The following is a 72,089-nucleotide window of genomic DNA, read 5'->3' as shown; positions in this document are numbered from 1 at the left end:
CTTTCATTCTTGATGATAAAATGACTTTCTATATTATTTTATGAATCATCATATTCAATTTTAAGAAATTGTATTTCTAATTGGGACACTCTTAGAAAAAATTGTGTTGGCCTGCTCATCATACGAATTATTTAGTGGTCATAACCTATCTTTAAATTTCTTGTTTCTCTTGACAGGTAATCTCTATCATACTTAAGAGAAATGTTGTTATAAAGACAAATTGCATCAAATAAATGGAACGCTGCAAAGAAAATTGTTGTTCCATGGAGTTTACCAATGCTTAAAGTGAGACTAAGTATGGAAAGTCGAAAAGAAAAACTGTTAAGGATTTGGAGCAATACGAGTAAATGACACAAATGTATAAAACTATCACGGATGAGCTTGACATAGCCTAATTCCCTGAGGAAAGTGATATCTTTAGTAGTTCATTCATATTTTGTTTTCTTATGGACATGTTAGTTCTTTTATAGTTTATTAGTTGGTTTTTAATGGACACACAATTGGTAGATGTAATGGAAATGTCATACATGGATGTATTTAATAGTTTTTTTTTCATAGACAAGCCATATGGATATATGTATACAGTGTGTAATGGATGTATTTTATTTGAAATAATTAATTGAATTATTTTTTTAGTTTTTACTATATGTGATTAATGGTATTTAATTACTAGTGTATTTTAAATTAAAAAAATTAAAATTTTGATAGATTTATTAATTATATTACCTGTCCAAAATTATTATTTTTTTTAATAAAAGAATTGGATATTTGTGACCAAATTTTTTGGCCACAAAAGGATAAATTATTTGCGACTAAATTTAATGGTCACAAAAGTGTAGCTTATTTGCGACCAAAAATGAGGGTCGTAAAAGGGTACCTCATCTGCGACCAAAAATGAGGGTCGCAAAAGGCTATCCCATCTACGACCAAAAATAAGGGTCGCAAAAGGCTACCCCATCTGCGACCAAAAATAAAAAATGAGGGTCGCAAAAGGCTACCCCATCTGCGACCAAAAATAAGGGTCGCAAAAGGCTACCCCATCTGCGACCAAAAATAAGGGTCGCAAAAGGGTCCCTCATCTGCGACCAACTTAATGGTCGCAAAAGGGAACCTTATCTACAACGAAACTTAATGGTCGCAAAAGGGGTTCACTATTTGCGACCATAAAATTTGTCGTTAAAATTCATTTTGGTCGATAATATAATGGTCGCAAAAAAGGGCTTATTAGCAACCAATTCATTTTTTTGTCGCTAAAAACTATCCGCATCGCAAGTATCGTCGACCACGGGGCGACCAAAACGTTTTGGTCGTTAAAGGACATTTGCGACCAATTTTTGACCTTTTGCGACCAAAAATTTGGTCACAAAAAGCCCAATCTGTTGTAGTGATTCCTGTGAATGAAAATTCATTTCACAACTAAATGTATTGAATGACCATTCCATTCCCAAGTAATTTTTTTCAAAAAATCAACTTCCCAAAAAACCCTCATGTTCCAAGTCTAAAAAGTACCACTACCTTCCACCACAACCACCTCTGCCTTTCACCACCACTGCCACCGAATTTCACCACCTCCCACCGCTTTCCACCATTACCACCACCTCCGTCTTTCAACACCGATACCACCTTTCTTTTCCGCAACCACCACTACCGCCACTACCATCGCCTTTCACCACTACCACCATACCTTTCACTATAGCCACCACCTTCCACCACCACTACCTTTCACCACCACTACCACCACCACCGCCTTTCTCTACCTTCACCGCTTTACACCACCATAACCACCACCGCCTTACACCACCGCCACCACCTTTCCCCATCACCACCGCCTTCTACCACCGCCACCGTCTTTTACCACCGTCACTACCTTTCACCACCACCACTACCGCCGCCACTGCTTTTTATCACCACCAATGCCGCCGCCTTTAACCACCATCGTCACCGCCTTTCACCACCACCACTGTCACCGCCTCTCACCACCACCACTGCCGCCACCACCTTGCACCACAACCACCACCACCACCTTCCACCACCACCGTCGCCGCCACCACTTTCCACCATACAACTGCCACCAATACCACCTTCCACTACCTTTCACCACCGCCACCACCACTATCGTCTACCAGCATTACTGCCGCCTTCCAACACCACCACCTACACCACTACCGCTTTCCACCTCTACCACCACTCACTACCGCCACGGCCACCATTTATTTTTAAAAAATTATAGAAGAATATCATTTTGTTAATTTAATTTATTTGTTACTAAGAGGGATATTTTGGAGAACTCAATTTGAAATTTATTCCATTTTAAATTTTAAATTGATCCAACCAAATAATAGAATGGTTATTATCATTCTATTTCTGCACATTCCATATTTACAACTAAACAATAGAATGGGAATGGTCATTCCATTCCATTCCTATTCTCATTCCATTCCCACTTGCATTCCATTCCATTCCATTATTGCACACCAAATGCAACATACTAGAATTAAACAACTTGACTCGGTCATCTCATCTCACGACCTAATACTTTCCATCAATCCATTAGTCTTAAATATAATTGAACTCCAATAATAATAATAAAAAAAGGTTAAATCATATAATTTACCCCTCCACACTAATTAGCAAATGATAAATAAAATGTCATCATTTCATAAACTAATTAACCTTAATTTTACTCCTAGATTATTCTCGTTTAGTCATATAACAAAATACTAGGCGCTTGGATTTACTGTGATTAACAAATCAACATAAAATTAACTGTTTGCGTATTATATGTTGTGAGATATATATTTTGTAATTGGCTAATTTCGTTCTCAAAACAAGTCCGATCGAGTTGTAAAATTTTGGTTCAGAATTTTAAAATTAAAGATCGGAAGCAGATTTGAAGAAGTTCAAGTATTCATGCTTTAATACACTTTAGGTTGATGAGAACAATGTTTTAGAAAGGTATGTGAGTGTGTGAGAACACTTAGGAGGTTTGGAAAGTTCAAAACACAAGTTTTAAGGAAGATTTTACATTCAGCATGTAATATTTCCCAATTTTTCATTTCCCATTTTTCGGGGATTTTTTTATTTCTCGGGATTATTTTATTTCTTGCCTCGATTTGCATGTCTGACACCATGAGGTGTGTCAGGTGAGTTCTGAGGGTTCGTTCAGGCATTTTTTCAAATTTGGGACTCTTAGAAATACGTTGTTGGCCATTTCGGCATTTTTCAGGTTTTTAGGCCGGGAGGTCCCGAGCAGGACCCGAACTGGATTTGTCGTGTACGAAAATTATTTTTCGGGACCGTTGCATTTCATACATCAATATTTGATGCATATTTATGTGACTATGCGTTTAGATATGTGTTTATGGTGTGTTTAGTATGTGTATATGTGCATGTGAGACAAAAGAGATTTTTTTAGAGATGTGGACCCCACAGGAGTATATTGTTGACATAAGGGGGAAAAACCTCATTTTCTTCTTCATTTATTCTCTTCTCTTTAGCCTCAGCCTTCTTACTCTCCCCTATGCAATTTTCTATTCTTTTTCTTTCAAGCTTCAAGGCTTAATTTTCCTATCTTCCATCTAGTTTCGGACCCACTGAAAGCAAAGTTTACGAGCACGACGATAGCTACGTTTTGATCGAAGCCGATCTTAATTTGACCACTTTGGATTTTTGAATTTTGGGCAAAATTGGGGCTTTTCTTCTATTTTAGAGGTAGATGTTCCTGATATTCATATTCTTTGATTTCAGTGAATTAATTTCTTATAAATTGGCCCTAACATGCTTAAATTGTATAAACTTGTCTATGGTAATGAGGGTTTATGTGTATTAGATATGGTAGTTGTGTTTTATGTGCTAATTGAGTTGACTTAGATGTCTACTTGGTTTGTTTTAAAAAAGCATGCTAAATTTAAATTATCATATGCCCAATATGTTTAAATGCCATGAATGTGAGGTTGATTGCGTGAAGTTTAATGTGTTAATTATCTCACAACAATACAAGTATGATATGGTTATAATGTATGAAATTAATTTTAGACTTGATAAAACCACCATAGTCCCTAAGATTTAACACTTTCTAAGTAGCCCTATCCTGCAAAAAATTCGTACTATTGTGAGCTAAGTCACATAATTCGCTCAAACCACTGGCGCTACATCGCTCCGCGCGCGAATTGGCGTTTTGAAAGTGAATTTGCCAATAATTCACGCTCTCATGTTTTTGAATTCACGAATTCAATTTAAGAATTCGCTGGTTTTTAAAGTTCAATTCAACGAATTGTGTAAGGTAAAATCGCGTATTTTGTTCAAGAATTCGACGACTTTTGACAATAAATTCACGAATTTAGTGTAATTCTTGTGAAATTTCAATTTTACCCCCAACTTAAATAGACCAAATAAGGTTAATTATGTCAAAAAGTAATCAATTTAATTTAATTAAGTAAACTATGTCCTTTATAGGTAAAAATCAAATAATATAACAATATACTTAATATTTAATAATACTTATTTATTAGTAAAGAAATAAATGAATGAATAACTTTTCATATTCTGATTGTGATTTCTCGATTTTCTCTCTGCTATTAAGTGTTGGGTTTGTGATTCTTGAACTTCTTTCACTAGTAATTGACTCTTGATTAACTCTTATAGTCTTATTTTTGTTCCATTATTTCATATTCTCTCTGTTATTTCATATACTTTTCATATACTTTTGAACATTGCTATTTTAATGACAAGGATTGTCATCTTGAGAGTTTAAAGTAGGTTAAATGTATAAATGACAATGTTTTTGAACATTGCTTTTTCTATTATGCCCTATTCACTATTATGTTTTTATTTTTATAAAGCAGCTTGTTTGATTGTCATGTTTGTTAATTTATGCATTTTTATAAAGCAGGTTATATTGGTTGTATTGGATTCATATTTGATTCACTATTTTGTCTTTTTTATTTGCATGAAATTTATTTAAAATATATATTTACTATTATAAATTAATAATTTATATATTTATAATGTGGTGCTCTAGCAGCGCTCCCGCTCTAAGATTTTTTTAGATATGCCGCTCTCGCGCTCCTGCTCCCGCTCCCGATCGCGCTTTCGCTCTCGTTCCCGCTCTATGTGACTTATATTGTGAGTGGTAAAATAACACACATTAGCGTATCAACACATAACGCCCGATTTAGATAACTGACCACTAGTCCTGATGCAAGTACAAATGAAGATAAGATGCAAAAATGGGATGCACTAGAATCAAACAATACATGGGCCTAAGAACCAAACACTCAGAATATACCTAGGAGAACTGATGGACTAGATGATGTGTTGGCTGGGATAACTTCATAGACACGTCCCTGTGGTGTATATGCCTGTGGATCGCTAACCTGAATACCCGACTATTGTGTGGTTATGGTAGGAGTATCCCTCCTAGCTGGTCGTAAACTCTTAGAAGACATAACAGGGGTGTGGTAGTGGCAGTCGCCTGAAACCTAACTGAATTGTAGCCGACTGTGCCGGCCTCTATTGTGACCCTCTGCTACTACCTGTGCCTCCAGTCCTACGTGGACAATCCTTCGTCCTATGGCCTTACTGGTCACAACCAAAACAAGCTCCTGAACTGGAAGACAACTGTGGACTCTCAGATTTGTAATGTCTCTATTAGTTACATTAAAAACATATGACACCAATCCTAATTGACCCAGCTGGCAAAGGAGTAGTAGGAGAGGATCATGCAGGCTGCTGTCCCTGAACCTGAGAAAAACCACCCTTGTGCTTCTTCCCTGGCTGACCCTCTGACGATGGCCCTACATTCTTCTTCTGCTTTCACTATTTCCTATTTGTATTCCTGTCTTTAGCTTCTGCCTCTATCATCAAGGCTCTCTCCACTGCTTTCGTATACACTTTGATATTCTAGGTTGTCAATGCTGACCTTATGCTATAGTGAGGCCAAAAAAAAAAAAAAACCTTACGAGTTTTGTCTGCCTCATCTCTCACTAAGTCAGGAACAAAGCGAGAAAGAGAGGTGAGCTTGTTCTCGTACTCTGTCACAGTTATAGTGCCCTGAATGAGATGATCAAACTCTCTCCTCAGTTCCCATCTCTTAGTCATCGGGAAGTACTTATCGTAAAACGACTCCTTATAGGTGTCCCAATCTATAGCCTCAACGTTTTATCAGTTGGTAACTGACTTCCACTATAACTTCGCATCCTTAGAGAAATTATAAGTGGCCAAGATGATCTTCAAGTGTTCATTCGGCACACCAATAGTCAGCAAGTGCTTCTCCACTTGGTCAAACCAATCATCTATGACCATAAATCTTTATCACCCTTAAATATTGTAGGCATTAACTTGACAAACCTACAAAAAAAACTTGAGAATTTTCTCCATCTCCGTCTCTTCCGGATGAACCACCAGTTGTGGTACTGGTTGGGGTATCGGTTATAGAATAATGGCAACCATAACCCACAGAACATCTTGCAACAAAGTAGTTAGGGTCTGCCTAACTGCACCTTTACCCTTTTTATCGGATGCCTCAACATCATCCCTTCTAACGGAAACACCTCTCAGAGGAATTAAGTCCCTGAGAAGTGTGTCCTCATCCACTTGCTCCACGGAGTTGGAGCTAGAACTTTCCTACATCACCTCTAGTTGGCCTAGAGCCAACTCCTTGAGGATCCTTTCGTGGTGGCATAATGCTAGAGGTCATATAATGGTGTTTCAATATTTTTTATAAAAGAATGTTTTCATAGTCTATGCTTAGGAAAAATAGATTATTTGCAAAGCAGTTAAAATAGTTAGAGTAGGTAGGTGGATAGTCCATGTTAACCGCAGATTGGTTATAGCTAACTAAATCTTATAAAACATCTTTCTTTAAAACCCGAATTGAACGAATGTTATTGAGTTCAATTCATTTAAAAACATAATTTGTTAAAATCCCAGAGTTGATGCAATTAACCATAGTATGATGATTGTGGTTAAATCAAAGCCCTAAGATTTCTCTCTCTGATCATTTAATTTAATTTAGTTTAATTTTTCATTTCAATTTTAGTTTGTTTTTAATCGTGACAACCAAGCAAACTTTTCAACCAGTTACCTGTAAACCATTAGGACTAAAGTAAAAACTGAACATAAATTTATCTCCCTATGGGTTCGACATCCTCTTTACATAGAGTTATCCTGCACGAAATCGTTCTATTGAGAATGGTAAAATTAAACACGACAATTTTTGGCATTGTTGCCGGGGAGATTAGTTTTAGTTTAGTTTTTAATTAGTTTATTTTGGTTTACCAGTCTTCGGACTTTCTGATATCTCACCTTACTACTTTTTCTTTTTAGGTACAGGAAGTTAGCAGTGGGGATAAAGATGCTTAAGGGATAAAAGTTTCGGTTTATTAAACCTTTTATGAGTCTTTACTGTTTTTCTTTTACTTAGAAAATTTTATTTTTGTCACTGTTTAGGATTAGTGGAATGAATACATGTTAACTCATCATACTCGGTCAAAACCTTTAGTGCATGATCCTGAAATAGAGAGAACTCTTAGTCAGTTAAGAAAACTTAAAAAACATTTGAATACTATAGGAAGTTCCTCTGATAACATGGCTGATATTCGTGATGCACCGGGTAATGGTAATAATGGTAACAATAATGGTAATGGAAGACAGGTACCACCTGCTCATCCACAACTACAATTGAGGGACCATTACATTCCTACCACATACACTTCTCATTCGTGCTTTGGATTTTCAGATGCTGATGCAACCCATTTTGAGATCAAGCCTACTATGATCCAAATGCTTCCTACCTTCCATGGGTATGTAACAGAGGATCCCTATACGCACTTGGATGTATTTTTGGAATTGTGTTCAACTACCAAATTGACCACTCTTACCAATGATTCATTCAGGATGCGACTTTTCCAATTTTCTCTCAAGGACAAAGCAAAAACTTGGATGCATTCCCTTTCTCCAAATTCCATGTCTACATGGGAGATGTTGCAACAAGAGTTCTTGAAAAAGTACTACATAGTTGGTAAAACCTGTCAAATAAGAAGAGAAATCATGGCGTTTTCCCAAATCCCAGGAGAACAGTTCCATGATGCTTAGGAAAGATATAATAATCTTCTAAGAAAGAGTTCACACCATGATATTGCTCAATGGAACTTAATATAGATTTTCTATGATAGTCTTTCAGATTCTTATAGAAACATGGTTGATGCCTCTAGTACTGGAGTTTTTCTATATAAGAGTCCAGCTGACGCTTGGGAACTGTTTGAAGCCCTAAGTGAAAATTCAACACAACATGCATCTTCCTCTAGGTTTAGGTCTTCACCTGGAATGCATAAAGTTGAAAAAGTCTTTGAGGTGGACAAATCTTGTGAGTTAGCTGCTCAAATAGAAGCCTTGAACCATAGGTTCGATCAAATTATATCATCTGGCTTTGCTTTTGTTGCTAGTCCACAAACTACCTTGCCCAAGGAAGTTTGTTCAATCTATGCTAATCCTTCCCATTTTGCTGACACTTGCCCTATGATGGGACAATCATCTGAGATCCCACAAGAGCAAGTGAATGCTGCATTCTCTAGACCGACATATAATCCATATTCTTTCACATATAATTCTGGTTAGAGAGATCATCCAAATCTGTCATGGCGTAATTAAAGCCAAGGAACCACTATTCCTCAATCTCAGGGATAGTATCAAAATTCATCCAATCCTATGCCACAAAATAATTCTTTTAACCAATCTAGTATCTATCGTCCATCCCAGTTTAGGAATCAATCCACTCAAGCTCCTAATCTTCCACCTCCTCCAAGAAATTTTGTTTTTGAGAATCAAGTACTCAATACTCTTATTGATCTTAAAGCCAATACCCAACTTCTTAATTCTCATTCATAAGCTATAGCAAAGCTAGAGGCACAAGTTGGGCAAATAGCGAGTACTCTATCTCGAAGAGAGGATGGAAAGCTGCCTAGTCAGCCAATAGCCAACCCAAAAGGGTATACTTACATGATTGATGAAACCAATTCCTCAGGTATTCATCATGAGCAAGTTCAGGCTATTACTACATTGAGGAGTGGTAGAGTGGTTGACAATCAAGTTGAAAAAGGACAGGAAAAAAAGGAAAGGCTTAGGGTTCCCATTGTTCCTATCATTCATAATCCACATCCGAAGGATGTTTCCTCAAGTGCTATTCCACAATTCACCACAGGAGTTGAAGGTGGAGTCACTTCTTCATCTGCTCTTATTCTTGAGATAGCTTATGAGCCAAGAGCGCCTTATCCTGAACGTTGTAAGGAACCCTCCCACTTTGGTAAACAAGGGGAGAAAATTCAAGATATGATGGAGGTTTTTAAATAGGTCAAAATCAATCTTCCTCTGCTCGATGCTATAAAGTAAATTCCAGCCTACTCTAAATTTTTAAAGGACTTATGTACTCTAAAAAGAAAATCCAAAAGCCAAGTTCCTAAGAAAATTTGTCTCACCGAGAAAGTCAGTGTTATTCTTAAGTATAACACTCCTCTTAAGGTTAAAGATCCTGGTGCCCCTTTAATTTCTTGCATCATTGGAAACAATGTGATAGAGCGAGCACTTCTTGACCTTGGAGCAAGTGTTAATCTTATTCCTTACTCAGCGTATGAGAAGTTAGGTTTGGGTGAGTTAAAACCTACGTCAGTTGTTCTACAGCTTGCTGACCGTTCTGTCACATAACCACGAGGTATTGTTGAAGATGTACACATAAAAGTGGACAAGTTCTTCTTTCCGATTGATTTCTTAGTTCTTGATACAGAACCGGTCCACGATTCCAAAAAGTATATTCCAATTATTCTTGGGCATCCTTTTCTAGCCACAGCGAATGCTTGCATTAACTGTAGGACTGGAGCCATGGATTTATCTTTTGGGAATATGAAAGTTAAGCTAAACATCTTCAATGCTATACATTATCCCCACAATGATAGTGAATGTTTCTTCCTTGATGTTATTGATGAGTTGGTTGAGGAATCACTCCCAACTATTTTATCCAAGGATCCTTTAGAAGCTTATCTGAATCACTTCAATTATGAAGACTTCGATATCGAATCTTCAATAGCTGAAGTTAATTCTTTGCTCAACTCTGCTCCTATCACAGATTTTCCTCCATGGAAATCTAGACTTGAGCCTCTTCCTCCACTTTCTAGTACTCCGCTTATTCCTTCCTTAGAGTCTTCACCTAAGCTTGAGCTTAAGCCACTTCCGGGCAAGCTCAAGTATACTTTCTTGAGTTTAAATGACACCCTCCCGATGATCATTGCTTCAAATCTTACAAGTTCCCAAGAAAGTGGTCTCTTAAAAGTTCTTGAACAAAATAAAGAGGCTATTGGGTGGAGTGTGGATGATTTAAAAAGAATTAGCCCCACAATTTGTATGCATCAGATTCATTTGGAGGAGGATTCTCGAACCTCTCGGGAACTCCAAAGAAGATTGAATCCAAATATGAAAGAAGTAGTGCTGGAGGAAGTTGTGAAGTTGCTAGATGCGGGTATAATCTACCCCATCTCAGATAGCAAGCAGGTGAGTCCTACTCAGGTAGTACCTAAGAAGACCGGTATTACAGTAGTTAAGAATTCCGAGAGAGAATTCGTTCCACAACGTACCACCACTGGATGGCATGTGTGTATTGATTACCAGAAAGTCAACTCTGCTACTAGAAAAGATTATTTTCCTCTTCCATTCATTGATCAAATTCTAAAGCGATTGGTTGGCCAGAGCTATTATTGCTTTTTAGACGGATATTCCAGCTATAATCAGGTGGCCATTGATCCTAAGGATCAAGAGAAAACTACTTTCACTTGTCGATTCGGTACATTGGCATACAGACGGATGCCTTTCGGATTGTGTAATGCACTAGCTACATTCCAGAGGTGTATAATGTCTATCTTTTCGGACATGCTTGAAAATTTTCTTGAGGCCTTCATGGATGACTTCTCTATTTTCAGATTCACATTTAAGAATTGTCTCCAAAATCTGTCCCTAGTACTTCAGCGTTATAGGGAAACCAATCTTATTCTTAGTTAGGAGAAAAACCATTTTATGGTTCAAAAGGGGATCGTTTTAGGACATATCATTTCAAAAAAAGGTATTGAAGTTTATAAAGCCAAAGTAGATTTAATCTCCAAATTGCCTCCTCCTACCTCCATAAGGGGAGTCTGATCATTTCTTGGGCACGCCGGGTTTTATCGATGCTTTATTAAAGATTTCAGCAAAATTTCTCGTCCTTTGTGTAATCTACTTGCAAAGGACGTTCTTTTTGTCTTTTATGAGTCATGCCTAGAAGCTTTCCACAAGCTTTGCTCTCTTCTTTCTTAAGCTCATATCATGAATCCTCCAAATTGGGCTCTTCCATTCGAGATCATGTGTGACGCATCTGATTTTGCTGTAGGTGTTGTCTTAGGACAACAAATAGATAAGCTTCCTCATGTTATCTACTATGCGAGCAAAACTCTTTCAGAAGCATAATTGAATTATACCACAACTGAAAAAGAGTTGCTTGCAGTTGTCTTTGCTTTAGACAAATTCAGATCTTATCTGTTGGGTTCTAAAGTAGTGGTCTATTCTGATCATTCTACTTTGAGACATCTTCTCTCCAAAAAGGAAACCAAACCCCATTTAATTTGATGGATCATCTTGCTTCAAGAGTTTGATTTTGAGATCCGGGATAAGAAAGGGTCATTAAATGTGGTAACTGACCATCTTTCTAGAATTCGTATTGAGGATACCTCACCTTCACTTCCAGTTTTTGATTCCTTTCCGGATGACCAACTGTTTGGGGTTTCTCATACGGATTTGCCTTGGTTTGTTGATATTGTGAATTACCTCGCAATAGGCAAAATTCATTTGGCTTGGTCAAAGTAGGAAAAAGATCGATTCTTCTCTCAGATTAAGATTTATTATTGGGAAGATCCTCAGCTCTTTAACTATTGTGCTGATCAAATCATTCGTAGATGTGTTCCTGAAAGTGAGTTTCATAGTATTCTAACCTTCTGTCACAGTTTAGCTTGTGGAGGTCATTTCAGTGCAAAGAAAACTGCAGCTAAAATTCTTCAATGCGGTTTCTTTTGGCTATCACTCTTTCGAAATGCATACTTATTCTGTAAATTATGCCTTAGATGTCAGCAGTTAGAATCAATTTCCAGAAGAAACATGATGCCCTTAAATCTGATCTTAGTCATTGAGGTCTTTGATGTCTGGGGTATTGATTTTATGGGTCCTTTTGTTCAGTCAAACAAAAATGAATATATTCTTGTGGCTGTAGATTATGTATCTAAATGGGTTGAAGCAATTGCTACTAAAACCGCCGATCACGCAGTCATGGTTGAGTTCATCAAACGAACATTTTTAGTCGCTTTGATATGCCACGAGCTATTATTAGTGATGGAGGTGCTCACTTCTATAATAGGTATTTCCGTACCTTGGTACAAAGATACTCCATCACTCATAAAGTTGCTACTCCCTATCATCCCCAAACAAGTGGCCAAGTTGAATTATCCAATCGTGAAATTAAGAGAATTCTTGAAAAAACAGTTAAGTCAGATCGTAAAGATTGGTCTTTAAGATTGAATAATGCTTTGTGGGCTTACCGAATAGCTTATAAAACTCCGATTGGTATGTCATCTTCCTGTAGAATTAAAACATAGAGCTTTTTGGGCCATAAAAAAGCTCAACTTTGATATGAACTCTGCTGGATCTAACAGGAAGCTCCAACTAACAGAGCTCGAAGAATTACGTAATGATGTTTATGAGAGTGCTAAGGTTTACAAATCAAAGACTAAGGCATTTCATGACAAGTATATTGTGCGTAAGACTTTTGAGCTTGGAAAAAAAGTTTGGCTGTTTAATACACGACTGAAACTTTTTCCTGGCAAACTGAAGTCACGTTAGGAAGGTCCATATATGGTTATTTCTGTTACACCTTACGGTGCGATTGAGATACAAGATTGTAAGACTGGACAACTGTTCAAAGTCAATGGACAGAGACTGAAGCCCTACATAGAGGGTAATGTGTAGAGAGGCACAGTAGAGGCAGTAGAACTTCATAATCCTATTTACGTGAACTAAGAGGTTAGGTTTTCATCGAGCTATCAACGTTAAACTTAGCATTCTTTCGAGCTATCGAAGTTAAACTTAGCATTTGTATGTTGTACCATAGTTTTGTTTTATTTTTATTTATTTTAGGTTTTAGGTTTATTTTTATGTTTATTTTAGGTTTAGATAGTTTAGGTTTAAATAAAAAAGAAAAAGAAAATAAGAATTGAAAATTTGAAAAAATCTAAAAATATGTCTCAATGCTTGAGCCTGTAATTTGGTGCTCAAGCATTAAGCTACTTAAAGCTCGAGCCTGCACTTGCTAATCTCGAGCCCTCCTTTATCGTGTACCTTAGGGTTTTCAGCAGATATGCTCGAGCCTTAAACCTAGGGCTCGAGCTTCAGGTTAGGGTGACTGAGCTGCAGGATAAACAGGTAGTGCTACGGCAGATGCTGTCTGCGCTGCAGAGCATATTGGAGGAGTTACTACGCCACACGCCGTCCGCACCTTCTACTTCTACAAACACTCCTCTTCTGATAGATTAGCTGACTAGGGCTTTTCTATAGTATCTTTTGTAGACTAGGGCAGTCTTTTGCTGTATTTATTTCTTTATGATGTATATCTGTCCTAGGGCATTGTATTGATCATTTATATATATATATATATATATATATATGCTTTTTGCTTATAATATTCTTGTGTTATTATTACTTCATGTGCTATTTCTCTATTCTTACTCCATATGTTTGAACTCTGATATGTTTTGGAGTTGGTTGATTGTGCCATATGCTACAGATTAAGTTTGGGGGTGATGTTCCACTTTCCCCTCTGAGCTTTATTTTGGTCTATATTTGTTAGTCTACTTATCTGGTAATATTTTTTATCTCCCTTTTGTTCTCACACATTAAGGACAATGTGCATAATAAGTTTGGGAGTAAGGTATTTTGGACTTGGTATTTGGGACTTGAAAAAATTGAAAATTTTGACATTTTTGTTAACACAAGGATAGGTTATGATATTTGATATTATTAGAATGAATTTGAGTATGTTGATTGTTATATACTCCATTTGCATTCTGATGTTGGTTCGAAATGGTTTGTATGCTAAAATATTGTGAAAATGGATTCTTGAAAATTTTGAAATCAGTTTGTGGCCTGTGGTCCACTTTGTTAGGATGATCTTTATTTAATGAAATTAATCTTTGGAATGCTACACTTTGCACATATTCACACTTGTATGGATTTTGTGGGGTAAATTTTAGAAGTCTTGTTTTATTTTGAGTTAAACTAAGATGAGCAAGTAGATTTGATACTTTTGATAACCAAGGCATAAAATATATATATATATATATATATATATATATATATATATATATAAAGAATGGTATGTATGCAATGCAATAAAAGAAAAAAAAAATTCTTCACCAATGTGAATAAAAAAAATAGTGAAGAAAAGAAGTAGAAAAGGATCAAGTTTAGGTTCTGTACCTAGATTGCTTGAATGATTAAGTCCTTAGGGGTGTGTTCTGACACCTGATGCACTAAGACCATCTGGTTTAGGAGTCATTGGCTGAAAGTTCGTTACATGGGTGGTTTAGAAAGCATGATAGACTTGAACATTGCACAGTATCCTTTTTAAAAAGAGGCATACCCTGAAAAAAAAAACTAATTAATAAATGCCTTGGGAGTTGGAATTTGAAAAGTTTGCCTGTGAATTGAGGAATAATTAGGAATGAATGCAAGTATGGATAGTAAGCCACACGTTGAATTGTAGGATCACTTTCAAAAAGTGTTTTGGAGATTGAGATTGTTGAATGAATGATTAAACTGACATATGGGGACTATGGTTACTAAATTGTAATTAGAAGTTGAGAGTTTTCCTGATTACATGATTGGTTGTACTTGCTATATTTGACTAATTAATAAACTGCATGGATAATATGATTTGAAAACAGGTTTGAATAGGTTTACCGTACAATTAAGGCACTGATTTGAGAAGTTTGTGGGTATCTTCACTGGAAACCCTCATGAGACTATAACTCGTCCACTAGGGGTAACCTAGGGGTTTAAAGGCTTGTTGCATAGGCTAAATGCAACCGTGATTCCCACGAAAGCGGCTTTTTAGTTCTGTATTGCTAAGAGACTAGCAATATGTAAGTTTGGGGGTGTGATAAGCGTTGAATATTGCATATTCGAGCCCCTAAATATACGTATGTTAATGCCTAAAGTGATAGTTCTATCCATTGTTAGACTGATTTATGTTTAATGTGTGTTTATAGGTATTTTCCTAGAGAAACAGTTAAAACCGGGATTTTAAAATGAAAAGACTGATATCGAAGCTTACAGAGTCGTTGCCGGTCATTCAGAGCAAGCTGAGAGCTTAAATGGTGAAGTTTGGAGGAATTCAAGATCCAAAACACGAACCCAAGTCTTAAGGCTCGAGCCTTACAAGTCAAAGAAGAAAAGTCAACAAGGCACTAAAAATCGAGCCATGCACCTTTAAGCTCGAGCCTTAACAAAAAGGGTACTCGAGCCTGACCATAGGGTGTTTGAGCCTTGACCCTTAAGCTCGAGCACAAGGCGTCGGAAGTTGAAGAGTTGATTTATTAGAAAAACCAAGCTCCCAGGGCCTCGTGCCTCACCCCAAGGATTCCCAGTTGGGCCAAAAGACCTAAAAGCCCACCAAATACATATTTTCTTTTATAAAAGAAGGCGTAAGCTTTGATAAAATAGGTCCGAAATTTCAATCTCTTTTACTGTGTTATTCAGAAGGCTGAAGGTGTGGTGGCTTTTAGGGTTCCTACAACCTTGAAAGTGCAGATCCTGAGAAGAGAAGCGTAGCCCGTGACTCTGGAGATAAACTCAACACGGATGCTATCCAACCTTGTCATGAGTAGCTAATCCCTTTCTTAGGGCACTGATGTAACCCAACGTTATATTATGGTTTGATTATTTTGACTCTGGGTTTATTTTAATATATAATATTTTCTTGATTATATGACTATGAGCACTTGACACAACTCAAGTTGTTTTTCATGCTTTAGTAGAATATAAATTGTTATTACCTTGTCTTGGATATAATAATTTATGTTCTATTCTCAACCTACCTTGTTGTACAGTATCTGGGGGAGCCCTGCCGAACACAATAATAGAGGTCATATAATGGTGTTCCAACGTATTTTGTAAAAGAATGTTTTCATAATCTATGCTTAGGAAAGTTGGTTCATTCGCACAGTAGTTAAAGTAGGTAGAGTAGGTAGGCGAATAGTTCACGCTAACCGCAGATAAGTTATAGTTAGCTAATTTTGTAAAACATCTTTCTTTAAACTCCGAATTGAACGAATGTTATTAAGTTTAGTTCATTTGAAAACAGAATTGGTTAAAGTCCTAGAGTGTGTCAAAGTGAAGATCGAGCACCAAACCTTAGAGCTCGAGCTTTAATCCAAAGAAGTTCGAGCCTTGTTCCTCAAGCTCGAGCATGAACCTTAAAACTCGAACATTTGTTCCTAAAGCTCGAGCCTTCCATGACATGTCAAATTTAAAGTACGGGATTGTTCTCTTTACAAGTTGTATCTTATTTCAGATGGGCCAGAAGACCTAAAAGCCCACCAAGCCTTTATTTTCTTCTATAAAACGATGCACAAGCCCTGATAGAAGAAGTCCCTTTTTCTCGTGTAATTTAGAAGGCTAATACTGTGGTGGCGGCTTTTAGGGTTTCTAGAACCTTAGAAGGTGAAGATCCTGAGAAGAGAAGTGTCGTCCGTGACGATGGAGACAACTGCAACACAGATGAATCCGACATCGTCGTGAGTAGCTAATTCCTCTCTTAGGGCACTGATGTAACCCAATCTAGTATTATGGTTTGATTGTTCTTAACCCAATCTAGTTTTCTATTCTCAACCTATTTTATTGGACGGTATCTGGCGGAGCCTTGCCGGACATGAGAATAGAGTTCATATAATGGTGTTCCAATGTTTTTTATAAAAGAATGTTTTCATAGTCTATGCTTAGGAAAGATGGATTATTTGCAAAGTAGTTAAAGTAGTTAGAGTAGGTAGGTAGATAATCCATGCTAACCGCAGATAGGTTATAGTTAACTAAATTTCATAAAACATCTTTCTTTAAAATCCGAATTGAACGAATGTTATTGAGTTCAATTCATTTAAAAATATAATTTGTTAAAATCCCAGAGTTGATGCAATTAACCATAGTATGATGATTGTGGTTAAGTCAAAGCCCTAAGATTTCTCTCTCTGATCATTTAATTTAATTTAGTTTAATATTTCATTTCAATTTTAGTTTGTTTTTAATCGTGACAACCAAGCAAACTTTTCAACCAGTTACCTGTAAACCGTTAGGACTAAAGTAAAAACTGAACATAAATCTCATCTCCCTATGGGTTCGACAATCCTCTTTACATAGAGCTATCCTACACGAAATCATTCTATTATGAGTGGTAAAATTAGACACAATAGTAGTCACATAAGCAAGTAAACATTGTAATGACCCGAATTTTTCAGATAAATTTTTTTCGTTGTCTTTCCCTTTCTGAGTTCAGTTCCTCGTCACTTAGTGTCATCTCGAGTGCTCTAAAGTGACTTCCGACACTCTTTTCTGTGGATTGACAACTTCCTTTGAGAACCAAGTCAATTCCGCATTTTTCGTTTTTCGATACTATTCACTTTTTGTCTTTTCCCTATTTTTGTCTTTTTCCCTATTTCGTCTTTTCCTCGTTTGTCACTCTGTTTGCGTAACCACACTTCTTGTGTTCAGAGTTGGTTTCTGACTTCACATATCTTCATTCTCAATGATTTCTATGAGATACGTATCTTTACTTTCGTGAGAAAGTACTCTGGTTGCTCCCGGTATCCATAGGGGCATGGATGCATTGGTCTTTGGAAACATTTCCTTTTCTTGGAGTGTTTTTCGTAAATATATTTTGAAGATATTTTATTTTAGGGTATCTAAGAAAATATCTTTTGGAAGATATTTTCATTCTGGGGCAGTTTCGCAGTTTTCACTTTTTGGAGGGGCCATTATGCAATTAATGAAAGTTATTGCTCAATGCCTTGTTTTGAGCCTGGATCCTCGCACGGGATTCATTTTCACATTTCGTCGAGTCGTGGACTCTTAGAATTTCCTCCTAGTCGATGTTTTCCAATTTCAGGGTTTCTTGCCCCGGTTTGCGCCAAACTTGTTTTGGGCATAACTTTCTGCTTGGGACTCAATTTTCGACGCCGTTTCTTTCGTTGTTCATATTTTCTCATTTTGAATGTTTTTTGTTCACGGAGTTTTGCCATTTGAGTTCGTCTGCTCAAATTTCACTTTTTCGGACCCGACGGGGCCTGTTCGGGGCACTTTTTGAGTTTTTCTATAAATAGGAGGTCTTTAGTGAAAAAATCGGATTTCACTCTCTCTCTCCCCTCTCTTGGCCGGATCTCATGGCAGCCATGGCTGCCATCTTCTCTCTCTTCTTTTGAGCTTCCTCCCCTCACTAAAAAATGGTGATGCCTTTATGTTTATTGTTCCCCTCGGCGAGGCTTTCGATCCCAAACGATTGGAATCTCGTTTTGGCCATTTCTTGAGTTCGGGTTTGAAGTCAAGTTATGTTTTTGATGGGGCTTCCTTGGGATTCATGTTCGTGGTGTTGTCCCCAACAAAACTTAGGAGTTTCGTCGGATTCGGAGCCGATTTATTTTGTTGGGGATTTGAGATTTCATCTCAAATGGAGGTAGGGAATGTTTTAGGATTATTTGTGTGTTGTATTGTGTATTTGCCATGATTATATAACATATATGTATGCCTTATATCAAATCTAGAAAGTTAGTAATTTTTATTTCTTTGTATAAGATTTAAAATTCATGAAGATGTGTAACTTGGTTTTGAATTGTGGCATGGTTGAAAATCTTGTTTTAATATGTTTGTTAACATATATTAAATTGGGATTAATTAAATAAGAATTGCTCTTTTTAATTAATATTTATCTTTTGTGATTAAAGTTCATGACCGTACCTTGCGTGAATTTGAGTTGTATTATGCTTCTAAATTGAGTTTTGGCATGTTTATTAACATACTTTAATTTGAGAGCATTTGGTTGAGTTTGAAAATTTAGAGACTTTAATTAAGAGAATTAATTAAAATCTATTTTTGTGGTTTCCTGCGCCTAATTAAGCTTTTGTGTGAATATATGTAATGACCATGATATGTCTATTAGCATATATTAAATTGAGGCCATTTGAAAATGATTTGAAATCTAGAAAGTTTAATTATTTTGATGTAATTAAATTCTATCTTGTTTATCAATGGATCTAATCATGTTTTAGAAGTTGTTTCTATTTTAAGAGCATGGATTTAGACTTGTGATGTATTCACTTGATTGTGTAATATGTATTGAAGAGCATTGTTGTTAAATTTATATTCATGAGAGTATGTTTCTAATATGAATATATTGTTGGCTTGTGATTTCATAGCATTATGGATATGAAATGCTTATTATGCACAATTGAGAGTTATATTGCTAACTTGATACTATGTAGTAGTAATATGTATAAGTTATGAACTTATTTGGTTTATTTTGGAGTCTTGGGACATTATTGTTACATGTGATATGGCTAAAGTTCGGCTTTAGTGCGGGAGGTATGAGTTCTCCCCAATTGAGATAATGCGCACTTAAGGTGGTTTTCCCTGCGGGTTAGTGCCCGGAACAACCATTTTGTTCTCGGCGGAAACCCGAGACGTGATGTCCAAGTCTTCCACTATTTGTTTTCACATTCAATTCCAAGTTGACAATCATGTTTACCTTATTGACTTGTGGTTTGGCTATTGGCGATTTTGATGTTGTTAAGTACATCCATACTAAATTGCTATATTTAGTTGATTTCACACTTTTAGATTTCTAGTTGATAACCTAGAGAATCTATGTCTTGATGTGTGGTATTAGATATTTTAATTGTGCTAAATTGTTATATTTAGTTGATGTTGCATTTTAGACTTCAAGTTGATAACCTTGAGAATCTATATGTTGTTGCTTTGTGTAAGCATGCTCCTATGTTGTTGCTTTGTGTAAGCATGACCCTATGTTGCTAAAATTGCATGAATGAGGTGATTGATGCTAGAAATGATCTTAGGTAGCTAGGATGCTCCTTGAGTCTCACCTTTGACATAGACGTTAGGTGGAATGAACCACAATAATTAATCATGCAAACTTGTAAAACATAGGTCGATGCATGCTCATTTCCTACGAGTAGCTTTATGTTACTCACCCCTACGATACTGGGGCATATTTCAGGTACAAGAATTAAAGTTGAGACTCCCATTATGCTTGGATGACTTATGGACTTGGAGACTTCCATTTTTGTGAAGGTTGGCTCGGAATGCCAATTGTAGTCTTATTTGTCAAATGTGTATATTTGATTCAAAACTTGTAATGTGTGCCTAAGCACACTTTTGATTCTCATTTTATGTATATGACATGAGGCCAAGGGCCAAACTTCTTTAGAATCACATTTATGTCTTGGATGTTGATTTTTGCCTTTAATGAGATTATATGAAATTCATGCGTTTTAGTATGCTATTGTGCGCCGGAGTGTGCATTGTATATGAAAATTTGTCCATTAGCATTCATTCATCATGTATGAGGTGTGGCCAAAGGCCAAACGGTATTTTGAAGTCATTTCAAGATTTTAAATTCCAAGTTTTCATTCCAAACTTCGTTTTTGTCATTTTGGCCGTTGAGGGGGTCATATTTTGTATCGGCCATATTTTTAAGTCATGGACCATTGTAACACATCTTATTAGGTAAGTTACGTTTGCGTGCATGGTCATTTCCGGGCAAAACTTCTTCTTTGGTGAAATGAGCCTCCTACGGACTCATTTTACACTTTTATTGCATAATCTGACCTAAGGGTATTTTGGGAATTTTCTTTCAGAAATAAATTCCGTTCTCCATATAGTCACTTAGAAAATGTGATTTTAGGGGGGTTTTCTTTTTCGTGTTTTTCCAGAAAATGCCATCTTGGTATCAAAAATCGATCGCAAAGTTCAGCTTCTGTTTTTCAATTTAGCAACTTTTTCGACCCTCTGGACCAGATTTCTTGGGAGGGAATTTTGGGCATTTCACATTGCGTATTTTTCAATTTTTTTCACGAGTCATGTAGAAAACTCAATTTTAAGGGGGGTTTCTTCTTGTGTTTTTCTAGAAAATGTCATCTAGGGCCTCAAAATCCCATTTTTTCCGGAAAAACCCCTGCTGCAAGGTTTTTTCTAAGTTATAGTACAAGTGTACGGGTCAAGTGTACGGGTGGTGAATCTCGTAACCGGTTAGATGAGCGTGGGCAGTGAGTTGGTCACTGATTTTTGGTCTTCTAATCAATTAGAAGGATCTCCTAATCAATTAGATGGTCTTGGGTTGACTTTTTGACCGTTTTGCCCTTTCTTCTTCCGTTAGCCATATCTTCTTCATTCGGACTCCGAATCAAGTGATTCTTGAGTCTAAATTCATTAATTTTTCATTGTCTTTCCAATGGTGTGCTTGGTGGCACCCACTTTTAAGCTGGAAATGACTTTTTTGCCCCTAGGTCCATTCTTGTCCGTTTTTGAAATGTTGCTTCTGCATTTGATTCCTTTGGGTTCCGTGACCTCATTGAGGGTCACATTGGCGTCTTAGAGTCATGTTGTATCTCTAGAGACCATTGTTTTGTCTTTTGCTTCCGCATTTCGGATTCGTTATAGAGTCATCTTTCGGTTCATCACTGACGCACCGGGTTGAAAAACTTGGGCCGTCACAAACATACTTTGCAATTAATGAAACACTTTAACACATAAGCATGTAAACAATGTAAATCAACTTCTACACAACCTTAGGTAAGCCTCTACTCGTCGTCCTAATGGTTTTCGAACCATTACTCTGATATCAAGTTTATATCGATCTATTCGGGTCCTTAACCAGACCCGAGGTCATCTAAGGGCATTACGGTCATTTCTAATGTCAAAACATAATTAATACATCATTATATACTTTGTAGTACCCCATAACATAGTCAAATGGGTTGAGATTGAACAAGAGGGGAGAAGAAATGAAAACTGGGGAAGTAGTAGAAATCGATCTATGTGTGCAGGTCACACATTGATCGGTTTAGCTAAATCAGTCAACGTATGCAACTTCACGTCGACCAGTTTTTACTTCTTTAGATAAGGCATGCTTTTGCTGGTTTGAGCCCCCGGCACCCTTGTTGGTCCATTTGTCGACCTAAATATGGTTTAGACCTGTCCCAAAAATGTTCATTTGATAGCGTAAAACATAATTAAACATCCATGCGTCTACATAATCATTAAACGAGTTTAAAGCATCATATATTGTCAAAACAAATCTGGTTACAACTTAACATGGCCAAAAGGCCTTACATGGATTTAGAAATCCTAATGAGACCACAAAATGAAGAAGGATGGTCTCAAAACCATTTCGATTCTTAAATTAAATACATAGACCAGTCATATACAATTTTGTAGCAAAATAGAAACACGTAGATTATATTTTCTACAAAATATCAAATATTACATTGATTACAAAAGAAATAAAGGTTCCTCTAATTTGTCTTAAGCTTGTGGAGGAATGTCATCCACCACTTCCTTTACGTGACCTGAAAAATAGTAATAAAGGGGTGAGCACAACGGCTCAGTAGGTGGTGCCTAAAACACAGCTCTTAATGACCCGGTGAATCACAAACAAAGAACGGAGTATAGTGAATGGATCATACAAACTTTTGGGAAAATAAATCAACCAAGCATCATTACATGAATACAAACACAATCAATAACATGCAATGTAATGCCAATGTCACTCCCCATTTATTTCAAAATCCTTTCCAATGCAATAACCGTTAAACCGATAATATAACCCGGCCCAAGGCGACTCCCCAACATTACGAGAGAAGGATTGGTTAACTATCCCTGTCCTAAGTCAACTTCTTAGTTTCATTTGGGACCTAGGTAACTCAACCACGCATAAAACAGTCTCCCTACATTCCCTCTAGGTTCCATTAACGCCATGGATACAAGGCGACTCCTTGCCGTTCGGATTTCGCAAACATTGTTTCAAACCTTTCCCAAAACAATTTCTTTTCATTTGAAAATCACTTTCCCATTTTTCACCCAATACTGATGCATAAATATTTCATGAATTTTCAACATCGTGCCAACATGAAATTTCACAACTTAACTACTATAATACTCGCATGCTTTGGAGATATTTAATTCAACAATATACATATAAACAACCTCACAATCATAGCATTTTTAAGATAAAATTCATGTAATTTCAACACATTATATTACATAGAACATAACATCATGCTTCACATCCATAAACCCTGATAAACATAAGCAATTTTCATAATTATGCATGATATAACACAAATACAAGAGGGTTTATTCACAAAAACCAAAGAATGTGGGCTTTAAAAACCACTAACTCAAGATTGAAAGAAAAGTCCCAAATTTCCAAAATCCCAAAGTGGTCCAAATGAAGATCGGCTCTGATTAAATCGTAGCTCTCACCGTGCTCGTTAACTTTGCCTTCAATGACAAAGTTCAATTCCAAAAACAAATAGATGAAATCAAGCCTTGAAAGCTATAATTTTAGAGAGAGAAAGAGCTTAGAGAGAGAAGGGCTTTGCTTCAGCTGATACAAGGAGGAAAAGTGACTAAAAATGTGGTTATGTGATCATATTTATCATCCTTGGTCAAGGTAGGTCCGCTTTGACCCTAAAAATGACGAAAGCACACCCCATGCGCAAATATATACATTAAACATGCTATAATGATATAATTAAATACATAGCCATATAAATATACTCCAAATGCAATGAGCCAGAAAAATAATCTCAAGTGTAAAAAACAATCCGGGTGTGGGACCCACTTGGACCTCTCGGCCCGAAAATCTGAAAAATATCAAAATGACCCCAAATTCATTCCTAAGAGTCCTAAACTCAAATAAATGTCCTAAACCACTCTGGGAACCTACATGGCACGCTAAGCGAAGCGTAAAAATAAATAAATTTTAAAAATAGAAAATCGAGAAACATTACAGTGGTAATGGCAGTGGTGTAGTGGTGGAGGTGGCAGTGGAGGTGACGATGTCGTGGTAGTGGTGGTGGAAAGCGACGACAGTGGAGGCGGTGGTAGTGATGGTGGTGGCAGTGGTGCAAAGCAGCAATGGTATAGGTAGCAGTGGAAGGTGGCGGTGGTGGAATGCGGTGGTGGTGGCGGTAATGGTGACGGTGGTGGAAGGCAATAGAGGTGGCGGTGGTCGAATGTAGTAGTAGTGGAAGTCGGTGGTGGTGGTGGCAATGATGGAGATGGAGGTGGCGGTGGTACAAGGTAGTGGAGGTGACGATGATGTGGTGGTTGAAAGCGTCAACAATGGTGGCGATGGTGGAAGGTAATGGAGGTGGTGGTGGTGAAAGGCGGTAGTGGTTATGGTGGTGGAAAGCAGTGGTGGCGGCGGTGATTTTTAGACTCGGAACATGAGGGTTTTTCTAAAAAAAATTACATGAATGGAATGACAAATGAATTATTGAAGTGGACATTCCATTCTATTCTATTCCATTCTTACATACCAAACGCAATACAAATCCTAAGTTGAGGTTTAACTTTTACTTCATTACGGTTCTAAACAATACACCGGTTGATGGAAAAGTGTGTTCGCTTAGATTTAAGGGCATGTATGATTTGCTTGAATTCATAGCATGTTTATATGCATGTTTTAGAGAATTTATATTTCATGAATATTTGTCTTCCCCTTGACGGTGAATTTGTGGAACATATATCCGTTCATTGTTTATCATGATGATATTCATTACTATTATTATTACCATTTTTTTTTACACAGGTGCTCATTTTGACACATCCTAATACATTTATAAACCAGAAAAGAAAATATGTAGTGTTTGTTTGAAGTCTAAAAGGACTGAATTTAATAAAATGACAAATTGACTATTTTTATTATAATTTAGGAGCCTTACAGAAGAACGGTTAACAAAAATCTTTGGCCAATTGACCCACTGACGGCAATAGTTTGATTCTTCCTTCATTCCTTGGCAGGTTTGTTTTTGTTCCTAAATTTTCTTTTACTTTTTATTTCTTTATTATCTCCTTTTCATTTTGACAGTCAAACTTTTAGAAGATAGATATAATAAAACAAAGCGATCTTTTCTTTTTGTTAGGTTGATTCATATAAATAAATATTGGCCGTCAATGAATGCATGCAATCATCATCGCTATTGATCAAATTACATATTGTTTTTTGTTTTATTTTTTTTCGGTCCCCGCAAATAATGTTATAAAACTCATTGGCTTTCACCAATCTCAATTAAACCAAGCCCCATTAAATAAGTTTCCATTTGTTTTCGATGTTAGCTCCTCCCTCCCTTTGAGAGAAACTTGTACACTACTCGAGGAATAAAAAACAGCGTAACTAAGAGAATTGAAGTGCAAAAATACCTTTGTTATATACTGAATGTGCAAAAAAATTGGGCAAATAAGGACATTTTCTCAATTAAAATACCTAAAACTCCCCAAAAGCAAAATTAAAAGAAAAATAATTTAAACACTCGCACGCACTAATTTCATTAAGGGTATTTTAAAAAACAAATATGGTAAAAATTATAAAGATTTTATATACACATGCTTAAATAACAAGGGTGTTTCTTTCAATTTCTTACCTAGCACCAATTTTTTTTTTTTTTTTTTTTTTTTTTTTTTTTTTTGTACTTTACCCTTATTATTATATTCACCAATTATCCTTTGCTAAAAGGAACAAGCCTAAAGAATTACCATGCTAACAACAACAATAGCTATGCTATGGTATGCCTTCAAAAGGCAGTGGTGTTCACATGCACACCATAACTAAAAAAATGGTCATAGACAACCTCCCATTTATTATTAGATATAACTTGACAGTAAGGATCTATTCCCTAGCTCGTCTTTGGAACTTATTTAGATACATACGCAGTAAACATCTATCAGCAACTCATCTTTTACACAAGGCTCGAACTGTCCCTCCAAGATGCCTCCAGACGTAGGGCTCTTTCTAATGTCGAATAACCTGCATATGCCGCATGCCCACCCAATTCAATACAAATTCAGTAAAAAGAAGGTCTAGGGCTCTTACTAATGTCGAATTCAAATGCAATCTTTCTTACCGAGCTTGCAAATCCTCAGCATGCAAAGGTTGAGCGTCAATTAAAATTCATGTTCCCCAAACACACGTATTTAATCTGCAATTGGAAGCATGGAAGAATGCCTGAGTTAGTCACAGAGAATAAAATAAACATAACGCATACATTGGGTTCTGGAATTATTTTATACGACAACATTCCTGATTCAGAAATTAACCAAGAAAGTGTATTGAATAGAGATAAACAATTTGGGGAAAGGGGAAATGGCATCCTTAATCAAAATATTTTACAAATTATTGACCTATGTGGAACAATCAGCTTCTTTTTTTTCCCCCTTCTTTTCTATTTTCTATATCCCCGGGTGGTTGCATTGTACATTTGAATATACTTACTTCCAAATATTCGTCCATCCCATACTTGGAACCTTCCCGTCCAAGACCAGACTGTTTGAAGCCACCAAATGGAGCCACCTACATGAAAGGAAAAGAAGCAATAAGCCACTCAACAACCATTCCTATTTATCCACTGCATGCAGGATAAGACCCACCTCTGTTGAAACCAGTCCCTCGTTAACTCCAACAATTCCATATTCAAGAGCTTCAGCGACGCGCCAAGAACGTTGAACATTTGTTGTGAATATGTAAGCGGCTAACCCTACACATGTAGATATGAATTTTACAGTGACAAGTCTAGTCTAAAGGAATCCATGGATCTATTAACCAATAGAGTATGGAAAAGATATATTCTTTGCAAATTCTACATTGGTATACTACCTATGTATCTAGGTTAGGTTTGGTTTACAAGATATGCAAATACACACACACACATATACATACTTCTAACTAGGAACAAAAAAAAATTATATATATACATATATATATATACATACTTCTTATGAAAGATGCAATTTCATAAGCATACTATCTTTTATAAAAAATGGGCAGTGGTCTGGAACACGAACCTGCATTGGTGTCATTAGCAATACCAATAGCCTCTTCCTCAGTTCTAAATTGCAAAAGGGGTGCAACTGGTCCAAATACTTCCTCCCTGAGGTGAATTCAAATACCATTTATAAGAATAGAATAAAGTAGTTATACATTTCACAGATCTAAAAGCAAAAAATTTCAAGCAATCACATGATAGAAGTGGGATCCAAATAAATAATAATAAATAAATAAATAAACAAAAACAAAACAAAAAGAAAACAGATAGAAGTGGGATCCAAATGCCCTGACCACTTATTTCCATTAAATATAAAAGACAATTACATAATGACTTCCTAGAAGCCCCATTCACACAAAGGTCAGTTTTACTAAATTGCATGTGGAGAACCTTTACAATTCTCAAATTATTGCAATTAACACAACCTCAAATACCCCCAGCTCATTTCACGAAAGTCTTAGGTAATGAACTAAATGGCACTAAATATAGGACATGTATGCTCTGAACAAATACTCCATCAAAATAACTAGAAGATCTCAGGCATTCTTAGTCTTTGTACATCTTAATGATGCCACTTAACCTCTATAATCCTACTGTAGAGGTAACAAAGCAATTAGCAGACAACATCCAATCATTCATTCACCTTGACAGGAGAACCTTATAAAATTTCAATGACCTTAAAATCATCGAGCCACTGTTTAACATAATCTACATGGCTTTTAGGCTGAAATCTTTTTACCACCTCTCATTTTCTAAGAATGATAATATGAAAAGAAACACATTGGTCTCAAAAAAGTCTGAACAAAACTTTATAAAGAGAGAAAACAATCAACCATTCCAACTCAAAAGTTGTCCTGGACAAGTGATGAGTAATGTAAAGCCTGATAGTCCTGTAAGCCTTACCACACGTCGTGGATCCAACTTGTTCACAGTTGGTATGTAGCCCTAGTTATATACTAGTTTTACAAGAAAGAAGAGAAGTCCTCGTATATTGCATTACAGTAATATTGAATTATGAAAGATGAGATATAATAAAAAAAAGCCTAACTAAAATAGGAAAAGACAAAACCAGCCCTAACAAATATAACAATGTACATCAAATACAACTCTTTAACAACGCCCCCAACTACATAGAAGAAGCATCGAGAGTTTGTCAAGAAGCATTGAGAGTTTGTCAAGAAGAAAATGAAAATGCATAATAGTGTGGTACTTCGTGAAGAAGTCAGCCAACTACATAGAAGAAGACTCGAATGGTAAAGAAGTGGTATGAAGCACAAGGTGCTGACGCACGAAATGACAAATCAATCTCGATGTGCTTGTTACGCACATGAAAAATATATATATATGTGCAATCTGAATGGCACTCTTGTTGTCACAGCACATAGGTGTGGGAGCAAACAAAGAAACACCCAAATCAGCAAGCAACCATTGCAACCAAACTATCTCCGCTCTAGTAGCAGCCATGGCACGATACTCAACTTCAGCAGAAGAGCGAGCAACAACTATTTGTTTCTTACTTTTGCAGGAAATGAGAGAATCACCTAGAAAACCGCATAAACAAGTGGTAGACTTGAGATTTGTGGAATCCCCAGCCCAGTCAGCATCAGAAAAAGCTCAAAGCTCCAAAAGATGATGTAGAAGAAAACAACGAATTTTGGTGCAAAGTACCCCGAAGATAACGCAAGATACGAAGAACAGCGCCCCAATGCACAATAGTGGGAGAGGATACAAACTGACTCACAATGTGAACACCAGGTAAGATCAGGCTGAGTTACAGTGAGGTACACTAAACTGCCAACTATAGCTCGATATAAAGTGGGATCAGCTAAAGGAACACAGAGAAGAAGTATAACAAACATTAAGCTCTAAGTGAGATGAGCTCTGTGAATTACACCTGCCACATACTTAGAGTCAGAAGAAAACCTTTAGGAGAATGAGCTACTTCAATACCAAGAAAATAACGAAGACGACCAAGATCCTTCATCTCAAATTGTTGTTGCAATTGGGATTTCAAAATATCAATGCCAACAATGTCATTACCAGTCAGAACAATGTCACAACATATAAAAGAAGAATAATATCACCAGAGGTAGAGCAAATAAAAAGAGCAAAATCATGATAACTGGCCTTTTTGGTTTGCGGAGCAGTTTTGGACAAGATCTTGATGCTTGATAATCTGAGAAGGAGAAGATAGGTTACTGTTAATTGGTTCTACATGTGCAAATGGAATGGGGAGTCAGTAGATCACCTTCTATTGCTTTGCCCCGTGGCTCACGACTGTTGGAGTCTTATTTTTGGCTTTTTGGTGTTCAATGGGTTATGCCTAGGTTTACGAGAGGGATTGATTGATGCTTGGAGAGGCTGCCATGTGGGTCCTCACGCCCCTCTTTTTTGAAGAATGGCACCCTTTTGTGTTTGGAGGTGCATTTGGAAGGAACGGAATAGGAGATCCTTTGAAGGAGAGGAATCTTCTATTAGGGCCTTAAAGTTTTCTATTGTTTGCTCTCTTTTTTGTTGGGTTATGGGGAAAAATTGTAAATCTATATAGGACATTGTTGATCTTTTGGGCTCCTTGAGTTTTTAGGGTGGTGCATTTGGAAGGAACGGAATAGGAGAACCTTTGAATGAGAGGAATCTTTTATTGGGGCTTTAAAGTTTTCTATTGTTTACTCTCTTTTTTGTTGGGTTACGGGGAGATATTGTATATCTATAGAGAAGATTGTTGATTTTATGGGATCCTTGAGTGTTTAAGGCCTTTTGGCTTCATCCGTTGTCTTGGGCTCCTTGAGTTTTTACGGCCTTTTGGATTCAGCCGTTGTGTAGTTCCTTGGGATGCGTTCCCCTTTTGAATACTTTCTAATACATATTTACTTCTTAAAGAAAAAGAAAAAAAAAATCACCATCTAGGTCCACGCATACATGTGTTACGTTCACACAATCTGAAAAATTGCATCTAGAACCTAGATTGTGTTTATTTTTCAATATATATATGAAAATTAGGAGCAGTGTTTTTAACACGCGGTTATATATTATGTTGAAATATCTATATTATTATTTTTATTTTTGTTAGCTGTTTTCAGCCTTTTATTAGGTGCTTTTATGTAAGATCCCTATTATCATGAGATCACATAGATATGATCCCCGTAATTATGAGATCACGTAGATAAGATCCACATAATCATAGGATCACGTAGATTTTGGCATATTTCCTGTTTTCCTTTAGGGTTTTGAGCCTTTGAAAAATTCCTTATAGCAAGCTGCATTATTGAGTGTATTGAGAGTTGAATATGAACACACTTTTCTGAGATTATATGTAATTATGAAAGCTTGATTTAAGCTCAGAAATCCATTCATAGAATACACAAGTGTTGAAGATCAAATGAAGGCCTGTAGTTGTGAATTTTATTGGTGCAGAAGCTAGATTCAAGGACTTAAGTTGATTTGAGCTTGTTGTGGTGCTTGTACAAGGTTGAAGCAAGTGTAACTACATATTTTACATCTACAAAACATGACCATCTTTTAGCTTCATTTGATTTTGATGTCTCAGACAGGCACTTCAGTTTGATTTTCTGGTTTAGCTTGTTGATCCAAACATTTTTTTTTTTTTTTGATAAGTAAGATATATTAACAAAAGTGCTCAGAGGGGAGCGAACCCATAACAAAGCAAACAAAATACGCAATTACAATGATAAGTTGTCAACAAAATCCAAAAGGCTATCCACAGATGGGCAAATTTTCCAATTAACCCAAGAATAAGAGAATGCAAAATATTCGCCTTAATAATTCACACCGGCAACTCCTTTCCCTCGAAAGATCTCCTATTTCGCTCGTGCCACAGCCCCCACCAAATACAAAGAGGTGCAACCCTCCATGCCTTCCTAACCTGACTGCCCATTGGTCTCCCTCTCCAAGCCTCTAACATATCCATCGTGTTACTTGACACCACCCAGTCTACCACAAAAATATTCAGAACCAAACTCCAAACAAACGCTGCCACTTTACAGTGCAACAAGAGATGATTAACCGACTCGCCCGCCTTATTACACATGCAACACCAATTAACTGTTATTTGGCGTCTTTTTCTGAGATTGTCAAGAGTAAGAATGCTGCCAAGCACCACTGTCCACGTGAAAAATGCCAACTTCAGTGGAGCTAAAGTCCTCCATACAGCATTCCAAGGGAAACTGTTGCTTATCGAATTCGTAAGACTTTGATAAAACAGCCTCACCGTAAACACCCCTCTAGAATCCCCCATCCACACCATCTCATCCCTACCTCCCCCTCCACCACTTGACTATAAATTAATCCCATTAAATCAGTAAACTCCAAAAACTCCCAATCATTAAAATTTTTGCAAAATCTCACATCCCAACTTGCTCTCCCATTCTCTAGCCTAAAATAATCTTCTCCTCAACCATCCTAAAGAGTCTAGGAAACCTACAAGCCAACACCACATCCCCACACCAAACATCCGTCCAAAACCTCACATAACCACCATTCCTAACTCTAAACCGTATCCGCTTAGATAATTCGTCTCATCCCCTCCTAATACCTTTCCATGAACCAATACCTGCTAATGAAGGCACACCTATGGACATCCAACCTCCCTCCTCTTCCCCAAACCGACAAGCAATAACACACCTCCAAAGCACGGACCTTTCACACCCAAATCTCTATAGCCATTTCCCTAACAAAGCTTTGTTAAACATTTCCAACCTACAAAGCCCCAAGCCTCCTCTTTGAATCGGGGTGCACACTTTCTCCCATTCCACAAGGTGGTACTTAAAGTTTCCCTAAATTTTATTAATTCTACTAATCATTGTTCCAGGGATTGGAAACAAAGACATGAAATATGTAGGAAGATTAGAGAGGGTACTCTTCAGCAATGTAAGTTTACCCCCTTTCGACAAGTATTGCTTCTTCCACCCAGATAACCTCTTTTGAAAACATTCCACCACTGGATCCCAAACGGCAACTCTCCTCATGGAAGCACCCAATGGCAGCCCTAAATAAGAAAATGGAAAAGCCTCCACTCCGCAATCCAAAATAGCTGCCAACTCATGAATATGATCCACCTCCCCTACTGGAACAATCAAATTCTTCCCAATATTAATCTTCAGCCCCAACACCACTTGAAAACAGGCCAAAACACACCTCGAGTGTCTCACTTGATTCACACTCGCATCACAAAAAACAATAGTGTCGTCAACAAATAGCAAGTGAGATGTAACAATCTGATTTGGCACACGACCCACCAAAAAACCTTGAATAAAGCCAGTATCTCTACCCTTTTCATGAGTTTACTAAAAGTTTCCATTACAATAATGAATAGAAAAGGGGACAATGGGTCCCCCTAACGTAAACCTCTCAAACTTGCAAAGAAACCTGCTGGTGACCCATTCACTAAGATAGAAAACCGAGCCGTCGAAATACATTGATGAATCCACCCTCTCCATTTGGTTCCAAACCTTATCCTCTCCAACACATACAATAACAACACCCAATTCACATTGCCATATGCGTTTTCAATATCCAATTTACACACAATCCCCAGTTCACCACTCTTAACTCTTGCATCAATACATTCACTAGCAATAAGAACCGGGTCGAGAATTTGCCTACCTCCAACAAATGCATTTTGAGACTTCGAAATGACCCCATCCAACACTTTCCTTAACCTAATAGCCACAATCTTCGCAATAATCTTATAAACAGAGCCCACCAGACTAATTGGTTTGAAATCCTTAGCTTCAACCGCTCCACCCTTCTTAGGTATAAGAGTAATGAAAGTGGCATTCAAACTCTTCTCAAAACAACCTCCCTCAAAAAATGCATGCATTACTCTCATCACATCCGCTCTCACCACCTCCCAATTCTTTTGGAAGAACGCAATTGTAAACCCATCCGACCCTGGAGCTTTATCTCCATCACAGCTCCTAAGAGCTTCCAGCACTTCCTCCTCCCCAAACGGCCTCTCCAAACCCACTCTATCCTGATCAGAAATTGTATCAAACTCAATATCATCCAATCCCGGCCTCCAAGAGATAGACTCTGTGAACAGCTCCTGATAAAATGCCACAAACCCTTTCCGGATCTCCTCTTCAGTTTCAGCCATGACACCATCAAAACTTATCCTCCCAATGTTGTACCCTCTTCTATGAGCATTAGCTAATCAGTGAAAAAACTGAGTATTTCGGTCACCTTCTTTAAGCCACTGAGCTCTCTCGACTTCTGTCTCCATGACACTTCCTCCATCACTGCAATCTCTTCATATTAACACTATATCTTGCTGTGAGTTGCATTATTATCATCTGAGCAAGTTTATATAGCTGAATCAAGGCTGTTGAAGTTGAGGTTTGCACAGGATTAAGGTCAATACAACTTTTGACCTTTTGAAACCCTAGTTTTCATGTTTCTGCAGAACTGAGCCTGTAGTTGAGTAGTATTTGTATACACATGCTATATTAATCTTGATTATCATCTCAGCATGACTGTAATGAAGATACAAGGCTGTGGATTCCATCTCTGAGGTTGTGGGACTCGAAATACCAATTTTGCCCCTAAACCCTAGTTTCAGCAGAATGAAGACCGAGTGCTTGTATTGATACTTTAAGCTTGTTTATCACTTTGATCTTGTAATACAGCTCAAGTATTATTGACTGTAAACCTTTTTATGTATTTATTGTGAGCTGTGAGTGCTCATCAGGTCCAAGCAAGGCTGTTGTGTACAGGGGGAGTGCAATGTGCACTTAGTGTTGCTAGTGTGTGTGTAGAGGCTGTGAAAGTTAGTGTTTTATCTTGTATAAGGGTGTGTGCAGAGAGTGAGACAGCTAGTGGAGATTTTATTGGTTGAAGCCAAGAACCAAGGTTTTTCCCTATTGAGAGGGTTTTCCTTGTAAATGCACTGAGTCATGAAGTGTATGTCAAAGCCTGTTGAATCTGTTGTCATACTCATTACATTACATTGATCATACAAAGAAGCAAAGTTCCCCCCCCCCCCCCCCGGTTCATCAATTGGTATTAGAGCTTTAGTCTGCCTTTTTGAGGTTTTAACCAACCTGCAGAAGATCTTGTGCAATGGAAGAAGGTCAAGTTACAAACAAAGCACCTGGTTTTGATGGCTCCAATTATAATTCATGGAAAACAAGGATGGAACCCTTTCTCATGTCTTAGTCCTATGATGTATAGCATACAACCATCTATGATTTTGTGGTTCTCAATCCAGCCAACCCTCTGCAAATGATAAAGCTGCTCTAGCTAATGATGGAAGAGCAAGGCATGATCTATTATGTGCTCTCAAGCAACAAGAGTTCACAAGAATCAAGAATTGCCAGATAGGTAAAGAAATGTAGGATTCTCTCAAGGCCGCACATGAAGAGAATAATGTTATCAAGGAGAACAAGATACAACTTCTCAAAGTTCAATATGAATGCTGCAAGATGGAAGAAAGGGAAGCTGTGTCAGAGTACTTACTCAAGATCAATGAAATTATAAACATGAAAGCTCCCAGTGAAGATATAAAAGACTCTGAAGTGTGTAAGAAGATCTTAAGGACCTTAACATCAAGGTTCAATCCTAAGGTCACCATTCTTGAAGACAGAGACCTTTCACAGATCAAAATTGATGATCTTCAAGCCTCACTCACAGCATATGAGATGAGAATTGGTGCTTCTACACAACACAGAAGAGAAACTACTCTTAAGGCCAAAGAAATGGTTGAGGATGCTGAACTTAAGTCTGAAGATGATGATCTTGAAGAAGATAAAGTTGCTTACCATGCCAAAAAGTTCAGAAAGTTCAAGTTAAAAAAAAGTCCCAGTCACAGCAAACCTGTTATGGTTATGGCAAGTCAGGCCATTATGTAGCCAATTGTACTAATTCAAAAGGTCAACCTCAGAAGAAGACTGAGAACTTCAACAACAGAGGTAGATTTGGAAGAAAGGCTCTTTTTTCATATTGGGATGCAAGCCCTGAAAAAGAGAAACCTAAAGAAAGTCAAGGAGATGAGTGCTTATCCATGACACTACTTGAAAACCCTAGTTCACAGATTAAAGAAGACAAGGTTAGTGACACTGAAGTGGAAGAAATCCTTGAAGAATTTGAGAGATCAGCTGTGAAGTGTGATCTACAAAAGGTCCAAATCAAGAGACTCAGCTCAGAGTTACATAAGTTCAAGGGCTTACTCATCAAACAGATAAAGTTTAAGCTGTCAACTTTGTGCTCCATCTCATTAACTGTGTCTTCTGTTTTGAAGCTTCAATCAAACCAAAATGTGTGGACTACCAAAAGACGTTAGGAAGAACTCTCACAAGCTTTGGAAGAGAGATCACTGAAGATGACTGAGATTTGAAAAAACTCTACAAAGCAAATTGAAAAAACTGGCATTGGTTACTTATGTGACACTGCAACTAAGGCTAAACAGACTCACTCAGTGTTTGTTAAGCCCTTCTCTCGTGAAGTATATGCTAAGTTTCCCATTGTAAAGGTTATTAGGTCTAAACATGATTTACTTGACAAGACTTATCCTACACTGAAGTTCAACAAGTATCATTTTGTCACTACAGCTATGAAAACTAACAAACTCACTCTTATGTATATGAAGAAGTCAATCCTTTGTCAAGACCAAGATGATGTGGATTCCAAAAAGTTTAAACTCAATTAGTATGTTGGTTTACATAGCTTTTAAAGCATGTAACACCAATGACAGATGGTATGTTGACAGTGGATGCTCTAAACACATGATAGGTGACAGTTCTAAGTTCATGTCCTTGAAGAAATTTGATAGTGACAATGAGGTAAAAGGCTAAAATTGTTGGTATTGGTACTGTATGCAAGTCTGAAGATCTACCAGAAATCAATGAAGTATTGTATATAAAGGGACTCAAACACAATCTCGTAAGTGTTGGTCAATTGTGTGATACAGGCAAGAAGGTGTGCTTTGACAAAGACAAGTGCAATGTCGTTGATCTTACCTCAAATAAAGTCCTTTTCTCTGCAAACAGATCCTTTGGAAATGCGTACACAATCATTGAAGACACTCAATCAACACAGTGCAATTTATCAACTGTGGATGAAGCAATTCTATGGCATAAGAGGCTAGGACGTTCCCTCAAGAAATGTCTCTAAGATACTGAAGTTCAAGGCTGTAAAAGGCCTACCTGAGTTAAAGTTCAAAGAAGATCATACTTGCAAAGCCTGTCAACAAGGGAAACAGACAAGGTTCCAAGGAAGTGAACACTTTAAGGGCACTTGACCTAACTCATATGGATCTCTGTGCCCTACAAGAACTACAAGCATTGGTGGAAGTAAGTATTTCATGCTTCTTATTAATGATTTTAGTAGAATGGTGTGGGTTTACTTTCTAAAAGAAACATCAGAAGCCATTACACACTTCATAAAGTTTGTCAACCTTGTTAAAAATGAAAGAGGGTGCACTATCAAGAAGCTGAGATCAGTTTTTGGTACTGAGTTCACCATGAGAGAGTTTGAAAATTATTGTGACGTTAAGGGAATTATGAAGGAGTTCTCTGTTGTGGTCACACCTCAGCAAAATGGTGCTGTTGAGAGGAAAAACAGAATTGTACAAGAAATGGGGAGAACAATGCTACTTGAAAAGGGCCTTGCAAAAGGTTTTTGGGCTGAAACTATAAATGCAGTTGTCGCCTGTCTACATTATAAACAGAGTGCTTCTCAAACCAAATTCAACCAAAACACCCTTTGAGTTGTGGTATGGAAGGCTTGCAACAGTCTACTACTTCAAGGTTTTTGGCAGCAAATGTTACATTCTAAATCACATTGACAGCCTTGGGAAGTTTAATTCAAAGACTGATGAAGGTATCTTCTTGGGGTACTCAATCAAGAGCAAGGCTTATAGGTGTTACAACCTAAGAACCTCTAAAATGGTTGAGTCAATTCATGGGAAGTTTGATGAGAATCCTCAATCCACAGTCTCTGAAGATGAAGGTTTACCTGCAAGGTCAATGAATTAAGCTCCTCATCATTAGAACCTGTTGTCAATAGAGAAACCACATTTCCTTTTCTACAAAAGCAAGTACAACCTGAAAACATCATTGGCAGTCCTAAAGAAGGCATTCAAACTAGGGCTAAGAAAACACTTAGTGAACTTGAACAAGAAGATGATGAAGAATACAGTCACTTTGCCATGCTCTCTTCAATTGAACCAAAGTCTTACAATGAAGCCAAAAATTATGAAGATTGGTTAGCTACAATGAAGGAAGAAATGGATCAAATTCAGAAGAATGACACTCAGACACTTATGCCAAGACCAGAGAACAAAAATGTCATTGGGATTTTCAAAAACAAAATGAATGAAAAGGGTGCAGTGATCTTAAACAAGGCTAAATTGGTATGTAAAGGATATGCTCAACAAGCTAGAATTGACTATGATGAGACTTTTGCTCTAGTGGCCAGAATGAAATCCGTTAGAATGTTTTTATCCTTTGCTTGTCACAAACAAGTCAAGGTTTATCAAATGGATGTGAAATCCGTTTTTCTGAATGGAGATCTAAATGAAGAAGTTTACTTGGAACAACCTGACGGCCTCGAAGATTCACAATCTCCTTCATCTGTGTATAAGCTAAGTAAGGTCTTAAACAAGCCCTTAGAGTCTGGTATGAGAAGCTGCATAGCTTCTTGGTGGAACAAGAGTTTCACAAAGGCAAGGTTGATAATACCTTGTATGTCAGAACACATCAAGATCAATTCCTAATTCTGCAGATTTATGTTGATGATATCATGTTTTGTGACTCGGACTCATCTTTGACTCTGAATTTGCAGCCTTATGAAAACAAGGTTTAAAATGTCCATGCTTGGCACCCTAAAGTACTTTTTAGGCCTTCAAATTCATCAATCTTCCACTGGCATTTTCATTTCTCAAGAGAAATATGCCACTGAATTGCTCAGAAAGTTCAATATGGCTGAAAGCAAGATTGTATCCACACCTCTGTGCCTTAACACAAAGCTTACACTTAAGTGTACCACAAAAAGTGTTCCACTCTTTACAGGTCAATCATTGGTGGTTCGTTGTACATTATGTATTCTGTGGGATTAGTGGCAAGATTTCAAAGTAATCCAAGGGCTTCTCGCGTACAAGCTGCTAAAAGAATCCTTGAATATGTCAAAGTAACTATCTCATATGGTCTTCACTATCTTCATTCACCATCCTTGCCTATTACAGGTTATTCTGATGCAGATTGGGGTGGTTCTCTACCTAATAGGAAGAGTACTTCAGGCTGTTGTTACCTTCTTGGCTCAAACATGGTCTCTTGGCTAAGCAAGAAGCAAGACACAATATCACTTTCAACTGCAAAGGCCGAGTATATTGCTGCTTCACAAGCTAGTTCACAGTTACTTTGGATGAAGACAACTCTTTCAGACCTTGGCATTCCATTCTCAAGTCCTCCAAAGCCCTACTGTGATAATCAAAGTGGTATAGCCATTAGCAAGAATCCTACCTTGCACTGGAGGAGCAAGCACATTGATGTCAAATACCATTTTCTCAAAGATAAGGTTCAAAAAGGGCTGATCAACATTACACATCTACCAACAAAAGATCAACTTGTAGATATCTTGACCAAGCCATTGCTACCACAGAGGTTTTCAACTCTCAGAGATCTTCTCAGGGTTGTTCATAATCCCTTCTAGCTCTTTCTATTGTTAGTCCTTTCACCTTTTGACTTTCAATGTCAAAAAGAGGGAGAAATGGACCTTAATCAAGGATATATATATCCTTTAGAATGCTTTCATTACTGCTCTGTTGATGCATTGTTAAGTTCCTTGTTGATATTCATGCATATTTTGGTTTTTGACATTCAAAGGCAAAAGGGGGAAGATTGTTGGTCCCACCTTTGAATTAGGGTTTTCCCTTTTAAACGTTAAAAAGTCCACCACATGTTCTATACAGTGAGTTCCAAGCAATTCTGGCTTGAACTATGCATTCAATTGACCTACAAGGATAGCTTGGTCATTTCACAACGTTGAGAAGACTTTCCAAATGATCTAAGGTACATTGTATTGAAGACACTTCTGCAGTCATCTCAGGGTTAAAAACTCTAGCACAGATAATGATATTTTGATACAGAGCTTCTCAGGGACAATTAGGTCTTTTCACACATGTATTATTCTAAGTATTCACATGTTCAGTAGCTGAATTCACTGTTAATTGACAATATCTCAGTGAGGGCATTTTGGTCAATATATAATTGCTGAGAACTCTTGTGACACGTGTTTTGTGGTCTTGGTAAGAGAATATGCAGGTTGTCATTCTTTACATAGTGATTAAGCTTGTGATACATTCATATATATATACTTTTTCAAGGCTGTCAATAAGGATGCTTATTGAAGATATTTTCTAAAAAGGTGGCAAGGGTAGTATGGTATTTTCACAAGGGAATTTCAAATGATTCCGTGGCCAATGATTGGATAATGGTGACACATACATTTCCTCTTTGAGATAGGATTTGTATTGCTGATGTACTATATATATGCTGCTATAGTCATTTTAGGGTTTTGAGCCTTTGAAAAATCCTTTATAGCAAGCTGCATTGTTGAGTGTATTGAGAGCTGAATATGAACACACTTTTCTGAGATTATACGTAATTATGAAAGCTTGATTTAAGCTCAGAAATCCATTCAAAGAATACACAAGTGTTTAAGATCAATTGAAGGCCTATAGCTGTGAATTTTATTGGTGCATAAGCTGGATTCATGGCCTTAAGTTGATTTGAGCTTGCTGTGGTGCTTGTACAAGGTTGAGGCAGTGTAACTACATATTTTATATCTGCAGACAGCATGCTTATGACCATCTTTAAGCTGCATTTGATTTTGATGTCTCAGACTTGTACTTCAGTTTGATTATCTGGTTTAGTTTGTTGATCTGAACATATTAACACTATATCTTGCTGTGAGTTGCATTATTATCATATGAGCAAGTTTCTATAGCTGAATTAAGGCTGTTGAAGTTGAGGTTTGCACAGGATTAAGGTCTTGTTAAACCCTAGTTTTCATGTTTCTGCAGAACTAAGCCTGTAGTTTAGTATTTGTAAACACATGCTATATTCATCCTGATTATCATCTGAGCATGACTATAATGAAGATACAAGGCTGTGGATTCCATCTCTGAGGTTGTGGGACTCAAAATTCCAATTTTGCCCCTAAACCCTAGTTTCAGCAGAATGAAGACTGAGTGCTTGTATACTTCAAGCTTGTTTATCACTTTGATCTTGTAATACAACTTTAAGTATTATTGATTGTAAACCTTTTTATGTATTGATTGTGAGCTATGAGTGCTCATCAGGTCCAAGCAAGGGTGCTGTGGATAGGGGGAGTGCAGTGTGCACTTAGTGTTGCTAGTGTGTGTGTAGAGGATGTGAGAGCTAGTATTTCATTTTGTACAAGGGTGTTTGTAGAAAGTGAGATAGCTGAATGTGTAACTACTTGAATACAACTAGTGGAGATTTTATCGGCTGAGGCCAAGAACCAAGTTTTCCTTGTAAATGCACCGAGTACTGAAGTGTATGTGGAAGCTTGTTGAATCTGTTGTCATACTCTCCCCCCCCACCCCCCGCGTTCATCGTCCTCCATGTCTTCGTAGCCCACTCTTCAATCTCCTCCAAAGACCCCACATCACTGTCAAATCTCCCAACAACTGAAGCATCAATTCGCGAATGGAAATTCTGTGATTGTCCAACCTAAAAATATGCCCTCCAATTGAAGATACACAATCCACATCTCCTTGTAGATCCAGACGAGGGAAGCTTGCGATCTCCAAATACGACAACTTCTGAACATCGAGGGCCCTCATGGAAACAGCCAGATGACATCTAGGAACCAAAAGAATGAAAAAACCACAGGAGGGCAAAGGAACTCAAGAGAGGAGAGGAAAGCAAAGAAAAGGTAAAAGGGGAGGGCCTCTAAACCCTCAAAGACTCCAAAAGATCTACAAGTTCCTCCAAGGATTTACAATTTCTCCCTAGATTCCAACAAAAAAAAGTACTAATAATGGAAAACTTCAACGTCCCAATAAGATTCTCCTTTCCTTCGAAGGATCTCATATTCCTTTCAAGCCATAAACACCACCAGACATAAAGGTGTGACCTACCAGAAATCACGTGCTTGGGTCTCCACCATACACCCTCTCTAAGCCTCGATCAAGCCTCTGATAGATCTGGACATAACCAACTGAACCCCAAACAAGCCCAACAACAAAATCCAGCAATCTCGAGCCACAGGACAATGCAAAAGAAGATGATTAACCGTTCCTTTGTCATTCTTACGCATTCAACACTAATTGACCACAATCTAATTCCTCTTCTTGAGGTTATCCTGAGTCAAGACATTCAACACTAATTGACCACAATCCGCTAGGGACTCTTGCCTTAGAAGAGCACCATCCTCCTCTCGCCTCCCCAAATCTGCTCGCAATCACCCTCCTCCAAAGACTCTGCCTTTCCACCCCAGATCTCCAAAGCCACTTTCCCAACAAAGGCTTGTTGAAAGGCACATTCCCAAACCTCCCTTCCAGATCGGAGTACAGACCCGCTCCCAACTAACTAGATGATAATTGAACTCCTCCCCCATGCCACCCCACAGGAAATTCCACTGCAGCCTTTCAATCCTTTCTAACAAGTGATATATTTAGTGCTTTATTGAATTTGAATTGCGTGGATTTTTAAATTGGGCCAGAATTTGTAACCACAACACCCCCCAACCCCCACCACCCCCCCCCCCCCCCCCCCCCCCCTTCCCCTCTCTTTCTAGGTCTATTGACACCAACCGATCCTGCACACTGCGCTCTTGATTGTCCCCTCTTTAGTTAATCTCACTCCCGAGTAAATTGATAAAACCCTTAAAGTAGTATCAGAGCTCGAGTATTATAGCTTATACTCACTTTAACAACTCTTTATCACAGTGAAATTGCAGTAGCTCCATGAATGTGGCCCTAGTTTGGATGAACCACATAAATTTGGGGTTCTTGTTTTCTTGTTTTGTCCTCTATATATTATTTTGCACATCTCATAGATCATGGGTAAGGATTATTTTCTTAACAACAAGTCCTTTATATCAAAGAGCTGAAATCCTACAAGAAATTCTATATCACAGTAGATAGCTGGTTTTTCCATGCTCTTGGGGTCCATTGAAATGCACCTTGAAATAAAATTAAAAATAAATTTACCATAAAAAAAAAAAAAAAAAAAGTGTATTAATAAAAACTCTTTATAGAATGGGTTAACCGTCTACAGCTTAGTATGATACCTCACTGTGCAACTGAAATATAATCCTAGGCAAGAAAACATTAAAATTACAATGATAAACAGAAGAAAAATCCTAATGAGTGTCTTCCTAGAATTTATGGCCCAATTATTATAATAATAAAGGTACAAAAGACTGCATTCTTTCAGCAATGCTGTAACCCTCTCACCAATAATAGTAAATGTAATCTTTAAAAACAAATCTGAATGTCACACTGAACAGATTATGACAGTACAAATAAGGAATTATCCACACACACACACACAAAAAAAAAAAAAAAAAAAAAAAACATATATAAAACATTATTTCGCTTTTAGAGCTTACCTTGAAATGAGCATGTCACTCTTGACATCAGTTAGTACTGTAGGCTCGTAAAATGTCCTTCCGAGATCATGTCTCTTACCCCCAAGAAGAACTTTTGCTCCCTTCAAATAACAAGGTTTATAGTTTATAAGAGATGAACCATGAGAAGGGTTACATAAAATATCTCCTACATTAATTTGAATGTTACTTCTGAAATCAAGCAAATCAATAAAAAGCACCATTATTCATCCCGAGGAAGAAAAATTGTATAAATAATTTTAAACCTGCAGATGACGATTCTGGTATTTTTATGATGTTTTATCTTTTCCCTGGCACTTTTAAATTCAATAAAAGAAGTGTCTGTAGCGTTTTTACCAGATGTTATGGCCTTGGTCATTGAAAATAATGCTCCTTTTGCCTAGGAGGATAAGAAAGCATATAAAGGTGCTATCGACACTGGCAACTAGGTCCTTTAAGTAATGCATTCAGAATAACTATAAACAGAAAAATCCGCCACATCATGATAGCAATGCATTTTTTCTTCTTCTTTTGTCAGATGTACCACCGTGAGCGCTATCACAGACATTCTTGAGCTGACTATCTAGTTGGAAGCTCATTATATAGGAACCTCCATGTCAAATGAGTCTGATCCCCATTATAAGTATAACCTTCGTAATCAAGCGTCTCAATTAATTCACTAGTACAACCTAGGTTACATAGAGCGAAAGCAAGGACAAGCTGTAAACAGGAGCAGCCACTATATAGTATTACCTTCAAAATAAAGTATCTCAACTGATTATGATGGGAAAGGACAGGAACCCAAAGCTCTGATGGAGAGTTGCACAAGGTCTATGATCTAGACCTAGAAAAGGAGACCGCGGGGGGGGGGGGGGGGGGGGGGGGGGGGGGGGGGTAGGGGGGGGTGTGAGGGGCTGGGGGCGGGGGATGGTGGTGTGGGGGTGGGGATGTTCTCATACTAAGTACAAAAATTAACAATTTCTTAGATTGAAAATTAAATTAACAAAAATTCAAATTAGACTAGGAAGCACGGACACTCCAAAATGGGCGAAGAATCCATGTCCGACACGTGTCGAACACACCAAAAAACGTGTCTGGAATTTTTATTTTCGGACACGGCACAGACATTTCGCGGACACACGTCTGACACGCCAGGGGTGTGTGTCGGACACGCATGTCTTATTTTCGGGGTCTAAAAAATAATTTTTGAAAAAAAATTGGGTTAAAGTATAAATATGTGAAGTTATTTAACAACTTTTACTCACTTATGTGGTCAGTACATAATAATTTTAAACTTGTAAGGTTAATATGCAATTTTAGACAAAACAAATAGATATTTAAGGGCTAGTCATTTCACTATTACAGTAGATGAGTTGTGATTTGTGTATTTTTTCATTATGAGGTTGATGAAAAATAGTAACACTCAATAATTTTTAAGGTACTACATCATATATATATATATATATATATATATATATATATAGATATATATATACTATTCGCCGTGTCCCTGCCGTGTCCGTGTCCTAATTATTTTGGATTTGCCGTGTCACCGTGTCCGTGTCGTGTCATATCCGTGTCCGTGCTTCTTACAAATTAGATCATAGCAAAGAATAAGAATCCATTAATCCATATTAATTATAAGCAGATAAAATATAAAGCAATGAACAGCAGATTTTTCCGCCGAAAACCCAAGAGAAAAAACCATGAGACCTAGTCCAGATTAGTGATTGTGTCCTTAGGAGTACAATAATGATTCAAGTTATTCAAAAGTCAATGTTTTGGTCGTGATTAATGTTGAAATGGTATTAAATAATCTTTGGGATCAAAGTGATCTAAACACGACAAAATACAAAAATAATAATAAAGTAATGACAATAGCTGGAAAATAAAAATAAAAATGTGTATACAAGTATTGTTGTATCTGACTTATTAAAAGGGCTACCTTAGGTACTTATCAAAAAAAAAAAGAAAGGGCTACCTTAGGGATATGTCTGAAGCTACTGATACAACAGGGCATGTAATGTGAAATCTATATTAATAAAGTTGTCTTAGAAAAGAGTTGGTTGCCCTTAAGCGTGCAAACTGCCAAAATTAGGTGAGAGAGTAATTCGAAGGAGGTTATTCAAGATTGCCAATTAAAAAAAAAAAAGGTCTGTGCACATGTTGATTGTTTTAATTCCAAAGATAGTGTGATATCATTGAAATATTAATCAAGATTAAACCAGGTTATTAAAAAAATTGGAAATTAAGGATGATTTTACTAAAAATTGGTAAGTGTGCATAGCTGAGATATTGAGTTTATCTGCTTAGTATGGTATTATTTCATATCAATCTAATCTTGTGGAGTAAATGATCTTCTTTGTTTCAACTATACTAGAACAATATGGTTATTCACTAATTAAGGATGATTTTACTAAAAAATTGACAAGTGTGCATGGCTGAGATATTGAGTTTATCTGCTTAGTGTAGTATTATTTCATACCAATCTAATCTTGTGGCGTAAATGATCTTTGTTTCAACTATACTAGTTCAATATGGTTATTCGCTAATTATCCCATATTATTTTCTACTTCTGCATCTCTTTTGTCAATTCGTGACAAAAAAGATAGGTTTAGGATGGGATAGGTAGATTAAGGGAGAGAGTATAGGTCTGGCATTGAACATTTTCACATTGTGTGTGTGTGTTTGTTGTGAATGTTTTAAATATTAAACTTACACCCTCTCTAAAAGCTTAAGCTTTTGGAGTAGATGGCTGTTAACATGGTATCAGAGCAATCAAGGTCCTGAGTTTGAACCTCGCTGTCACCCTGATATGTAAAATTGAAACATGTGTTGAACCAAAAGAAGGCCACACGTGAGGGGGTGTTTTGCGAAGGATTTAAATAATAAAGTTACACCCTCTCTAAAAGCTTAAGCTTTAGGAGCAGATGGTTGTTCACAGTGTTTTTTTTTGGGTTGTCCTGGACAGAGATCTATTGTTAGTTTCATTTTCTTTGCAGGTGTCATTCGAGAAAAGATCAAGAGAGATTTTTTCAACTGTTTGGGTACACTATGTGAGACTCGGCAACATGTATTAAAGATTGCTTACAAGTCTAGCATATAATTTATATAATATAAGTAGAACACAATTTCATCCTTTCAGTACCACTAACTGATAGGAGACTGGCATGCAAAATAATACTGAATAAAAACAACTATACTGCAAACAAGAGAGTACGAAAATGTGGGCCACTAGTTAGATGGCACGACAATGAAATGAGAACAGCGGAAAAAGATCAATGATGTTTAGAATTAATTTCCTCTGAATAAACAATTATTAATTTTGGTCAGTATAGGTGATAAACAAACCTTTGAAATGGCATCTTGCACAAATGATTCAACCTGTAAGGGAATTCAGAAAACACATCTATACATTTAGCAACAGACTGGAATATTACTGGACCATTGCTAGATAGAAACCGGAAAAGTTGAAAAGAAAACTGACCTTCTGTACTGCAGCTTCATTAATTAGTGGACCCTGTAGGAAGTGAACAATGAACTTCAAACTATGTTTCTTAAGACACTTGTTCGCAGTTTTCAGGCAGGGAAAAATTGTCCCAAATTGTAGTGATATGAAAACCATCTTTCATCTATGTTACATCATAAAAAAATAAATAAATAAAGGAATTTCGATACAATATGTACATCAACCATGAACATGGTAACCTTGATATAGTTGACATGAAGAAAGGTGACCAGAATAACTTCAGATTAACAGAAAGACCAACAAGACAACCATTCTATAATAAAAACATAAAGAGCACAACTGTCTACCTGGGCCACGCCCTCACCAAAACCATCCCCAACATTGAGATTCTGGACAGCATTTGTAAAGGCACTCGCAAATTTCTCATAAATACCTGCACAAAGGCTCAGGAAATTAATCACCCAAAAGAAACAAATAATTTAAAACAAAAAAGAGTAGATTTGAAACAGTCAGAGGAAAAACTAAACACAAAAAGGAAATTTCAATTGGAATGAAGCATTTAAGAACCATGATAATACGTGAGACCACTACCCAAGGCTGTGAACGGTGAATTTTGACCAAGAGGGGGTGAATATGTCTTATGAATATTAGTTTGCACTTAGCTAACTTTTCAATTCACCGTTGATCCTTTTTGAAATTCAGTTAGTTAGATGTGAAGAATGATGTTCAAATTCTAGTTAATTTTCAGATTTCATTAATCATACTCACAATCATGCATCAAACAGAAAGTAGAGTAGTGTAGATACATTAATATTTTACTGAAAAATCGAAGGAAAAACCACAGGACCTAGTCCAGATAGGCACAATTCACTGTATGAGAAAGAGATTACGAATAGGTTAACAGTTCCCACACCCTACAACCCCCAGATACCTCTAGACACAAATTAACCCCCCAAACTCTCCTCAAGTCGCACTTGATTCGCTTATCAAAAGACTCCGCTAGTCACGAATTCGCTTCTCTAGTGATTAATGAACGGTTGAATTAGATTGGACTAGTGAACTCCTCCTTGATGAACACTCAATCACATATGATAGAATCTGTGGAAAACCTAGATTAAGTAGTTTGGGAATTCTTCTCTCACAAGGACTTTAACTCTCTAGATGGTCAGAAACATTCAACACACCAAGAATGACTATAAACCCCGTATTTATAGTTATATAGGAGTTTTATACGTTTTAGTAAGTAGAATCCTTGTAAATTTGTGTTTTGAGAGAGTTGCCAAAAATATATGTCCATTAGGTTCAATCGAAGCTGACTGGAGACTCCTCAATCTAACAACATTTCTATTGATGCTTAATTTGAGTATATTTTTGGTTAAAACCTTGATTGGCTGACCATTCAAAGCATTAAGAATATAATTCGTATTTGAATATAATTTCCACTTTTACCTTCTTGCACAATTATTCTATTTGCGCATACACATGTCTGTCCACTGTTACGGAACTTCGTTGCTAGCTGCAAAAACAAATTGCGCACACAGTTATTCATACACCATTATAACAGCAAAACTTGAATTGAGAAAGTAAAAATGTTACCAAACAGAATAACAATGCCATCTCGACTACCTATATTTAAACAAATGATGGGGCAAAATCCACAAAGCACTTGAAAATGTGATACATTGAAGGAGAAATATAATACACACACTATAATTGATTTTAGGAGACATGTATTTAAGGCAATATCTAAAGAGAATGGAGGACAAACAACCACAAACTTGGGCTGGAGAAGGTTGATAAATTGCATTTCATGATGAGAAGAAAGCCACAACTCTTTAAATGGAGCTCTTATGATAACAAGAACTCCCCGTCAAGAGAAAGTAATTTTTTTTTCAACTTATGCTGCTAAGGAAAGAAAACACAACTTGAAACTTGAAGCAGTATCTCTATAAATTGTCTCAAGACAGGCGGTCCTCTCAAACTAAAAATGAAAAAAAATGAGGTCCTCACAAAGTTGCTTGAGTATATAATTCCACATTTCGATGAACGACATATTCATAATTTCCTACAAAAGTGGCAGCTGTCATGACTCATATTGGTGAAGCACTTTTCAGACAAGACAATGGATATATAACTAGGGCATACATCATAGAAATAGAACCAACACACATTCCTCTGATAAGGATGGGCATGTTTTATCTGCATGTAAACTTGGAAGAGTCGTGTCTAGAAAGTACATGATGGAAATAGAACCAACACATATACCTATGAAAAGGTTGGACAAATTTCATCCGCTTATAAACTAGGAAGAACGGAAGTTACCCGCGACCAGGATGGCCATAAGAACCTCGAGGGTCAAAGTTACCCGTGGCCAAGAAGGTCAAGTATTTCTAAGAGTTGCAAGCCCATATTTACACCCACCAGCATAAATGAAGCAGCATCATGATTCACATGATAGAAAAAAGGCCTATAAAATCGAACATAAAAAAAGTAATGGAACATTATTTGCCTCTTGGGATTAAAGAAAAGCACAATTGTATACTGTATCTTGCACAAAAAAAAAAAAAAAAAAAAGAGAGATATAGAAGGATGATATCAAATTTCTCTAGATTTAGTCTGGTTGCTATTTGCTCACTCCAGCCATACATGGAACTTGGAAGTCATCTAGAATGGGAACTACACAATTACAACTAGTAATCTAGGAAGTTGCATTGACTTACAGTCCCCTTTAATGCCACGTCCAGGTCTGCATCATCAAATATTACGCAAGGTGCATTGCCACCAAGTTCTAGAGATACCTAGAAAAGTCAAAATTGAAGGCAATCACCAGTATGAAAAATCTAATATCTCGCCTTCCTTTTCTCTCTCTCTAATAGATAAGACACACACAACCAGAAAGATGTGATAAGATCGAATTATTTCTCCCCCTTCTATCAATGTAAATTTCCTACGCATACCTTTTTGACAGTCCCAGCGGCACCTGCCATCAATTTCTTACCAACTGCTGTTGAACCCGTAAATGTGATCTTCCTTACCTAAATAAATTATAGAAAAGCATGAGCAACCCCTGTTGTATAATTTTTATATCCAACAAAATGTAAAAAGGAAGGTTCCGAGACAAAAAGAAGAAGAAAAAAGAAAACCTGTGGGCTTGTAACTAAAGCATCACCAATATCAGAAGCATTTCCCATAACCACATTGACAACGCCCTAAGATGAAAAGATAGTATGTCGTAACCAACAAGAGAGAAAGGAAGCAACAAAATTAATTGAGACTCTGTGAGAACAATAGAAACATACTGAAACACCAACATTCATCCAAAACTATATACTAACATTAGGATTAGCAAAGAGGCATATACTGACCTAACCTAGGTATTCAACAGTGATAACAAAACTTGAATTTTTTCTTTTGCAGTTGCCTTTGGGAACTTCAGGGGATGCATAAGCAACCCTGTCCTCTTAGTATCTTGTTATTCATTTTCTCTTTCTTCTTCCCCTACTATTCCATCATCCTTGGGAATCAAATTGTTACAATTGGGGTAGTTTTTTTTAAGTTGTGATGCATAAACACAAGACACGCACCAAATGTTACAAGTTAACCCCATTTTGAGATTTATGCACATAGTTGGGCACTTGGGCTTTGCTTTTTCTCGGACAAGAAAGCTCTTGCATTGATATGACTGATTAAGATGTCTCAGATGGGTTATCATCCATCTGTTTGCCTGTCATGCATATTGTATCATTTGAAGCTTACTTTGAAGTTTAGAAACAACAGGCAAGTAAGAAATTGTATATAGATGATAAAGAAGAGGCAACAAGATTAAGATAGTTGGGTCTCAATCATTCTCTTAATAGTAGTAAAGATAGAAGAATCCTCCTCAATAGCATCTTGCATAGAAAAAAATACTTCAATCTAACACACGAGCTTGTGTAAAAAATGTTACATCTATGACGCATAAGCACTAGAGTGAAAAATGAAACGTATTAAGAAGGCTGAAACCAATAACATATCTCCAATCTCACCCTTTTTCAAGGAAATGATTCTGTTAGGTATATGACCCATGTGTAGGCAATTTCTTACACAAAACATGGGTTGCAATGTGTCAAAGTTTCTTGAATCATGTGGATACAACCATTGAAGACAATGCAAAGTAAAATATTGTAAAAAATATGGCGAGAAATCCGCATCCTTAGTCACATATATAGGGCACAGATTAACCTTAGAAAGACCTTATTTGACCTAGATGGATCATGAAGAGGCTCAAAGTTTTGTTTTAGATGAGTTTTTGGAAAAATAACCTTTCAAAAATTAAGGAATTTTAACATATTTGAAAATGGAATGATTGTTGATCAATCGATAATTTGATTGATCAAACAACTACCAAAGAGCGTCGATCGAGATGTTTGCATTCTGTTGTTTTGAAATCCAGAATGCCTCGACCGACAAGTTGATCAATTGAAGCTTGTCTAGTAGGTGTCAATCAAAGTCTCAACCATTGAACCCTTCGGACCTATATTTTTAACAGGATTCAACAAACCAAAGAGTATAGGCTACCAAATTGGCTATAAATATGGGATTATAGCCAGTCTAGGTTATGAAATAATAAAGCCTTAATACTCATGTTTTCTGTCTTATCGCATTATATATCATGCTTTTATTTCTGTCCATGAATAGTATTTTACTTTGGCATGTGTGCTCTATTATTAGTTTTGCAAACTTAGAGGTGTAAATCTGAAACAGATAAAGATCAAGTGATTAGTAAGATTTTTTTAGTCCAGTATTAAGCTTTGGTGTGCATGTTTTAGTTTTACAAACTTTAGAAGTGTAATCTGAAGTTGATCAAGATCAAGGCCCTTGTGTGTGTGGTGGTGCTTGTGGCAAGAATAAATCAAGAAACACAACAGAAAACTAATCACACCACACACAAAGAACAAAAAGATTTAGCGTAGTTCGGCAAAGCCTACATCCATGATGGAGATCCGGCGAAAGTTTTCACTATGCAAAAATCTGGAGATTACAAGTTTCAGCCCTCACTCTCTTTCTCTGCGATTTTCAGTGTCTTAAGTCCAATCGCACTCCAAACCCTAAGCGCCCTTATATATCGGGCTACAAGAGAGTGCTAATTAGGGTCCACAACCCACAAGCAAAAACGGGTCAAAATTTTTCCTCGGGGCCAAACCCCCAGAGCTTTTTATTTTTTATTTTTTTTATAAGTAAATATTTATTGAAAAGCGTTCAAAAAGGGGAACACATCCCACAAAACAATATGACCTAATATGGCCTTTAAACTCTCAAAGAGTCCACAAAATCAACAATCTCATCCATGGATTTACAATTTCTCCCAAGAACCCAACAAAAAAGAGTATTAATAATGGAGAATTTCAGCACACCAATAGGGGTCTCCTTTCCCCAAACCTCAAGACCTTTGGTGGGCTTTGGCCCACAGACACCAAATTCGAGCCATAACATTACAAATCTCCACCTTGGCTTGAAATACGCAAAGCTCCACAATCTCCAGCTACTCCTTTCGCCTCCTCCAAATGCCCGTTGGGGCCTCAGCTATTGCAAGTACCAATCAAGTCCAAACAGTAACTAAACTTGACAATAAGAATGACATTAGTCATCATATTTGCCGGATTCTCTGTTGTCCCAATCTTTCTTATTTGCACGCTTCCGTTGCCCCAACAAATTGGTATCAGAGACGAAGGTGAAGGAGATCTAGAAAACACAAGAAGTCTCAACATATGCTGCAACAGGTTTCAGTTGCAGGTGGAATCAATCGGCTTGGTTGGTCACGATGTCAGAAAATCGTGATGGGCCCATGGCATAGAGCTCGAGTAGTCAAGGTGAAGCCTTAAAAGCTTCACTGATCGAGAAGCGTGTGTGGACAATCGGAATTTTGCAGAAGGATCGTCAAGATTGAAGCTACAAAAGAATTGTCCTGATTAATGCCGTGGAAGCGATGATTGGCTGGATGGAATTTGAGCCAAGTGGAGATTGTTGGGAATTGTGTCTCAAATTCCTATTCTAATTAAGTTTCCATTTTAGAGTTGTATTCTATTAGGTAATTTCTTTGTTTGACAAGTCTTAGGCTCTAAAGAATTGTAATCCTTGTCCAACAAGGAATTAGGCTCTAAAGAATTGTAATCCTTGTCCAACGAGGAATTGAGTTTGGAACTCTATAAACAGGCACCTAGGTTATGGGTTGAGACTTATGAGACTGAGAGAGATGTAATCTCATAAGGGACTTGATGCGTATAGATAGTTTATGTGATAAGGTAGGAAAAATATAGGAAGTCTCCGTTGGGGCGCTGAAATTTTCTATTATTAGTTCTCTTTTTAGTTGGGTGATGGGGAGAAATTGTATATCTTTAGATGAAATCGGACTTTACTTTTTGTTTTGTTCCTTATATATCTCTTAGGATGCGTTCCTTTATAGAGAGTAGAATTCCTTTATAGAGAGTAGAATTCCGAATTATTCAACCTAGGATTTCCTTAGACACCATTATAAGTGATTAAGATTTCATCAAAATAGAAATTCATCAAGCTTATCGAGACAATTCAGATCAACCAAACAGATTTCTCAGCAGAAGAATGGACAACCATTAGAGAAGTGGATTCCTGAGGAGAAAATTCTATTGACGGGCAGGATGGTCTGGAGACTTGAGTGGAAAGTTTAGCGTCAGTCTGTGTCAAGAGGTAATTAGTTCTACAATGTGGGAGTTGCTAACTAAGTTGTAACTTTTTTCTTATATATAGTTGATTGTTCCTAAATCTTGTTTAGGATTTTCCATGTAAAAATATTGTGTCTTTGCTCTGCTTTACTTTATATGAATGCATAATTATGGATGTGTGGAAAGAATTCAGAACCTAACGGATATAAACAAAAATTCAAATCACAGACATCATAGCTATCCAACTAAACTTAAACACGGATAATTTAAAAGGTTAGTTTGTTGCAAATTAATATCCATAAGTGTTAATAGATATGATAGCCACGATTTATGGAATGACTTACCATATTTAGCAGAGATTTGGTTATGCCATAGAATATGCTTTAGAATATGTTTGTGATTTGATTGTGATTTGATTTAGTTTCATTTCTTGTAATATGAGCATTTGCTCTCTTTTTTTTCTTCTTTTTTTTCCTGTGTAAAGTGGAAAAATTTTATAGATATATCAAGAATGTACAAGTAAAACAACAAGGGCATCCCCTTGTAAAAAGAAAAAAAAAAAAAAACAGTAGTTACAAAAAAAAAAGCTGTAACTACAGCAAGTAGTTACAAGAGATCAAAACAGATAAACAAAATAGGACATTCAAAGAGGCTGTCCCAAAGAGGCTGTCCCAAATCCCCCTAGCTCCATGTCTGAAAGTAATAAAACCTCTCCACATATAGCTTGAGCAATGTGTGTAGCATCCCTCTGATGATCATGATGCAATCTCTTATTTCGCTCATCCCATAAAAACCACAACGTTGTGGCACAAAGGCGTTTTTGAGCCTTGTGCTTTATTCTTTTCTGAACAAACCAATTAATAAGTTGTTGTAATGTATCAAACTGAGGCAAATTCCATCCAAGTAACACAGCCAACCACTACCAAACATCTCTTGCTAGAGAACAGGTAACAAAAAGGTGATCCAGGTCGTCTTCAGCAGTCATGCATGTGCTCTTTTTATCTTATAAATACTAAAGCTGTGAATGAGTGATTTAATCTCATTCTAGCTTTTACACAATTCTCTTCGTTCTCTTTTTTTTATATTTCTACTTGGTATCAGAGCCAGAGTGGTCCAACTACAATGAGGGCATTGCGAGTTCGACACCACCCATTCGGGAATGGTCTAAGGTGACATTGCCCATCCGGAAGGTGTCGGGTAGGCAGGGTGGTCCAACCTCAATGAGAGCGTTGCGAGTTTGGCACCACCTATTCAGAAATGGTCTAAGGAGACATAGTTTTTTTTTTTTTTAATGGTCTGAGCAGACATTGTTGATTCTTTCATCTACATTGTTTAAACATATGTATCACCTACTCAGAAATGGTCTGAGGAGACAGTTTTTTTTTTTTTTTTCTTTTACGGTCTAAGGAGACATTGTTGATTTTTTCATCTACATTATTTAAACATATGTATAAAGGGGAATGGTCTGAGAAGACATTGTTGATTCTTCCATCTGCATATTTTAAACATGTGTATGAAGGGAAATTGTCTGAGACATTGTTGGTTGTTTTTGGACTAAGGAGACATGATTGGTTGTTTATGGTCTGAGGAGACATTATTAATTGTTTATGGTCTGAGGAGACATTTTTGATTTGTTGATCGGCACTTCATCTGAGTGAAAATCATCGCTAGTCAGATTTGCACTCCATTTGTCACAAGCTTGCAACAACTTGCAGGCATTCTTATAAAGGGCGTTAGCAAGATTGTGTTTGAAAATGTATTGTCCAAGTTGGGCATTCAGATATCCACACACCAACTTGAGGATGAGTGCTAGCAGATATGATAGCCACGATTTATGTAATGACCATATTAGCAGAGATTTTATTATGCTATAGAATATGTCATAGAATATGCTTTAGAATATGTTGTGATTTGATTTAGTTTCATTTCTTGTAATACGAGCATGTGCTCTATTTATCTATAAATACTAGAGCTGTGAATGAGTGATTTAATCTCATTCTAGCCTTTACACAATTCTCTTCTTTCTCATTTTTTTATATTTCTACTATAAGACCTATTCAACCACCTCTAGATCTAAGTCACCGCCCAGATGCTTGGGTAACGATCTTATCTTCTAACAGAATATAATATATAGAAATTACATTATGCCCATGTATATATATATATATATAATAAGCTTGTGTATAAGAATTACCGGTGGTATCCCAGCTTGGAGGGAGAGCTCCGCTGCTGCTAAAGCAGTTAATGGTGTAAGTTCAGAGGGCTTTATAACCACTGTACAACCACAAGCAAGGGCAGGACCAACCTGGTACAAGAGTGAAACAGAAAAGGTCACTTTGAACACAGCAGCCATTAACATTATATAAATGATGCACAATTAGGTATTGATTGAAATAACTAGGGAAAAAAAAAAGGTATTGATTGAAATATCAGAAACCGAGACTGAAACACCTTTCGAGTAATCATAGCCAAGGGAAAATTCCAGGGCGTAATTGTGCCAACAACACCAACAGGCTGCAAAAAATAATTAAATAAATAAAATCCCACATTAATTAAATAAAATAAGAAATTGAACCAATAATGACTGGCACATTTAATTGTTAGTAAAAGTAAGAAATTTCAGTATTGTCTATCAAATGCAAAAGTCTTGGAAAAGCAAGACCGTAGACCATTTGTAGCAGAAGGTGATCCATACAAATAGCCCAAGAGTAGGAAATGAAACAACAAAGGAAATTTCGCATACAATTAAAGGAAGGTTAGCATAGAACCGTCGTTATTCGGCAAGAGATACAAATAACCCTAATAACCATATAAACAATATTTGTAAGATTAAAACTACAATAATAATCCTAATAAAATATGCTTATGCCTAGGTCTGACATAAATGCAAAACGCATCCTCATCTCCATATAGTGTACTTCGAATAGTCATGTCAACTATCAACTTTCTGCATGTTGCAATGCCAAACATTTCATTCAGGTCAACCACCAAACCTGTGGCTGTGACTTTCTTAAATAGGTATTTTAAAATATAATTTTTAGTCAATTTTAGACAATTGCAATGAAATAATTAACCAGTACCATTCCTAGGTGCAATGGTAAAAGCTCATGCTAACAAGCATGAGGACCCAGGTTCCACTTTGGGCCAAATATTGTCAAAATTGGGTCCATCTCCAATCTTTCCTCCTAGTACCCCGCATGGTGTAACAGCCCACTCCACCACATGGTATGATAATAATGATATTGTCAGCTTTAGACCCAAGCCCGCACAGTTTTGTTTTTGGATTTTACCCCAAAACGCCTTGTACCATTTGGAGACAACACTAGCACATATAAGCATTTTACCTTCACCTTACCTAGGCGATGTGGGATTGTGCACCCGTAACTTGTCAGCATGGTAGCTGGCCAGTGCCTCACACCCGCCCACAAGGTCTGGGTAATGCCTTTTTTTCTATAAAACTTTGAGATACACAAGCTTACCTGCTTCAAAACAAACAGCCGACGATCAGCTAGGGTGGATGGAATTATATCACCATATACACGTTTAGCCTCCTCTGCAAAGAACTCAATAAAACTGGCCCCATAGATAACCTGTAATTTGCATCGATGGCATCAAATGGCGCAGTGGTAAAGCTGCTTCAACTTTTAAAAGCTTGAGCTTGAATGACATACCTCACCAATGGCTTCTTTCAGGGGCTTTCCTTGCTCTAATGTTATAAGTTGGCCAAGCTCATCTCTGTGGGCAATCATTAAATCATACCTTGAAATATACGTAAAGACCAACATCATGAAGATCAGAACAAGTTTAAAACTAAAGTACCCAACACAGCATAGTATAAAGAGAGAATAAATATGAAAGAATGTTGATTATTTTTTACTGAACGATCCACCCCGCCACAATATCTTCCCACAGTATGCACAATCTCCATTAAATAATCTATCTTAAACACTAGTGAAACTTGAGCTTCATTCAGTTAAATTATCAAGCATTTCACAAAATAAAGATTACTGGATTGCTTGAAAATTATTACCAGTACAAATCATCTTAAATAAGATAAGAAATCTCTTTTGTCATACCATTTCCTTAGGCATTTGCTCCTTTCAGCAGCAGTACGTTTGCTCCAAGCTACACGAATAAAACATCATTAATATTTTAAATTAATAATCCTTAGAAAATTAAAAATATACTCAGTCACTATATAAACTAAAAAAGGGATAGAGATTTCATGGCATGTTGATATGTTGGCATGCATATGTAAAAGTAATTCCACGTAGACATGAAACACTATAGCTATAGGCACTAATAGTTTTAAAGAAGTCGGAAAGCACAAAAACATAGAGCAAAAAAGGATATGTTTAGAATGACCTAGTTTTTCCACATCTAACATAAGTCGCCTTTCAGTAGATGTTATTGATTAGAATTAGAATAATTCACTTACCTTTAGTTCCTCATTTTTCTTCACCATATCATCCATGTGATATCACTCCCCACAATTCTCAAAGTCACAAATAAAATCTTAAAAATAGAAGAGGAAAAAAAAAATTGTGATCAAGACCGAAGACATATTTCAAACCAAAAAGAGAGCTCTGGTGCTACACGAGAGAAAACAAGGATAATAATTTTCCTTTAAGTTACATCTGTTTATTAGAATATATTAATTATGTTTATGAAAATAAAAAAAAGAAGAAGACAACTTACATCTGTTTATTAAAATATATTAATTGTGTTTATGAAAATATAAAGAAGAAGAAGAAGAAGAATTAAGAAACAGAAATATATGTCTATTGTGTTGCAAGTCCACCATTACTGGTATAGTCTAGTCCCAACTCAATGGGGTGCCATTTATGCTCCATTTGGTACAAATGAAAAACTGAAAGGACCAGAGGTAGGAGGGATAGAGAAGTGTGGAGGGAAAAATCCCCTCCAAAGAGAGTACAACAGCAGCGCAAAAAAAGAGTACACTCTCCGTCTGACACGTGTCAAAGTTAACAGGCCCGTCTATGAATCACACTGACCCAAGAAAGTGAGCCAAACATCTAGGTCATTATAAAGAGGGCTCGTAGGCCCAGTAGAGGCCCAAACCCTAGAAATTTTTGTATCCCAAAGGACGGGGCCCAAGAGGGACTTCCATGAATATAAATGAAAGGACCAACCCCCAAGAGAAGGGGGCAGAAAACGTGTAAGGAAATAAATTCTTCCTTTTCTGAAAATGGAAAATAGATTATTGATATGAGTGATGGTCTCTGAAGCTCTATTTGGCTGTGAATAGTCAACGGAAATTCTTGTACCTACACTTTGGTGCCGTCTGTTGGAATCGAGAAAGATTCCTTGCTCAATTTATGGTAGAGTTGTGATCAGGCACGATGACTGGACCAGAAAACTCTCAGCAACTTGACGAGAACATATGGAAGCTGCAAGAATAACTTCAGTAGCAGATTGAGACCCTCCGCCGAGAGAACGCTAAGCTCCGAGCGAGAGTAAAGCGTGCAGAGGCGCCACAGCCACCACCTAAACCGTTAGAAGGTGTAGTACGTAGTCATTCCGGTCGGTCACAGTAACTAGCCGGATCAGTTCACTACGAGCTCCCAAAGAACAGAACAAATCCCGATTGGGGACGACTGCCCAAAGATCAAGCGGATACCAGCCGTCATGCCCTGCGGGGGTCATTGGCGGACCAAGTGTTCGACAAAATTCAGAACCCAAATCTGAAGACTCACAGGTTCAAAGGGAAGGTGGGGGAACAGTGAAAGACTTGAGGGCACAAATCTCGGCGGACCTAACAGCTCAACTGTTGTCTCGTGGAGGAACCGCCCTTCACTAAGGAGATCCTCCGATCGGAGAAGCCCAAGAAATTTTCGATGGTGATCTTCACGCCATTCGACGGGAGAAGGGAGAAAGAAAACCGTGTCAAGCCTCTTTACCATGAGGCAGCAGAAGGGAGAGGTTACAGGCGTTCCTTACGAGGTTCAACCTGGAGATGCGCATGGTGGACGGATGCGATCAAACCACAGCGGTGGAAGCTTTCAAGGTGGCAATGATAGGTGGTACGAAGTTCCACACCTCTGGTGAAGAAAATCCCTTCAAATATGGGTGCCTTAAACTCCAGAGCACAAGGTTAACTAAGATTAGAGGAAGATAAAGCCGTTGGACAGCAAAGAGCGACAATGGTTACAGTGGAAAACCGAACGTGAGAGAAGATGGGCAGCCACAAAACGCTCATAAGTCAAGTACCGTCAGTGGCTTGGCCACTAGAAAGAGGCAAAAGGTAGAATAAAAGCTGACCCCACTAAGGACAACCCTGGCAAGGCTCTACCTGGAGAACAAGGGCAAGTTCTGTCCTCCTCAACCAATCAAACAACCGATCGAAAAGAGAGATCAAAGCAAGCATTACGGCTTCCACAGTGATTTTGGCCATCAAACAAATGATTGCAAGAATTTAAGAAGGCAAGTTGAAGCGATGTTGGCCAAAGGAGAGATGACGGACTACCTGACTACTAGGGATTAGTCAAAACCAAACGAACTAATTCGGAATCACCATAAGGGAAATCAGCATGAGGCGAAACTAGTTCGGATAATCAACACGATTCATGTAAGGCCGGAAGAAGATGATGAATCTGAAGAGACCAACCGGTCCCACCTACGACAAACCCAGAAGCTGAGGAGGGTAGGCAGTGTTAATACTGTCGACCGGGATCTTCCCTCATCTCGTTCTATAATGAAGACGTTCTCAGGTCCAGGCCCCACACGACGATCCATGGGTAATAAGCGTGCTAGTTGCCAACTGCCTCGTCAAGAGAGTTCTAAGTTAGTAGCGCCAACATCATAACAAAATGGGAATTCGAGCAGTTAATGGTAGATGCCAAGCAAATCCAACTGACTGGGAACCCCTTGTGGGGTTTGACCGAAAACATGTGGAGCCAATCGGGGTGGTGGAGCTATCGGTAACAGCAACGAAGCGAACCCTCAAAGAAAATTATGTAATTGTGGATACCACCTATCTTATAACTTGATTATGGATAAAGAATGGATTCACACGATACACAGAGTGCCGTCTACCCTCCACCAAGTGATAAGGTGTGTAAGTCGGAACGGAAATGAGGTAATCGATATTTGGGGAGACCAAGTGGCTGTGAAGGAATGTTGTGTAGTCACCCTCAAGACCAAGGACAAAGGAAAAGGGATCAGAGTGGGCAAAAATCCCACATAACAATTACAGAGCCCTCTACCAAAATTTCTTAACGTAGCGGCAGAGGAACGGAACCTCATGCAGGAACCGTTCGAAGCAATGCAGATTCACCCAAGAGGAGGGGGCAAAATGATTCTGATCGGAACCCTACAAAACGAAGAAGAGAAGCAAAAATTGATTCGAGTTCTGAAAAAGAACGCAGACATCTTCGCTAGGAGCCATACGGATATGCCAGGAATAAACCCAGTAATGGCACACCATAGTCTGAATGTAGATCCGCAGTTTCGGCCCGTAAGGCAAAAGCAGAGGTTCGCCCCAGAAAGAAACAAGATAATCTCAGAAGAGGTCGATCGGCTCTTGGAAGCATGGTTCATAACGGAAGTGCAGTATCCTTAATGGTTGTACAATGTAGTAGTGATGCAGAAGAAGAACGACAAATGGTGGATCTACATAGACTTCACCAACCTCAACAAAACCTACCCTAAGGATGGTTATCCCCTCCCAAAGATAGACCAAATTGTGGATGCAGCCAATGGGTACAAACGGTAGACGTTTCTTAACGCTTATTCAAGCTACAACCAGATCCCGATTGTGACAACCTCTATGGACGGGTGCGATGAGGGCGGGTGCGAGATACTGGGCGAGTTACCACACTAGCAGGCTACAGGTGTTATGATCCCACATCGCCTGGGGAAGGTGAAGGTGAAGTGCTATATGTAGGTTCAACACCCTTATATGACACAACATGTTTTAAAGTCATGGTAGCCGTGAACCCATCAGAACTCCGCAGTGAAGTGTGCTTATGCAAGAGTAGTACCAGGATGGGTGACCTCCTGAGAAGTCTGGTCCGGGGGAGCCAAAAGCGGACAATATTGTGTCAACTAAGGTGAGGGCTGTTACAAAGGATCTGCAAGACGAGGAGAAAATTCCCTTCATAACAAAACAAGGAACCTATTGCAACAAGATAATGCCGTTCGGATTGAAAAATGCTGAAGCGACATACCAGCGGTTGGTTAAGAAAGTGTTTAAGAAATAAATAGGGCGGATCACGGAGCCCTACATGGACAACATGGTAGTTAAGAGCCTGAAGATGGAAGATCATATGAATCACCTCCAAGAAGTCTTCGACGCACTCAGAAGATACAAAATAAGGTTGAACCCGGAAAAATGCTGCTTTAGTGTGTCCTCAAGACAATTTTTAGGGCACATTGTTAATTGAAAAGGGATTAAGGTCGACCCGCTTAATCCAAGGCATTAGTGCACAATGAATAGCTGAAGACTCAAAAAGACGTCTAGACACTAACTGGGCGCGTTGCAGCCCTTAGCAAGTTCATATCACGCCCCTCAGACAAATGTAAGTTGTTCTTCGACACAATCCGTGCAAAGACCGAAGAAATTTGAGGAGCTGAGCAAAGGGAAACCCTAGTAAGCTAAAAGAATACATGATGAATTCGCCAATCCTACTAGCCCCAAAGCCGAAAGAACCACTGTACCTGAACCTGACCGTCTCTTGTTTGGCAACAAGTGCAGCATTGGTAAAGGAGGATGAAAAGAAGCAACATCCAGCATTTTATGCTAGCAAGATAATGACAGATGTAGAGAAAATGTACCCCAAAGCTTAAAAGGTCGTTCTAGCCCTCATTCAGACGAAGAGGAAACTGAGCCACTATTTTGAATCTCACCAAATAATAGCGCCCACAACCTACCCGATCAAGGCAATCCTCTCCAAACAAAGAGCCGAGTTCCTTCAACATCATATATGAGCCCAGAACAGCCAAAAAGGATCGGGCGGCGGTAAGCTTTTTCATAGAGCATGAACTAGAAGATGAAGAAGAAACCTTAGAGGAGGCATAGTGGGAGACTTTCTTATAATTTAATTGATTATACATGCTTGGACGATGGATTAAGTGATTTTTATATTCCTCATATAATTTAAATTTCTGTTAAGATTATTGAAACTAAAGTAACTAAAATTTGGTAATCCAATCTACAAGACCCAACCCCCCCCACCCCCCCCCCCCCGGCGGGGTCTAGATCACGGGCCTTGCAACCTCAGATTTTGGTCTAATCTTTCACAACTAAACTTGATAAGCATGAAGCAGCTTCGAAAGCATCTTACTAAAGCAATCTCATATTCCTAAAGGTTTTTTATGTAAGCCTGGTTCATTCCCACAAATCAAGTTACTTATCAAAAAAAAAATCCCTCAAATCAAGGTAATGAAGAAAATGCAACAATATTGCCATAGGATCTGGTGGAAATGGAAATCTTGTGCTTCAGAGTATAGGTCATGTTTGTAATATATTGATAGCTTTATGTGTTGTGGATGTAAGGCATAGCCCAAGTCACATAATTCTCATAACCCTCTCTCGTCAACTGTTTTGTCTATAGTTTTGTAATTTCTCCAATATAAGAAGTGATATAAGTCCACGCAGAAATTTTAATTATTGGGAGTTGCTGGAGTTTACCAATTTAATGGGATTAATTTATTTATAGCCAAGTGGTGGAGGGGGAAGGAAGGGATGAGATGGTGAGGATGGAGGATTCTAGAGGGCTGTTTAAGGTGAGGCTGTTTTATCAAAGCCTTACGAATTCGATAAGTAACAGTTTCCCTTGGAAGGCTCTACGGAGGACTTCAGCTCCATTGAAGGTGACTTTTTTCACATGGATAGCGGTGCTTGGCAGCATTCTTACTCTTGACAATCTCAGAAAAAGACGTCAAATAACAGTTAATTGGTGTTGCATGTGTAAGAAGGCGGGCGAATTGGTTAATCATCTCTTGCTGTAATGTAAAGTGGCAACGGATGTTTGGAGTTTGATCCTAAATGTTTTTGGGGTAGACTGGGTGGTTTCAAGTAACACGATGGATACGTTAGAGGCTTGGAGAGGGAGACTAATGGGCAGTCGGGTTAGGAAGGCGTGGAGGGTTGCACCTCTTTGTATTTGGCGGGGGCTGTTGCATGAACGGAACAAGAGATCTTTCGAGGGAAAGGAGTTGCCGGTGTGGGTTATTACGGCGAATATTTTGCTTTCTCTTTATTCTTGGGTTAATGGGAAAAATTGCCCATCTATGGATAGCTTTTTGGATTTTGTTGACAACTTATCGTTGTAATGGCGCATTTTGCGTATTTTGTTTGCTTTGTTAAGGGTTCACTCCCCTCTGACTCTGAGCACCTTTGTTAATATATTTTTACTTATCAAAAAAAAAAGAAGTGATATAAGTCCACAACAATAACCACATTGATTTCTATTATGAAGTTCATGGGACATCACTAAATGTTTCTATGTAAGCAATATAACTACCATTCTCTCTACTTATTTCAAAAAACTATCATGAATGTGGGTGTAAGAAATTCACTAGAAAATCACATAATTACTATATAGATCATTCTAAAAATCCATACAACTAAATGCATCATAGGCCGAAGCAATTGCATCATTTGTTTCCCTTCCACCCATGCATGGGACCTTTGTTATAACTTCGCCAGTAGCAGGGTTGCAAACCTGCCATGACATGAAATATGAATAAAGTGTCAAAAGTGGCAACAAAGCAGCACATCACTGAAAGATGCAATCAGCTGGCACAAAATAACACACAAAAGAGACCAGAAATTAGTTCAATGTCATGCGGATTTCCAAACAAAAATGTCATTTGACTACTGCAACTAAGAATCAAGAATGCAAAAAGTAGGTACTTCTGTCTCTTTTTTTTTTTCTTTTTTTTGTGATACAGTAAGATTAGTATGATCATAAATAAAAGCAATTATTAACTGTATGATCATAATATTGTCAGAAAAACTACTAGCCCCATTTACAGAATCACTTCATGGGTGATCTAAATAGCATGGATCAAAAATAATTGTATTCAGCAAACAGCGGTAGTATAGTAGTAATAATAATGATAGTAGGAATGGCAGAACCCCTCCGCATATGGACATCAAAAGACAACAGGAGAGCTGTGTTTCTCTCGAACCTTTATAGTCTTCCCATCATATGCATCAGTCCATTTCCCTCCAACAAGGCCCTGATTTCGTAAGAAGCCAGAATTATTCAGCTGAGCTGCAATGCTTTGTGCATCCATGCTTATCTGACAATCCAAACCCCTTCTTCAGATACACTTGCATATTTTAGAACTCAACTGCGATAGATATTGTAAAATGAACTCACCTAATAAATAGGAAATAATCACAATCAGATTAGAAGTTGCAGAAATTGTATTGCTTATTTTTTTAACCCATAAAATAGAATTTACAAAATACTCAAATAGAAGAGACATTCATGTGCCGGTGAATTAAAAGAGATTCCCCTGTCCATGTCATCATTCTTAGAGCCACACAATATTTTTTTCAATAATTTCAGCTCTTATGAATATCTTGGATTTTGTTTTGGAGAGATATAAGCAAGTGTATTGCACATAATACAAGATAGAGTTAATTACAATTTGCTAATATCAACACGTACCATAAGTAGGAGAGTGTACTACATGAAATGGCACCACGAATGTACCATAAGTAGGAGATTGTACTACATCAAAAAGCAAAATAAATTTCTGAAATTCAAAGCAAACAAAAATATACCCCGAAGCCTTTTTTCTTACAAAAAAAATGAGCTGAAGTAACATCAAGTTTGATCATTAATTGGGTAACATGGGGACTAAAAAAGGGATCCTATCAACTTGTTCTGACCTAGGATAATAAGCTCCTGAGATTATAATCCAAATAATCACAGTAGCCTTCCAAGTTTAACATGCAAGGCTTTGCGCAATATGTAATTTGACCCCAATTTTCTCACAACGATGTTTGCATCTACTCAGAATAAAGTGACAAACATTACCCCAAAAACAGAAAAGAAAATAGTCAATAGACAGAGTATCAGTTCAACACAACCTATTATTACATCCCTGTTTGGTGGCTAAGAAACCTCAAGCCATGAAAATCAAACAAAAATTGTGAATGGATGGAGTATCAGTTCAACGTTGCCTATTTATTTGACTTGAATTTCTCAGCAATCAATCAGAGTTTAAAGCTGCAACAGGACCAACATTATCACAGGAACGAATAAGATGATATGCAATATGTATCCATGTTAACATGAAGATCTTGTACAACAGACTAGTTCTTGAAATGTAGGTAAATCAATATAGTAAGCTCACACCTCAGAGATTGTCAACGTAGGTAAATTCCATTAACAGAAATCAAACAAAGGTTTAGAATTCAAAACTAGCAACAAATTTTAATATCTTTAAAACTTTATCGCAGCCAAAAAGATCAGAGTAAAAGAATGGATCGAATCAGAGGAAAAGACAATAGCAACGATTTTATAGAAAGCAGCAGATGAAGAATTTCAGAGAATGGGTGAGTTTGCGATTAGTTTAAAGTATCAGACACTGTGTGCGCTTCCATAGCTATGATATATATATATATATATATATATATATATATATATAGAGAGAGAGAGAGAGAGAGAGCGATACCTGGCGAGAGTGGAGAGTGTTTGAGTGAGGAATGGAAGCGAAGGAGCGATGAATAAGGTTGCAGGTGCGAACGGCCATACGTGCCAATGTCATTTCAGCTTACGAGTCCAAACCCCCAAATGTTCAACTTGGCAGGGCGCCTCCAGGATGCTTTGCAGATATCCAGTGGCGGAGCCACGTTACTGATTGCAATTTTTTTTTTTTTAGTTCTTCTTATTTTATATACAAATTTTAACAATTATAAAAAAGGGTAAATTACACTGACCTCCCCTGTGAGTTGCCTTAATTACAAAGACTCCTCTGTAGTTTTCAAAATTACATGGATCTCCCCGAAAATGAAACCTGATAACACTTACCCCCTTGTGAGTGACGGACCGTCAAAATTAGGGTAACGGTTGCTATGATTTTACTTAAATACATTTGTACAATAAGATTAATTACTAGTGATATTGATGTTGTCGAGTTACCACCTCTTCATTGTAACATGGAGCTGGACCTCACCTCTCTCCTCTTGAACTTCTCCAAGTGTCATATTGCCCACAAACGCCACCATATTTAATTTCGTTCATGTCACCAACATCCCCAAAATCCCTTATCAACATCACAATAGCACATCACCAAAAATCCCAACACATCTTGGTCACCCGACCTTGTAAAAAAAAACCTCTCTTTTTTGGACCCAATTCAAGCTGTATCGAAAATTATATTTTTATGGTGATTTGAAATATCAATATTCATTAGAGAGATTTAATATATACATATATATATATATATATATGGATTCATATATCAATCTGTTTGGTATGAATTTCAAATCTTTTTTCCTTATGTGTGGGTGGGTGGTATATGTAAAGTGTATATATACGCACACTAGGGTGGTCGTGCATATATACTAAGATAATGGTTTTGAGGACCTGTCCTTTTTTTATTTTTCTGTATTTTCTTTTTTTCTGTTTATTTTTCAGGTTCGGGTCTTGTCGGACCGAATCGAGTCAAGTGCTTGGGAATGGTTCCATACACTTCCTTCATTTCGTCTTTGCGTATTTTACCTGCATGTCATTATGGATTTGTATTGTACTTATTTATATTTTACCTTTTGTTACTTAGGGATATTTGTGCGATTTTATTTTGTTGACATTTCTATTTTGGGGGTATTTGTGTGATTATCTTTTGAAAATATTTTTATTTGGGGCAATAATGTAATTATCTTTTTAGATATTTTCATGGATGGACTTTTGTGCAATTTGTGAAAGTTAGTGTCATGTGTTGTGTTTTTATTGGGACAAATTGATGAGTTCACTTTTTTCTACATATTTTATCCCTAAATTTATATTTGTTAGTACCTTATTTTTATTTATTTTATTTTTTTAGTAGAGTTTTGTGTTTATTTAGATTATTTGTAATAGGAAAATAAATTCGGATAAAAATGTCAAATTAGTCAGAGGTAATGGCCGAAGGAAAGAAATATGAAAGGAAAGTGGAGAATGATGGAAAGAATGAGCAAAATCAAGATGAAATGGAAAGAATCAAGAAGAATGTTGCTTCGGGATTTCAATTATAAATTTTCATACAAGACTTAGACTTTTTGGGATTTCAGCTATAAATTCCTATAGAAGACTTAGAAGATGAAGACAGAAGAGAACAGAGCCACAGATTGGAGTCATGCCCCTTCAGTGTTTGTTTTTTCTATTTATTTTATTTTATTTTTGTTTGTTTTGTTTTTCTGATTTGGGATTAATGTTAATTACATTCGAGTAATGATTTTTCTTATTGTGTTTATAATTGGGGAAGTTTATTCATATATGTGATAGTTGCATATTTTAGACATAAAATATATCTTGAGTGAGCTCAAAATCATTCTTATTATGACAATGAAAATGATGATTATGCAATGATTTTCATGGCATGTAATGCAAGAGATTTGATAGGCCATGCCTAGGGATAGACCGTACTACAACCTTAGAGTAATGTAGTTAGGTAGATAGTCTGTGCCAACTGAAGATGGGTTATACTTAGCTTTTGGTTATATGTGCATTTATCTTCTTGGTGATATCGATGTGTGCTTGTAGCCACATGAATCATAATCATATATAGATTGAATTTTCCCATATTAGATATGATTAGTTATTGTTATGAGATTTGTGATGAAGTTGGTTCCATATCTTTATTATTATTTTTTTGTTTTATTTTAATTTGTAATACTCCTAATTTTAAAAGGATAGTTTCGGTATTTATTTATTTATTTTAATTGCATTTTTAATTAATTAATTGATTATTTAGCTATTTGTTATTTGGTTAATTGAATTAATTGTTTAATTGTAAGTGTGTGCTTAAGTAGTTTATTTGAATTAATTGTTGTATGAAATTATTTGTTATATGATGATGTGTTTGTTTAATTGTAATTTTATTTGCTAGATTAAATGTGTATTTTCTTTTATTTTTAGTTTAAAAGGATGGATATGGATAATATTAATGGACCAATCATTTGGGTCGCATGAAATACTTGGATAGGAGTCGGAATGGGCATGGATAATGTGACGGCCCAAGTTTTTCAACCCGGTGCGTCAGTGATGAACTGAAAGTTAATCCGATAACGGATCCGAAATGCGGAAGCAAATGATAAACCAAGGTCTTAAGAGATAGGAATCACTCCTAAGACACAAATGTGACTTTTCATGAGATCACGGGACCTAAAGAGAGCAAAAGTGGAAACAAAGGTCGAAAAGGACAAAATTCGTTATCAAAGGGGCAAAACGGTTAATTTACAATTAAAGAGAGAAACTTGACTCTAAACAAGTCAAACAAGGTGAATACAACCTAATCTAATCATTTCAAGACATTTCAAGAAGTTTTAAGAACATTGGCTAAGAATTCCACAAATTGCCCTTTTCCGGTTGAAGTGAAAACTGACACTACTTCACACTAAAACATGAATAACTTCTACAATGTTTGGAATCTAAGAATGGTATAGGTACCATTGGAAATCTGACTCAAAATCCTTGAGTTTAGACTCAAGAATCACCTCGTTTGGATAAGAAACGAAGAAGTTATGGTCTTTTGAAGTTGGACCATCAGTGCTGAATTGAAATCTGGAAGTGTTGGTGCACAGGGGCTATTTCGGTCAACCAACTTAGAGTTTCGATCGATCGAAACTCACAGAATGTTTTCTGAAGGCTGATTTTTATTGTTTATTTGGTCTCAAAAAGGGTTCGGTCGACCAAAACTGGTCACAAAAGGGATCGGTCGACCGAGATGGAGTTTCGGTCTACCAAAACTCCTCGAAATGCTGCTGAATGCTCCTCTAACAAATGGAATTGCAATGGAACCTATGGGATTCATTCTACTCACATGTATATATCAAAAATTGATTTATTTTAGGGAAGATTGAACATATGAACATGTCAATTACAAGAGTTTCATGTGGCAAACCTCCAAGATGGTTAAAATACATTTGAAGAAAAGTTTTATACCAAAAGAGTATAAATGCAAAAGCAAACATATTTGGCCCTTAGCCTTCATACATACATGTTTATAATGTCAAAAGTGAATACTCAAGTATCATTACATGTCAAGAAAGCTACATAAGCTTCTAAAGTACCATACACCCATGGTATACAAAATATGACATCAAAAGTTAAACATGCTAAACATTTGCATGTCAATATACAAAAATGCTTCAAATGACTCATAAGCCTCTAAGGATGATGAGCATCCAAGAACATAGTCTCCTTACCTGAAAAACAACCTAAACCACTAGGGTGAGTAATTAAGTTACTCGTAGGAAGAAGCATATGCGTATATCTTTCAATATCATTGCAAGATCAATATAGATGACGAATACAAGGGAGCATTCCACTTAACGTCTATGTTCAAGGTGTTCTAAGGGATCATCTTAAGCTAACTTAAATATTCCTTAGCAACACACATCACTATCAATGTACTTAGCAACATCAATTCTCCAATAACAAAAATCACAAGTTACAATTAAGCATTGGTTGTCAACTTAGAATTTAATGCAAAATCAATTAGTGGAAAACTTGGACATCACGTCTCGGACTAAACCAAGAACAAAATGGTTATTTTGGGCATTAACCCACTGGGAAGACCACCCCAGTGCGCACTATCTCAATTGGGGAGAACTCATACCTCCCACACTAAAGCCAAACTTTAGCCATGTCACTTTAACAATGTCCCAAGAGAATCCAAAATATATCAAGTTCAAAACTTATACATAATTAATAAGGCATATCAACCACCTTACAAGCATAAATACTTTGAAACCATACAAACCATGTCTTAGGGTTCCAAGTCTAGAATGACATGCTAAATGACAAGTCATCATCATGATATTATGCACAATACAATACCACCAACTTATCAATTTCAATCATGCCTCAACAATAAACTTTATACACTAAATATCAACATTTAAAGCAATAAGCTTCTATGATAATTACAATTTGTAATCCACAAGAACATAGAATTATTATCTCAACAAATATAACAATTCAAGTCAATGGAAATTGCATATAACATTAATAATTCCACAAGAGTTCTATATCATCATTACATGTGAAAATACAAGAATTTAGCATACTACTAAATTATATAATCCTTCTACACATGATTTATACATATCATACATGCTTAAATCCATAAACCCTAAGTCAAGAAGTGAGGGTTTCCTATAATATGCAAAACTATTATATTAAAAGCATGTATACAATATATATTAAACCCCAAGGATTATAAAACACTTAAAATATAAACACACTACCACCCCTACCTCAATAGGGAATTGAATCTCTATAATCCAAGCAACCAAGCTCAAAATGGAAAACATGTTTAGGGTTAATGAAAAGGAGAGTAAGGGGAAACTTTTGTGTTCCAAGGTTCTAAGTCTAAGGTGAATGGAAGGAGGCCAAAAATGAAGTCAAAGCTATTAACCAAGCTTTTCTCCAATGGTGGCTAGGCTAGGGTTCTTGAAGAACATGTGAAATGAAAAACATAAAGTGTGAAATGGTGAGTAGAAGGGCTAGAAATCCTCCACTCACTATGTGTTCTTACACTACCTCTCACACACACACAATGCAAGACTTATTTTGGTGCCTACACTTGTCACAAATCCAATGCTCCTTCCTAAGCTCAATCATAAGCCTACACTTGTCAACCATCTAAGCCAACAAGTGCTCCAATCCTAGGCCAACAAGTGTGTGAATCTCCACCCTCCAAATGTCAAGAGATTAAACATCCAAGTCACTCCGCCCCATTGCCAACAAGTGGCACCATGAGAATGTGACACTTGTCACATTTTTCAAAAATTGCAAAAAGGTCTTTTTTCAAAATATCTTACAAATTAAATTACAAAATGGTCCGAAGACGAAAAATAATTACTTTATGTAATTAGACAAAACCAAAAATAAAGAATAATAGCAATAAAGTATGCATCCATGCCCTTTATGAAAAAGTAAGCAACTAGAATGTATTTTCTACAAAAGTAAAAATACAAATGTCATGGAAATCAAATATCATGAATGCATGCAAAATCGGAATCAAATCCGAGCATAAGAAGTGAGGTTATGCAAGGAAAAATGATAAACGAGAAAAAGACGAAATAGGAAAAAGACGAAAAAAAAGAAAATCGCCGAAAAAAGGAAAAGGAGGAAAAAAATTGGGTCATTACAACCTACCCTCCTTGAAAGGAGTTCGTCCCCGAAATCGAGTCGTACCTGAAAGAGAAAACAAATGGGGATACCGAGCGCGAACCTCCTGCTCAAGCTCCTAGGTAGCCTCCTCAACACCGTGATGTCTCCACAAGACCTTAACCAATGGAATAGTCTTGGTCCGCAAAACCTGCTCCCGTGAATCAAGAATCTGGACCGGACCCTCCTCGTAGGTCACATCCTCATCAACAACAACATCTGTCCACCGTAAAACATGCGATGGATCCGGCTCGTACTTCCTCAACATAGATACGTGAAAGATGTCGTGAACCCTATCCAGGTCTGGCGGCAACGCCAAAAGATAAGCAACTTCACCGACGCGCTCCAAAATCTGAAATGGTCTAATGAACCTAGGAGACAACTTGCCCATCTGCCGAAATCTCAAAAGTCCCTTCCATGGAGAAATCTTGAGAAAGACGTGGTCCCCTACCTCAAAAGACAAGGATCTCCTCCCTTTATCAGCATAACTCTTCTGCCTGCTCTGAGCTGTAGCCAACCGTTGCCGAATCAACTTAATTTTCTCCATAGTCTCAAAGACAATATCGGGACCCAAGGCGATTGTATCACTTACCTCGGTCTAATAAACTGGAGATCTTCAAGGTCTGCCATACAACGCCTCAAAAGGTGCCATGCCAATACTGGTCTGGTAATTGTTGTTGTAGGCAAACTCAATCAAGGGTAAGTACTCTTCCCAACTACCCCCAAAATCCAAAATGCAAGCCCGTAGCATATCCTCCAATATCTAAATGGTACGCTCCGACTGACCATCAGTCTGAGGATGGAATGCTGTGCTGAAATGAAGCCC

At 37.3% G+C, this 72,089-nt stretch overlaps 1 protein-coding gene across 1 annotated transcript; it reads right to left on the bottom strand.

Moving 5' to 3' along the window:
• Positions 1-25,818: 25,818 nt before the first annotated feature.
• On the bottom strand, positions 25,819-65,754 carry LOC132311075 (succinate-semialdehyde dehydrogenase, mitochondrial). The gene is made up of 21 exons (XM_059808794.1): positions 65,562-65,754; positions 64,062-64,175; positions 63,493-63,592; positions 56,981-57,029; positions 56,576-56,663; positions 56,384-56,494; positions 55,356-55,418; positions 55,099-55,209; positions 49,371-49,436; positions 49,185-49,262; positions 48,948-49,025; positions 47,677-47,743; positions 46,575-46,660; positions 46,246-46,278; positions 46,110-46,142; positions 42,762-42,862; positions 27,187-27,272; positions 26,773-26,879; positions 26,618-26,695; positions 26,250-26,324; positions 25,819-26,152 (listed from the first exon to the last, which is right to left on the bottom strand). The coding sequence occupies exons 1-20, from the start codon at positions 65,652-65,654 to the stop codon at positions 26,286-26,288; spliced, it is 1,581 nt and encodes a 526-aa protein (XP_059664777.1). The 5' UTR covers positions 65,655-65,754; the 3' UTR covers positions 25,819-26,152; positions 26,250-26,285.
• Between the last annotated feature and the right edge of the window lie 6,335 nt (positions 65,755-72,089).

This window comes from Cornus florida, unplaced genomic scaffold, assembly GCF_030987335.1.
Source record: "Cornus florida cultivar Cherokee Brave unplaced genomic scaffold, ASM3098733v1 CherokeeBrave_3.0.0_Hap2_Chr06, whole genome shotgun sequence".
Lineage (NCBI taxonomy): Eukaryota > Viridiplantae > Streptophyta > Magnoliopsida > Cornales > Cornaceae > Cornus > Cornus florida.
Note: the sequence above shows the minus strand (reverse complement) of the source record. Positions and strands in the feature narration are given on the sequence as shown.

Excerpts from the sequence above, each read along its gene's own strand:
- LOC132311075 (XM_059808794.1), bottom strand. The coding sequence starts at position 65,654 with ATGACATTGGCACGTATGGCCGTTCGCACCTGCAACCTTATTCATCGC. Across the intron at positions 46,279-46,574 it reads TTGGTGAGGGCGTGGCCCAG|GGTCCACTAATTAATGAAGC; the intron begins GTAGACAGTTGT and ends CACTTCCTACAG. Across the intron at positions 46,143-46,245 it reads ATGAAGCTGCAGTACAGAAG|GTTGAATCATTTGTGCAAGA; the intron begins GTCAGTTTTCTT and ends ATTCCCTTACAG.